The sequence below is a fragment of the Pyrus communis genome, chromosome 1 (genome assembly GCF_963583255.1).
Source record: "Pyrus communis chromosome 1, drPyrComm1.1, whole genome shotgun sequence".
NCBI lineage: Eukaryota > Viridiplantae > Streptophyta > Magnoliopsida > Rosales > Rosaceae > Pyrus > Pyrus communis.
This window is the reverse complement of record NC_084803.1, coordinates 24,890,507-24,962,595: the sequence shown is the minus strand read 5'-3', so window position 1 is coordinate 24,962,595 and position 72,089 is coordinate 24,890,507. Positions and strand designations below refer to the sequence as shown.

The 72,089-nt window shown below is 37.6% G+C and overlaps 2 protein-coding genes across 2 annotated transcripts; one reads left to right on the top strand and one right to left on the bottom strand.

The window, feature by feature from the left end:
• Positions 1-7,240: 7,240 nt before the first annotated feature.
• On the bottom strand, positions 7,241-10,364 carry LOC137720132 (inactive TPR repeat-containing thioredoxin TTL3-like). The gene is made up of 5 exons (XM_068459145.1): positions 9,018-10,364; positions 8,717-8,912; positions 8,310-8,482; positions 7,784-8,117; positions 7,241-7,658 (listed from the first exon to the last, which is right to left on the bottom strand). Exons 1-5 carry the CDS (start codon positions 10,007-10,009, stop codon positions 7,536-7,538), a joined length of 1,818 nt encoding a protein of 605 aa, XP_068315246.1. The 5' UTR covers positions 10,010-10,364; the 3' UTR covers positions 7,241-7,535.
• A 57,781-nt stretch (positions 10,365-68,145) lies between these two features.
• Positions 68,146-70,507, top strand: LOC137743355 (uncharacterized). The gene has a single exon (XM_068483239.1). The coding sequence runs from the start codon at positions 68,878-68,880 to the stop codon at positions 70,240-70,242; it is 1,365 nt and encodes a 454-aa protein (XP_068339340.1). The 5' UTR covers positions 68,146-68,877; the 3' UTR covers positions 70,243-70,507.
• The last annotated feature ends 1,582 nt before the right edge of the window (positions 70,508-72,089 follow it).

Genomic DNA, 72,089 nt, shown 5'->3' with positions numbered 1-72,089 from the left:
TGTATTTTAACTCACTCCAAAAGTCATAGTCTTTGGATAACTATCCATCCTCAAGGGGAACAAGTTCTTTTCAAATACATAGTTAGCGGCAATTGTAGGATCATGATTTTCCAGCGTCAGAGTAAGACAGATCGGAGTACAAGTATCTTAGAAGTCTGGTCATGGATTTAACAACTTCAAATTCGAGCAGAGATGGATTAATGAAGTAGTGATGCCACCATTATCCTATTCCGAAGCGATGGTGAAGCGTAAACGACTTTGCCGAGATTGACCATACTTATTCCATAAGATACCGGAATAGATCCAACACGGAATTAGCCAAGTTTCTTACATTCTTGGAGTTCCTACAATTAATACAGCATTATATCATAAAAAGGTCTCTCTCTCGACTAGTATAAATAAATCTTTCTAGGGTTCATCTCTGGTAACGCAATTGTCGCACTCTAAACTCTCTTGCCCATTGCTTAAGTCTTATTATTTCTTATTAACTTGATTGTTGGAGAATCTTGGAATGGTACCCCCTCAGCCTGATCATGGACTAAACAACTCCGAGCGGATATGGATTAATGGAGCAATGGCGTCACCATTATCCTGTTCCGGAACGATGGTGAAGTCCGAACGACTTTGCTGAGATTGACCATACTTATTCCGCAAGATATGAGAACAAATCTAACACGGATTAGCCAGGTTTCTTACATTCTTGAAGTTCCTACAATTAATACAAGATTTTGTCCTAAAAATGTCTCTCTCTCCCAACTGGTATAAATAAACTCTTTTAGGGTTCATCTCTGATAACGCAATTGTCGCACTCTAAACTTTCTTGCCTATTGCTTGAGTCTTATTATTGCTTACTAACTTGACTATCGGAGGATCTTGGAATGGTACACCCCCTCCTCTTCGGGTCTTTGGCTTGCTCACTATTGTTTACTCTTTTGCAAGTTACTTGAATTTGTGCCCATTGATGAGCCGATATTATACTATATATTTTACCCTAATCTTAGTATTAATTTATTAGTTATTTTGGTAGAATTTGATATTTTAAATTATATTTCCAATGTAGGACATTCAATTTTCTCTTGAGTAAAAAGTGATCAAACGGATGAATTTTGGAGTGATTCCAATTTGAGGATGTTTATGAGTCTTTCAAGAGATTGTATCTAAGTTTTAGATTTTTCTATTAAGTTGTTTGACCGTGGCGATGAAATAAAAGCCCAGCATGCAACTTTCCTGAATTGACGTTTCTAGATGTTTTGGGTATTTTGGAGTTCAAGATGGCATATTTTGAGGAAAATTCCTTCTAAGGATTTTTTAGGGACGTCTTAAGCTTTTAAAAAAGACATTTTGAGACCAAATTGGAGTTGATTTGGTTGGTCAAAAGTCTAATTTTCTGAGAAGTCAGAATTTCAGTTCAAATAGAAAACCTTTTATTTCTTTGTTGTCTTATTCTATTATGTTTCCTAGTTTTTAGAAGACCTTTTCGAGGTAGGATTTTATTTTGTAGTAGTATAAATGAGGATATTTAGTCATTAGAGGAGAAGACGCATTATTTTGGAGAACTACAGACTTTTTACGTACAAGTTGTTTTCAATCCTTGTCCTAGTTCTTTTGCTAGGGCGATGCCACGAGCTTTAGCATGAATATGTGATTTTATTAATTTGCTTATGAATGGATGCATGCTTACTTTGACATATTAATCACTGCGATTAAACTATCTAATTGTCATAGTGATTCATGACCATTAGGGTTTTTAGGCAAGTAAATTGATGCAATTTCCATTGGAACATCATCTTGAGGATGGCTTCTTGTGATTAGTAATTGTAAGTTCACTTTAGGCGAAGATCACGCTTTTAAGGGTTGCATGGTTTTTCAAAGGGTTTTCAAAAAACTTAATGAGTCTTGCATGTTTATATTTGATCAGAATATCACAGACGGATTGCATGTTAGATATATGTTTTCGCTTGAACATCACAAGGAAATTATGTACTAGAAAAGCCTAACCTTCGAAGCATGCATGTAGAAATTCATAAGTAATTGGTAAAATTGCATAGGAATGTTAATTGTGACAGCATAACCCTAGTGTTTAAATTGTTTTCCAAAACCTTTGTCTTTTGCTTTCTTTACTTTGTCAATTATTTAATTATTTTTATTTAAATTCGATCTTATTATTTTAAATTCTAAAATCAACCCTTTCGAAACTTTGTTCTAAATAATTAGCTAAGGATTAATTTAAATACAAATTATTCATTTAATCCTTATGAAAAATGACCTTGCTTGAGCTGTTATACTACGATAACCTTGTACTCTTACAAGTATTTTTAAATATTTTTATTTCTATTTTTGCAGATGGTAAAAATCTTATCACCCATCTACACCAACATCATATCCTTAGTCCTTAGCTTTCGCGACTTCCCATGTTGGTGACCCGCGGGTTGACTTGAAATTTTCTCATCATGCTAATGGCAGGGCAAATTTGGGGCTGAGTTTCTTTGAATTGTTGTGGAATCCGGATTTGAGCATCCTTCTGACGGAAAAATCTTTTGACGAAGGAAAAAAAAACTTGAAATATGAGTGTGTGAGCGAGAGATGAGACAAAAAGAAACGTAAGGCATAGATAGAATGTGAGAGAGGTTGGGTTGCTATATGAGGCACGCGGGGTTCGCTAGGTAAGGGATTTGAGTTTTTTTTTTCTTTTTACTCCCACAATTTCAGTTTTGAAGTTTTTTTGAAGGGTTTCAAGGTGTTTACACTACTTGTGTAATGAGCTATGATCCATTGACACATTTAATTTGGATAAGGGTGAGTAGATGCCTACACCTTCTCAAAATTTGATGATTTCTTGCACGATTCGTTAGGTTTTGGGTCAACTTGCTAATGAGTCAGGTTGTTATTAGGTTTTTCGTTAAAATCCTGCTAACAAGTTGAGTCGCTATCGGTTTATCCGTTTAGAACCTGATACGATATCTTTTTTCAGATTTAGACATTAGGCATGATAATTTCTTGCATAACCCTTTAACTTGATATGAAATGGGCCGAACCGTTAATGAATTGGATCATTATTGAGCCACTTCTTAAGAACCCGTTAAGATAACAAGTTTGACATAAAACAATCCGTTAAGATAACAGTTATGACACGAAAAGAAGTAGAATATCGTTGACTTTTCAAAATTCTTAGACGACAATTGGATGGTGAAATTGCAAGAATGTTTTATACGGGCGGGCTACCATTTCATTACGTGCCCTTAGTCTTTCTTGTACTAAAACCGTTCTGGGTTATGTTCCTCCCAGCTACAACTTGTTGAGGACCACACTCCTCCAAAAACAAAAAAAACCAAAAAAACAACATTGATCAATTGTTGGAACCGATTAAAAAGTCATAGCAAGTTAAAGGAGCAAGCGTTTGCGGTGATGGGCGGTCAGATGCACAAAGAAGCTCCAGTTAGTATCATGCTAGCTTGTGAAAGTAGGCCAATGTTCTTCAGGGTGGTAAATTGTGAAGGTTAGTACAAGGAAAAATTCTTCATTGCCCACTTGCTTATTGAGTGAATTCGGTGTTGGAAAATATTAGTATTTTAGTTTATTTCAATGTTTAATTTTCTGGACTTAGCTCGTTAGCATTAGAGTTTTGATTTCTTACCTTTTAGGATTATGATTAGTTTATTATAAATAGCATGTTTGTAATTCAGTCAAGAATAAGTTAGTCACGATATAACCTCTTAGGATTTTGCAGTCGTTCCAGCATTCTCGTTTGTTTAATAATATTCTTATTATTTTGTAGTATTGTTTGTTTCGCTCAACTTGGTACTAAAGCAGGTTTGATCATTCGGGATTTCACGTGCTTCTGTTCAGTATCAGTTTGTCTTGTCGCTGTTAGTTTGGAAAAAAAAAAAAAAAACCTAGTCAACTCGCACGCCATCTCTGCAATTTTCGTCGAAACCCTCACGTCGTACCTGACCCGACATCATCGCACCCAATCACCATCCACCCATGTTGCCGCTGCAATCAGGAACCCAGAACCTAACCCACTGATCCGTCTTCATACCATCACCCAGATCCGACTGACCCAGGATTGCATGCCCACTGCTCATCACATCCTTGCTGCACTGCTGCACAGACGACCACCGCACAGCCGCTGTACCACGGACGTTACTGCAGGCACGGTCAGATGGTCGCCTGATCAGAACCTCCTCCGCACCCGACCCGCTTGTCGCCTGCATCCACTGCCCCTCACCACTGTTGCTGCTCGACCCGAGAAAACCAAACTCGGATCGAGTTCGTCCTCGCCTTGTACTCTGCCGCAGACGGTCATCGCCAAAAGAAAAAAAAAAATTGGTTGAGAGTTTGGCCCACACACGGGAAAAGATAAAAAAAAAAAAAAAAAAAAAAGCAAAGGAAAAAAAAAAAAAAAAAAAAAAAAAAAAAAAAAAAAAAGAAGGAAAAGAAATATTAGGCTGTTTGTTTTGGCCCACACGGGCAAACTGAAAAAATGGTTAAGCTTGTTTTTAGGTCCGCGCGATTGGTGGCTTGTTTAAGATTATTTTGTGACCGTCACTCGAGTGCTTGGAATTGTGATCATTTAAGTGATAGTGTTTGTCTTTGTTCGTTCGTTACTACAACTAAGATATGGAAATCTCATCCATTTAGTGACGGTTTCTTTCCATACTTTCAACACTAGCCAGTTTGAATCAGAATTAGTTTGTCAGCCAGAATCAACTTGCCAGCAAGAATCAGTTTGCCAATCCAGTCAAGTCCAGTTCGCTAGTCAAATCAAGTTCGCCAATCAAGTTTGCATGATTGTCTATCCGCATTACGGAGCCTGTCTGTCTGTCCGCGTTGCGGAGCCTGCCTGTCTGTCTGTCCGTGTTGCAAAGTCTGCCTGTCTGTCTGACTAACAAAACCTGCATCCACATCTGCTTGTTTGCAAACCCATGTCATATACCGCCATGAGTTTGACAGGGGGTGTTGGAAAATATTAGTATTTTAGTTGATTTGAATGTTTGGTTTTCTGGGCTTAGCCCATTAACATTAAGGTTTTGATTTCTTACCTATTAGGATTATGGTTAGTTTATTATAAATAGCATACTTGTTATTCAGTCGAGAATAAGTTAGTCACGATGTAGCCTCTTAGGGTTTTGTAGCCATTCCGACATTCTCGTTTGTTTAATAATATTCTTATTATTTTGTAGTCTTGTTTGTTCCACTTTGATATTCAACTTTTGGGAAATTGATCCTCAAAATATGATCAAAGTAGTCACCGACAATGCTCCGGTTTGCAAGGTGGCGGGATGTCTTGTTGAGGCAATACTTATTGTCTATACCCTCAACCATTCTTTGAAGAACCTATGTGTACTTATTTCATCTGCAAGAAATTAAGAAGATTATGAGCAATGTAGCTGGATTACAACAACAACTAATGATGTTTGGTTCATAAAGAATTTTATCATGATCCATAATCACTGTTTTAAAAATCCCCGCCTAGGAGCTCAGTGGCTGGCCACCGCCCTGATTAATGCCTAGGCATTTGAAAATTAAGAAGGGGTGCCTAGACCAGCTGAGGCGGCCACCTAGACCACCTAGGCACCCCACCTAGCTTGCCCAGACCCGTCTAGGCACCTGCCTAGGTTGCGACTCAGTTAGACAGAAAATAGATAACTTTCAATTTGCATCTAATTTTTTTTCAATAAATTGTAAGAGACTTGTTGAATACTTAAATGAGCACACACTATACGCTTGTTCCCCATGTTTTCATTATGTTCCAATACTTCATAATACATATGTCATTCTATTTTGTAGTTTATGATGAAATTATATATATTTTAAGTATAAACATACACTTATTTACATGACATATAGTGGATTTACTTAAATCCGCCTAGGCGTCTGCCTAGACCCCGCCTAGGCCCTAGGCCGCAGCCCATTGCCTGACTAGCGCTTAGTGTCTTTTAGAACCTTGTCAATAACATGAGGTTGTCCATGGATAATGACCATTGTAAGGTGAAGTTGCTCTCTAGACGCACTTTACTTTCATAATTGAGATGCTTAAAAGATTTAAACAAGTAAAGTAAGGGTAAGAGCACATGGTGATGAATGCAGAATAAGATATGTATAAAGAAGATGATGTGGAAAAAGATAAAAGAAAAAAGGGAACTTTAATGAAAAGTTCCAGTTATTGTTCACTTTAACAAAAAAATCATATTTTTACACTAAAAAGTCAATCCTGATACTATTCACTTTACCCTTTATTTTGTCCTTATTGTTAAAACTTAAAATTTTCAAGCATTTTTCATTAGTTTTCCTAAGAAAAAAGTGTTGGATGAACACCTTTGGGCCGAAGTTGATTACAACTGAGCTTCACTTCTCCAATATGTGATATGCTTGACATGGATAAGCCTTGTCTTCACTTAATTTATGAGTTATAGATGCTATGATAGAGAAAGTGAAGGTGAATATCGAAAAGAGCGCAAGCAACAATATCAAGTGTCAAAGTTCCTTGATGCTGTGCATACAATTTTGATTAAGCAAGGGACCAAGAGTAGCACGCCACTCCATTTTTTGGCACACTCTAAATCTATGTAAGTTCTCTAAACTCTAAATTCTGTACATTTTACATCGTAAATTTAAGTTTGATTGCATCATTATAAGTTTATATTTTTTTTTTTCTCATTCACTGTTAGGTATTTATTGCACAAGTTGGCTTGAAGAGGCTCCTAATTGTAGTGGGTTGTTCAAGGAAGCTTCCACACGAAACAAGCCATAGCTTTGAAACTTATAGGTTATCCTTCATCCTCCTCATGTTGTGAAAGAAATTGAAGCACATATAAATACACTCTTCGAGGAGGGGCAAAACCACACTACAAAGAGTGGAAATTTAATATATGCACACCAACCTTCGTAAACCATCAAGGAGAGAGCCATGAATATGGATTAAGATTGCAAATCTCACTCTTGATGAACTGGACTTCGAGGCCGTATTATTTACTTCTGAAGATTACTATGATAGTGATCTTGAAGTAAGTTAGAAATGAATATTTCACTCTTTTGGGATTTAATTTATTTTTGAAATATGAGTCTATGAAATATATTTTTGAATATATATATTATTTTAATTGCCGTATCGTTGTTTACAAAAGATTTATCATATTACCGTGATGAATTGTACCGGATACCCCCATTTGTATCAATGCAACATAAGTAATGGAAAAATGTGGGCTTGCAGAAAAAAAAAATTCAAGATTTCTTCCAGGTATATTTTGACAATTTTTATAAGCAGTATCCAATTCATTTTCGAAAGAATTGCACGGATACAGCAATATATAGAAGAAAATTGGGTCACGTATTTGTTTTACATTGTATGAATTGCCACTTTCACTCCCCTCTTTGAAAAATCATCCATTTTTATCCCACCACTCAAGTTTTGTCTTTCTCTTCTTGAGCTCCAAGAGCCATCCAATTTAAAAAGGACAACTTTCTTTCCTGGCTATTGGCTCCTAAGTTAGTTGCATTGGCTTGTTTCCATTGTCCACGTCTAGGCTCTCTTGCTAGCCTCGCTGTTTTCTGAGCTGCGCCCGCGCTTCAGACAAAGCACGGGTTACCTCCTCATCCTCTGGTGTTTCCTTTATCAAAATCTCATAGTCTTCTATTGAAGCTTCCCATTTTTCCAACTGCATGATACATATCATATAAACATTATAACTCAGAAATAACATAATGAAAGAGCAACAACATGAACAACTTGAAAATTAATTGATCGGAACAAAGTGAATATATTATTGGGTACTATGTTCACCTTGGCATTGCAATCTGCTCTTCTTAATCTAGCCTTGCTGTAAGATGGGCGCACATTAAGCGCAGCTGTACAGTCCTCGATTGCTTTATCTAATTGGCTAAGTTTTGAACGACAAGCAGCACGGTTGCATAATAACACCGAGTTATAAGGATCGTGCTCAAGTCCCTCCCCGTATGCAACACATGCCTCGGAGAACCTTGCTGTCTTGAAAAGCTCGTTGCCTTTTGATCGAGCTACTGCAACAACTCGAGCCTTCCTCATAATCATGTTTGCTTCCCTGTTGTTTGAGTCAAGCCGTGATGCTTGTTGAGCTGCCTCTAATGCATCATCCAATCTGCCAAACCATTGCAAAACAAATAAAACAACTATTTGACCAAATTAAGAAAAAGGTCTAATGCATGTGTTTGAAATATCATTTCCGTTTTCTTAATTTATTTTTTATGAACATTATTCCATCCGAGACTGCATAAGGATTAGCATAATCGTGACTGAAATAGCTACTATATAAAGTTATATAACACACTACCTGCCAGCAACCATGTCCACCTGAGCTCTTGTTGCTAACAAATTCGCGTTACCAATAGGACCTAAGAATTTAGTGCAGGCATCAACCTCAAAATTTGGACCGCTGGATAATGCTTCATCTGCTTCCTTGTGCCTATTGAGCTTCAACAAGGCCTCCGCTTGCAAAGCATATATCTTTGTAGAGTTAAAAAAAAGGGATTCATCATTAGCTAATACACAAAACAGACCAAAAAAAAAAAAAAAAAAAAAAAAAAAATCTACTTTCGATAAAAACTTTTGAGAATCTCATTTTCAGGTAAAACTGAGAAACAAATTCTTATAGACTTATTCATAGGACATCTACTGGAGAATAAGAGAGAGGCAATTATGATAACAATGAGACTTGAATTCGATAATTTAATGGCTGACCTGTGGCGCTGAATCTGCACCCGCTAATATAACGCTTTGAGATTCCTTTATGAGGGTGTTCCAATCTCTTAATCTACGAGCCTCAGTGCACTTGTTAAGACGAGCCTGAATAGATTTTACTTTAGCAATGTCCTCTTGGTCAGCCTCTGGTCCAGCATGCTTGTAGTGATACAAAGCTTTTTCTGCTTCCCCTAATCTATATGCACATAACAAATTAATTTTAAGAACTAGGTGTAACAGAATTTTAAAGACGAAGTTGCAACTACGAACGGAAATTAACATGTGGAACTTTATGTTGTACCTAAGATATAATGTTGCCAGACGATGATGAGCCCTATGATAGTGGGGTTCAATCCGAATGGCTTCTCTGCACTCAAAAACTGCGTCAAGAATTCTACCTAGAGCGGTTAAAGCAGCACTTTTGTTGCTCCTATAAGAAGCCTTATTGGGGTCAATAGAAATTGCAGCATCATACAAAGCCAATGCTTCTGCAAATCTACCATTCTTGTAATCTTCATTTCCCATGATCTTCAATGTTTCAGGGTCCATTCTAGTCGACAATGCTCGACATAAGGAAGCAGGTGGTTCCGGCTCACTCTGTCTTTTCTCATCCTTAACAGTATTAGTCTTCCCCACTTTTACCTGACTAGGCATTGGGACTTCCTCTCTAGCAGTTTTTGGAAGATAATCAAGAATATTATACGGGTTTGCATTTCCTCCGCCGCCTCCACCACCGCCGGCCCCAGGTTGTCTCAAGTTACCCAAATTTCCAAAAAGCATAACATTGCTGGATGAAGCCCTTACAAGGGAACTGCTCCCTTTCGATTTTTGATGATCAGCAATCATGCTATCAAGCTCACCGGATATGCCAAGTGCCTCCTTTGGAACCCTTTTGCCTTGGTTCACATAACCTTGGCTTGGCACCATTTTCTGTTGATATTGCTGCCGCTGTTGTTGTTGTTGTTGTTGTTGTTGTTGCTGCTGCTTCTGCTGCTGCTGCTGCTGTTGTTGTTGTTGTATAGGGGGTGCCCTATTACTATATTGGGAAGGCTTCGTGACCGGTTTGGATGAATCTGATGATACGTTGGATGAATCAAGGAAGGCAGCCTCATCGGAGCCACCGCGACGCCGTTTGGAATTAGGAGTGCTTGGTGTTTTCACTAACGTGGCACTGTTGCTATTGGCTACAGGAAGAGAACCCGTAGAAGTTGTTCTTCTCGGCCAGATACTATTCCGCCCGAAAACTGCACTCAGTATGCCGCAGCCTGATTTCTTCTCCGGCGACTCCCCCATTTTTTATTAATTGATCTCTCTCTCCCTGATCAAATTTTGTGCATCGTGTGAGGTAACAAAACAAAGGAAAAGCATCAAGTGCATAAAAAATAATTCTTTTCGGGTTCAAGAAGTTGTAACATACAAAATCACATATTTGGAGGAAAGAAAAATTAAAAAAGAAAGTAAAAATTAGGGAGGACCCAGGAGATTATGTGCATGGCTTCCTGGAGCTGCCCATGGATTTAGAAACAATGCCTCCTTGATTTCTTTCTGCTTTGTGCAAGAGAGATGAAATTGGATTGCATCATTAATTAATTAAAAATGAGAATAAATGGCCGGAAAAGAGAATAGCAGTTTACGGGCTTATTGTTTTATATAATAAAAATTGAGAAATTTAAAAAAAAAAAAAAAAAAAAAAAAAAAAAAACTGTTATAGCTGGGGTTGAATCTTTTTCTGGTTTTAATTCGTTTTGAGTTTCTGATTCTGGATTTTGTTATTTTTCTTTTTCTTCACATTTTCTTTGTTTTTTGTTTTCTGGTGTGGGTGTGGTGCAGAGGTGGAAGCAGAAGACCCGGTCTTGCGTTAAACGACCATCTCTAGATTTTTAGAAATGAAAGCAACTCAGGTTGACTCACCCCAACCCAATGTCAACCTGTTATTCCCTTTCTTTTCTTTGAGTTTGAGGACGGCACGTCTTTGTTGGTTTTCAACATCCCACGTATATGAGGTCAGTTCGTTACACCCACCTAAACATAAATGTGCGTGTATATGATGAAGTGCGCATATTTTTTTTGCACTCAAATTCAAAATTTTTTTTTTCCATAAATGGGAGCATTTCCAAACATTACTAAAAAAAAAGATTAAAATTGTATAAATACTTGTTTGCAGGAAAACAACAAGAAACATAGATGATATGAAATTATGACTAAACTGCCGTGGAAATGAACTTATGGGCTCACAAAACAAACAAAACAATAATAACAACAAAGCCTTTTCCCACTAAGTGGGGTCGACTATATGAATCCTAGAACGCCATTGTGCTCGATTCTGTGTTATGTTTTCCATTAGATCCAAGTACTTTAAGTCTTTTCTTAGAGTCTCTTACAAAGTCTTCATAGGTCTTCCTCTACCCCTTCAGTCCTTGACCTTTGTCTCGTAGTCGCATCTTCTAACCGGAACGTCAGTAGGCCTTCGTTGCACATGTCCAAACCACCATAATCGATTTTCTCTCATCTTTCCTTCAATTTTGCCTACTCCTACTTTACCTTGGATATCCTTATTCCTAATCTTATCATTTCTCGTGTGCCCACACATCCAATGAAGCATCCTCATCTTTGCTACACCCATTTTATGTACGTGTTGATGCTTCACCACCCAGCATTCCGTTCTATACAGCATTGCCAGCTTTATTGCCGTCCTATAAAATTTTCCCTTAAACTTCAGTGGTAGACGACGGTCACACAACACGCCGGATGCACTATTACTCTTCATCCATTCAACTTGTATTCTATGGTTGAGGTCTCCATCTAATTCTCCGTTCTTTTGCAAGATTGATCCTAGGTAGCAAAAGCGGTCGCTTTTTGGTACTTCTTGGTCTCCGATCTTCACCTCTAACTCATTTGGGCCTCCATTTGCACTAAACTTGCCCTCCATATATTTTGTCTTTGACCGACTTAGGCGTAGACCTTTAGATTCCAACACTTCTCTCCAAAGGTTAAGCTTCACATTTACCCCTTCCTGAGTTTCATCTATCAACACTATATCGTCTGCGAAAGGTATACACCAAGGAATATCATCTTGAATATGTCCTGTTAACTCATCCATTACTAATGCAAAAAGGTAAGGACTTAAAGATAAGCATTGATGTAACCCTACAGTTATGGGCAAGCTTTCGGTTTGTCCTTCATGAGTTCTTACAACGGTCTTTGCTCCATCATACATATCCTTTATAGCTTGGATATATGCTACTCGTACTCATTTCTTCTCTAAAATCCTCCAAAAAAAAGTCTCTTGGGACCCTATCATACGCTTTTTCCAAATCTGTAAAGACCATGTGTAAATCCTTTTTCATATCTCTATATTTTTCCATCAATCTTCGTAAGAGATAGATTACCTCCATGGTTGAGCACCCTGGCATGAACCCGAATTGGTTGTCCGAGACTCATGTCTCTTACCTCAGTCTATTCTCAATGACTCTTTCCCAAAGCTTCATTGTACGACTCATTAGCTTAATACCCTTATAATTCATGCAATTTTGTACGTTGCCCTTATTCTTGTAGATAGGCACCAAAGTGCTCTTTCACCACTCATTTGGCATCTTCTTCGTTTTCAAAATCCTATTGAAAAGGTTTGTGAGTCATGCTATACCCCTCTCTCTCAAGACTTTCCACACTTCGATCGGTATATCATCTGGGCCCACTGGTTTTCTATGCTTCATCTTTTTCAAAGCTACAAGCATTTCTTCCTTCCTAATTCGGCGGTAAAAGGAGTAGCTTCTACATTCTTCTGAGTTACTCAATTCACCCAAAGAAGTACTCATTTCATGTCCTTCATTCAAAAGATTATAAAAATAACCTCTCCATTTGTTTTTGATCGCGTTCTCTGTAGCAAGAACCTTTCCATTCTCATCCTTGATGCACCTCACTTGGTTTAGGTCCCTTGTCTTTTTTTTCCTTGCTCTAGCTAGTTTATAGATATCCAACTCTCCTTCTTTGGTATATAGTCGCTTATACATATCGTCAAAAGCTGCTAGCTTAGCTTCTCTCACAGTTTTCTTCGCTTCCTGCTTCGCTATTCTATACCTTTCACCGTTTTCATCGATCCCATCCTTGTATAAGGCTTTACAACATTCCTTCTTAGCCTTAACCTTTGTTTGTACCTCCTCATTCCACCACCAAGATTCCTTTTGGTGTAGAGCAAAGCCCTTGGACTCTCCTAATACCCCTTTTGCTACTTTTCGGATACAACTAGCCATGGAATCCCACATTTGGCTAGCTTCCCCCTCTCTATCCCACACGCATTGGGTGATTACTTCCTCTTTGAAAATGACTTGTTTTTCTCCTTTTAGATTCCACCATCTAGTCCTTGGGCACTTCAAGGACTAGATTGTGGAACCAAAAAAAACTTTTTTTGGTTTAGGAGGATTAAAGAAGATCAAGCAAACCTAGTTAAAAATGGTGCTACATTTCAAATTGAAATAAGGCATGTGGTGTTGTGATCCAAGAATTATTCTTCAACTCAATCTAAATTTACAGGTAAAGGATCCCAAGTTTGAGTGAATATTGATAAGGTCACGTTTGGTTGGCAAGATAAGATTTGCATTTTTAATAGGCTAGGCTAGTGGGGGTATTATCTAGTGTTTAACAAATATTGAATTTTCAGGATTCAAAAAGTTTATAGAAAACTTCATTTTAATCCTTAAAAAATGAGTTTTAGACTATAACCTTGTGTAAGATTATTTAATTTTAGTCCCTGATACATTTAATCATCTCATTTACTAATAATTTTTTATGTTTTATTCCTTCCCTTTTTCCTATTTTTGACGTATCTGGTTTCGTTCATATCAATTTCTTTGTTTATGTTTTCATAGTGCACATCATCTGTTTGTGTTATGTTCTAGTTGAAGAATGTTTGTTATTTTTCTATGAGATTGAAGGCCGATAGCCATTGTTAGGAGATTGAAAGATCGATAGCCATTATTTGAGCACATAAGAGGCCAATAGCCATTGTTGGTTCAAGATTTGTTGATATTCATTAAGCTGTTTCATTGAAAAATGCTAATAGTCATAAGGGTAGTATCTGTGATAGTGTGTTGGGGTTTAAGAACAAGTCTTCTTTGTCTACAATATAAATTTTTGGGTTAAAATTCTCTATAATCTGGATCAAAGGGCATAATCAACTGTTAAAATTGAAGGGTTACTTGGTATGCTTACAGTGAAGCTTCAAAATGATAATTTTGTAAAATGAAGTTTTCAGTTTCAATCTGTTCTTATAAGGTATGATCTTTTCAATCATTTCACAGGCAAAGATCCATGTCCACCAATATTTGTTATTAATACAGAGACAGAAGTCACAAAAGAAGTTACTGTGGCCTACAAAGATTGGGTGAAGAAAGATCTAGCATATCTTAGTCTTCTCATTGCTACTTTGTCTGATGATGTTATAGATCATATTCTTGGTTGCAAGACTTCATGTAAGGCCTGGACATGTTTGCAAGAAAGATTTGAATCTGTCTCTATGGTTCGAATCAATCAACTGAAGAGTGAATTTCATACTATTCAAAAAGGTGGTGAATCAGTAAATCAAATTCTTTTATGAATTAAGGCTATTAAGGATCAACTTGTGTCTGCTGGAGAAAGGATCACAGATAATGACTTTCTTATAGCTGTGTTGCTTGGATTACCATTAGAATTTGAAATGATAAAGACTGTGATATTGGCTCAGGACTTTCCTATATCGTATAAAGATATGAAGGCTCAACTACTTGGTGCAGAAGCAAGTATTAAGTCAAGAGTGAAATCATTGACTACATCCATCGCAACAATGTATGTTCAAGGACAAAGAGATGGTTCTAATGGGTTCTCTGGTGCATATAATGGTTTTAAGGTTGGTGAAAGTTCAAGCTCTCAAAGGTATCAAGAAAGATATGAAGGAGAACAGTCTACTAATGCTCAATTTGGTTTTCATGGAGGATCTCGATTTATGGGGAATGGTAGCAAATCTATTTAGAAGAGCAGTTTCTCTGGGGGCAATAAAAAATATAATGGCAGTTCAAGAAATTATTCTGGTAATGGAAATCAGTTTGGTAACAAGAGTGGTAATGGGAGTTCTAATGGTAGTTTTTCTGGGAATGGTAAAAGCTTTCAGTCATAGAATGGAAATAGTTTCTCTGGAAGTGGTGGTCAAAAGAATAATACCTGGAATGGCAACACAAACTACAAATCTGGTATCTCACCTGGGTACCAAATATGTTCTAGGAGGGGACACACTGCAACTAATTGTTATCATAGGCTGACACTGGTAATCCAGGTTTCATAATCTGCCAGATTTGTGGAAAAAGAGGACACGTTGCACTGGAGTGTTAATCATCGAAATAATTTTGCTTATCAAGGTAATCCACCACCGTCTTCTTTAACTATAATGACTGCACAAACAAACATTGAACAGAATGCATGACAGAACAATGGCCATGGGTTTTCAAATAGAGAGACATGGATTGTAGACATTGGTGCTACACATCATATGACAGCCAATGTCAATACTCTATATCAAGTCAATCCATACACTGGAGATGAGAAAATTACAATTGGCATTGGTGAAGGTTTGGCAATCAAGAATATTGGTTCTTCAACAATTATTACTACTGATAATGCTTTAATTTTGCATAATGTTCTGCATGTGCCTCAAATACCTGCCAATCTTCTTTTTGTCAAGAAATTATGTAAAGATAATGGATGTTGGTTTATTTGTGATGATGTGGATTTCTTTACACAGGACAAGGCCATAAGGGTGATTTTGTACCAAGGGATGAGTGATTATGGGGAACTATTCAAGATTCCAGTTACTATGTTTGATAATTCCTTTGCTGCAAAATTGAGTAGATGTGCTGTATTCTTAGATGAGCAGCTTGTGGTTACAGTTTTCACACATTCTTTCATGTCATCAACTTCCACCCTTCATTATTGTTGGCATATGAGTTGTGGTGGCATACTCTCTTCGGGGTGTTTGCTTCTCTTGCACGAATCATTTCACAACACACCTTAGATGAAGTGGCAGAGGCTTGATAGGTGATGCATAGAAGGGTACGGGATTAAAGGACCCAAACACAATGATTATTGTGTTTACTGGTGTCGTTTCCTCCAAGTCTAGCTCAATTTTTCCTTCCTGGGCGAGCTTCATGATTAACTCTTTGAGGAAAAAGAACTTGCCCACTGGATGACTAACGATGTAACGATACTTGCAGTACTTCAGATTGTTCACTCGATTCATTTCTTCTAGTCGTTTACACTTAGGTAACTTGATTACTTTCTTGTTGAGTAGGTCTTTTAACATGGCAGCCATATCACCCTAAACTGAAGTCCTATTTTATGCGAAAATTCTTAGGCGTTTTGAAATTTGAGGCCAAGGAACGGGTAAGTCTTCTCTTCTAGCTTTTTTAAGTTGTGCTTATTCCTCTCCTGGCCACAAAAAAGGTCGTTCCACTTAACCTTTTTCTTCTTGTCTTTCGAGGAGATTTTAACAGAAGCGGTGTCTCATGCAGAGATTTTGGCAGGAGTAATGTTGAATTTCATTGTCTCTTTGGTAGGCTTATTCACAGTCTTCTCTACCTTTAGCCCGAAGACTTTGTCCTTCTTGTAGTTAGCGATTGGCTCTCTTTTCCCATTGATTGGCAATGCTCAACTCCATGCCATAACGCGGGTAGCAAACTCTTCAAGGTCCGTGGCTTAATGCTTTGGAGGATGTAGTGTAGTCTCTAGTGCATGCCTTGTACGCACATTTCTATTGCAAAGGTTTCTAAAAGCTTGTCTTTGCAGTCAAGACTCAGTGAGCGCCATCGATTGATGTACTCGACAACCAGCTCGTCATTTCACTGCTTCGAACTTATGAGCTCCATCATGTTGACGGTGCAACGAGTAATGTTGAAATGGTTTAAGAATTCCCATTCCATCTAATCCTAGTTGTTGATGGACTCGGGCTCTAGGTTCGTGTACCAGTCAAATGCTTCCCTTTCAAGGATAGACAAATTGCTTCATAAGGTGGTCTCCCTCCATTCTGGCATTGTTGCAAGTCTTAACAAAATGGGCGATGTGTTGCTTTGGGTTTCCATTTCTATCAAACTGCATGAACTTAGGTGGTTGGTACCCTATCTGCATCTGCAAGCCATTAATCATCCTGGTGTATAGCTTTGAATACAGCATAGTGTCCTGTGAAGTACCTCTGTACTGTGCCCTGATAGTATTAGCAATCATGTCCTGGAGCTGATAGATGGAAGGAGAGCCCATCGAAGTAACTTCAGACTCTTGCTTCTAGTTTTCTCTTACTTTCTTTACCTGATGCTTATCTCTCTCGCCAGACTCCTCATCCTGCTGATTCTTCTTTGGGTAGGGGTCAGCTTTTGCTTTATGTTGCATCTCCAACCTATTCATGAAAGTGGCGATCTACATATCTTTTTCTTCAACAGTCTTTGTCAGCTTTACAAACGCCTCATTCATTTAAGCTAGTTGCTCCTTAATGGACGTGGCGCCAGTAGTCATCACTTGCATGATCATAGGATAAGAGTCCGCTGCAGACATCAAAGGTGTCACCGAAGTTCCCTTGTGGAGATTGTCGGTTGGAGATCTATGGTAAGAACCAGTGCTTGAGTCTGCATTTGGGGCTAGCAACAATAAGCGCTCCTTTGAACTCTTTGATGCAAGAACCATGTTCGTCACTCTGGGTTGTCTTCTCTCGTGCAGCGACTTGCTTTGATGCCCTAGTAAGGCTAAGCTAATGACAAGCTCACGCTTCTGACGCTCCTCTTGTTCCTTTAGTGGCACCAACTTTGAGGTGGCATGTTGAAAGGTGACCGTCCTCACCTTGCTTTAGGTCATGACTCCAATAGACTCTCCATTTGCGGCCGAGATGTTCACGCTATTCGCCTTAATTGTAGGAACAACTTGACCCTTCTTTGATGCCATTGATTTTGTGGGTGTTTGTTCGTCGAATAGAGAAAGAGATGAGAGGTAGAGATGGTCCTACTGGGCGTGCCAAATTTGTAAACATGAATTTTATGTGACAAATTACAAGAGAACATGTGTACAAAGTAAATTGGTATTGTATTAATGAATTTGTAGGGTTACAATCTCTGTTTACAAGTTTCCTCTTATTCGATTGGCAAAAGATCTATAGATATATAGGTTGTTAATCCAAGGGTCACGGTGACTTGATCTCGGATGAACGGTTGCTGCGAGCTTTTTGGCTCTTGGCGATTTGAAGGATTGGCATGGGTAGTAGTGGTTGATGATTCTTCGAAGGTTTGGTGAAGAAAGCAGAGAACTTTCTAAATTCTTCTGAGTATTTTAGGGCTTTGGGTGCTTGAACTTTGGTAAGATCTGGGTGCTTGAATTATTTCTCGATTTTCCTTTGCCTTGGGGCCTTGTATTTATAGACTTTCCAACCCTTGCCTATGGATGAATTTGGACTTGATTTTTGACTTGGTTCGTGATTTATTTCCATCAATCAATCAATAAATCAATTATTTAAAATAACATAAATCTTTCCCAATTAGGCATTTCTATTTGCTTTAATTTAAATTAATTAATCTATATTAAAATCAAATATTAATTTCTGGTCTTGATGAGTCATATACTACGTAAGCCCCTTGCATGCCATGTAAGCTCTCGCATGCCAAAATTTAATGTGTTTGGTGATCATTTATTTTCACCAAAATTTGCATGTCTACACTTACAACCAGCCACCCTCCAACCACAACTCAAACTTAAATGACCCTGTAAGCACGAAAATTCTGTAACGAATGAAACAAGAACACGTGTACAAAATAGATTTGTATTAATGAATTTGCAGGGTTACAATCTCTATTTACAATTTTCCTCTGATTGAGTCTTCAAATTCATGTAGATGCGTAGGTTGTTGATCCAAGGGTCACAATGACTTGATCTCGGACGGACGATTGAACGATTGCTTTAAGTTTTGAGCTTGAAACAATGTGTGGATGGTCTTCACCTCAGGTTTAGGGCTGCGGTAAAGGGAGTGTTGATGTAGAATTTCGTTGATTCAAGGGTCTTAGCGACTTGATCTTGAAACAAACGTCGTTACAAGTTTTGAACTTGCAACAAAGTCTTGAAGGAATCGGCACAAGTGCTTGTTGATTCTTAAAGGGAATGCTTTGGCTTTGCTTGTGCATTATTCGAAGAGAGCTTTGGCAGTGTATTAGTCTTCAAAGGTTTGGCAGAGGTTCTTTTGAATGCCAAATTTTTTGACCCTATGCTTATGGGAGGAACTTGTATTTATAGGCTTCTCAAGGCTTGCCCTTGGGTGGATTTGGCTTTGATTTGTGTCTTGATTCGTCCATGGGAGAATTTAGGGATGTTTTGCGTCTTAATTTCAGCCATCTTTACTCCCTTGGCATAATTATAGGGTCTTTGTTGCCTATTTTGTGAACAATCTTCAATTCTTGCTTGTTTTATGAAGATGCCTTAACTTTCTTTCCAGTTTGGAGAACACTTTGAACCCTTGCCCTTTTTTTAAGAGAGGTTTTCTCTCTTTGGCCGAATTCTAGGAAGTTTTAAGCTTCCTTTGTTTGATTTGTGCCACATTTCATTGATGACTTGTTCATTTGTGATGAGTCATATGCCATGTGGAGTTTTGCTATGCATCATTTGTATGCAATGAAATTTACATGTCTACAGACCCACCACCCACAACCTCGACCCAATACACCACCCGCCACCCCAACCTAGACCCGATATGCTGCCCGCTAGCCACAATCCTAAACAGCATCGACCAGAGCAATTCAAGGCTCTAAAAAAGTCAGGCACCAGCTCCGTGCTCCTTTCCGATCTCTCCACCGCGCCACACATAACCTGAATGATCCGCTTCATGTCCTCTGAGTTGCCAACAAAGTCTCTTTATAAAAATTGCCTTAAAAAGCAAGTAAGACGAACTGCAGTAAGAACATTTTTGCAGAGAATGATTGTGATCGACCAAGAAACTTGGATCACGTTAACCTTCAACTGACCTTGGAAAGTACGTTGGAGAAGTCACTTGTACGGGTTAGTAAGCAGTTAGTGATAAAGCCCTTGGATCAGGAATTGGGTATTGGACATACTGTACATTGACAGACGAAGCTTATTTACACGCCTTTAGCAAATAAAAATCATTTCGCCCTTTGGCATGCCTGGTTTTTATTTATGATCCAAACCATTTTTCCAAGGTTTCATAAGAATTTACCAAAGTTAATTTGTTCATATTTAAGAGTAATTATGTGCGCAATAAAATTTTCTCCAGATGATTTGGAGCTGGCTGTCAAATCTTTGAGATGATGTAGGACGTTTATTTTTCAAGTGACTTGTTTGGGATTCAGCTGCCATTTGAATCAAAACAGAAAATGAAATGGCGTGCAGTGTGCTCGCGGCCTCTTTGCATCCAAGTCCGGAACCCTTTAGAATATGTTTGTGTTTGTGTGTCTTGTCCCAAAAAAAGTTTACTACACAGTCCTCTAATTGTGGTTATTTTATTTTACACATGTAGTTGTCTTTCAGTTATAGAGAGATGCGTTACTAGACTTGCTTACATCTCTATATTCTATGGGAGCCCCATGCATACATGTTTAGAAGCTCTCAACCAACTGGTCTGGCTGAGACAACATATCCTTGATCCTCAACCATTTCGACTGGCTGAGACAAACAAGTGCTTATTCTTCATTTTGTTGATGGCATCAGCTGGATTGAGGCTTTTCGGGCAAGTAGCTGTGCAATTCTTTATTGTCCTGCATCTATATAGCCTTGTGCGGTCTTCTGTCAAAGCCTGCAATCGTGGCTCAGTAAACTCGTCTCGACTGCCAAACAAACACGAATCCATCACACAGATATATAAACAAACATGGTCATACTACTCAAATCGCCAAAACTGTTTCCATGGTACTTGTACGAAAAAATCAGATTCATCGCAAGCTTAAAAATGTACAAATGAAATACTGCCAGCTAATTTACGGTGACTCAAAATAACAAATTTTTAGTACTACTTAAACTTATGGCAGCTAGATTTGGTCATCACTAACTATTTGGTTAAAATACTACCTATCAACGATCCATCGATAGGCATGGAGCAATGCAGCTGGTCCAAGAAACTCCTTTGGTTTCCACCAGTAAGATGGGCGTGAGGTAGTACAACAAGCACAAAGTATGCACTCGTAAAGCCCGTCGAGCTTTTTTCTGTCAGCAGGAGATTGCCTGTACTCTCGACCATCCATCCTTTGGCGGCTTTGTTGTCTTCAGCCACGGCTCAATCAACCTAGCAATGATAATATACATATCAAGCCTAATTAACAAACTTCTAAATGTTAAACCTACGCCCGTTTGGCCTTTCATGCCCAAATTTCTTCCAAAATACACAATTAAGCACAATTGACCCTAACCTATTTGTTGGCTTCGCTTAGAATGGACCAATTCAATTAAACGAATATGCTAGCCGTTGTTTGGAGAACTCATAAATGTCGAGACTAGACTTATTAAATGGAAAGTAATTTCCACACTCTCTTCTGACATTCTACAATCTTGTGCTTAATTATTCAATCCAATGGCTATTAAAAAGTTGCAAGAAGTGTAAAGAGTGCATAAAATTATGTTCGATATGTGAGAAAGAAGCCTTGTATATTTCTTTCTTAATGTGTAAGGAATTACAACTTAGTATATATACACTTCATAAATGAGGCTTAGTAACTAATTGTGCTTAATTAACTCACTAAGGCTAAATTTAGTTACAAAATAGCAATATCAAAAAATACAATTGTACAAGCTAAGTAATAAGCCTAAGTATGAGTTGTCCCTTTACACCCCTTCAAGCTGAACGGAGGGGAACCTGAAGATAGCTTGGATTGAAGAAACTTGAACTGTGCCTTTGATAATGACTTCGTATGAATGTCTATAAGTTGAAACTGAGTATTCACATACATGACTTTAACCAAATTTGCAAGAACAAGCTCCTTATATAGTGATAGTCGATTTCAACATACCTAGTACGAGCATAGAAAACAGGATTAGATGCCAATGATATCACAAAAATATTATCACACCAAATCTTTGGAACTAGAGAAAGAGGAAATGAAATGTCCCTGAAATTTTTGCAAATCCAATCTAATTCAGCAGCAATGTGGGCAATAAACCAATACTCAGCCTCTGTGGAAGATCTAGCAACATTGTGTTGCTTTTTGGCAATCCAATTGATAAGGTTGCTGCCTAAATATACATTGTCACCACTAGTAGATCGTCAACCAACTAATCTGCATCAGAGAAGGCTGTGCGAAGAAGTGCACCCCTTGTAAACCATAAACCTTGATCAACAGAACCTTTGAGAAATCTTAATATATGTTTGACTGCTTGGAAATGTGTATCTCTGGGACAATGAAGGGATTGACAAACTTGATTTACTAAAAATGAGAGGTCTGGTCTTGTCCAGGTAAAATATTGTAAGCCTCCTAGTATGGATCTATATTTCTTGGGATCAGATAACAATTCACCAATATGATCCAATTTTGTAGTGCCAAGAGGAGTTGCACAAGGTTTACTTCCTTTGATATGAGTTTTGACAAGAAGAATACCTTTATTGGATCTCTGAACTTCTAAGCCAAGAAAATAGTGGAGGGAACCTAAGTCCTTTACAGGAAACAGAAAGCTTGATAATGAACAACATTAGGTCCAATGACTAGTATATCATCCACATATACCAATACAATCACAACAGGAGGTTAAGTTTGCACAAATAGAGAACAATCAGACTGAGAGTTTTTAAAACCAAGAGAGAGCAAGGTATTGAAGAGTTTGCAAACAAAGGATGGATTGGATGAATCAATGAATCCAGGAGGTTATTGCATAAACACCTCTTTTTTCAAATTGCCATGAAGAAATGCATTTCTAATATCCAACTGATTAAGGAATCAATCATATTGAACATCAAGAGTTAATAGGATTCTGATAGTAACTGGCTTTGCAACTGGACTAAAAGTCCCTTGAAAATCAATTCCTTCCTGCTGATGAAACCCTTTGGCCACAAGACGAGCCTTATATCGGTCAATTGTACCATCGAGCTTCCTTTTTTATTCGAAATACCCATTTACATCCTACTAAATTTTGACTTGGAGAGGAAGGTACTGGAGGCTTGTAGATAAGTAGTAAGCATAAAATTGACAAGATTAAGAGGATGTTTTGTTGCAAAAAAAAGGCTTGAAAATGTCAGCCTTGGACCTTGTTACCACAGGATGAGAGTTGATAAGATTAAGTCTCTAAACATATGATTGCTGAGATGATGGCAAACTGGATTGTTGAGATAGTTAAGCATTTGTAGGCTAAGAAGTATCTTGAGACTGAGAGACATTAAGTGATGGAGAAACACTTAATTGCTGAGAGGCATGAGAATTCTGAGATGCACTTGATTGTTAAGAAGCACTTGATTGTGGTGATGCACTTGATAGCTGAGAGACACTTATTAAGTTTGGAGATGCACCAGAAGTTTGAGAAGTAGGGAACTGTATAGGAAATAGAAGAGTGAATAATGAAGACATGTCTGAAGTACTTGATTGCTGAGAGGCATGCAATCTAGTAAGCAGCTAAGCTTCATGGAAAATGACATGTCTTAAAATGTATAGACTTTTAGATTGAAGGTCTAAGAATTTATAGCCTTTGTGTTGAAGGTTGTAGCCAAGAAACACAATGTGTACTCTTTCCTTCCAACTTTAAAGAAACATATGGCTTCAGCTAGGGATAGCAACTGCAGCCAAACACTTTCAACTTGTAGTAATCTGGAGGTGTTTTGAATAGAAGTTCCCATGGAGACTTGTCTAACTGAGAGAAGGCAATCAATTTATAAGATACAGTGCTGTGGAAAATGCTTCAACCAAGAGTTTGTGAGAAACCAAAGATGACACCAACATAGTTCTTACTATTTCTATAAGATGCCTATGTTTCCTCTCAACACAACCATTTTGCTCTAGTGTGTGAAGGCAACTATATTGATGAGATATTCCTTGACTTAGAAGAAATGAATGAAAAGGAAAAACTGGTGAATTAACCCCCTAAATCAAATCGCAAGATTTTGATTTTATAACCAATCATATTTTCAACATAAGATTTGAAGTTTACAAAGATAGGAAAAACTTCAGACTTCACTTTTAGAGGAAACAACCAAGAGTGACTGGAGCTAGCCCCTAAACTCATCAAAAAACAACACATAATATTTGTATCCACTAATAGAAGTGATTGGAGCTGGCCCCCAAACAACACAATGGATCAAATCTAGACTAGCAGAAACATGACTAGTACTAGAAGAAAACGACTGCTTGTGATTTTTAATATAGCGCAATTTTTACATGAGAAATTAACAATCTTGTCACCACTGTGAGCAAGTTTAGTCCTATGTGAAATCTTTCAAAATATAGTAGTAGAAGGGTGGCCAAGCCTCTTGTGCCAAAGCTGCAACGAAGCTTTAGTACTTAGAAGAGCAGAATGTGAGAAAGATGCTGAAGGATCTGTAAATAGGATAGAAACCATCTTTAACTGGCCCTCGAGAAAGCTTCCTCCCCAAAATACAATCCTTGATAGATGAACCATCAAAATCAAGGGTCAAAGCACAAATTGGTAGGCAGAATCGTAGAGATATGATTTGTAATATGAGAGGTAGCTCCAAAATCTAGCAACCAAGTGGAAGTAGAAGGCTTGGAAGTATTGTGAGCACACATAGCAGCCAATTTTACAAGAGGGATTTCACCGTCAAAAGCATAATCCATGCATTCATACAAATCAGTTCTTTATGCTTAAAAGAATTGCAAATTCTTCCACCAAAATTATTACAATTAAAGCCACTAGAGTTATGAAATGAGTTACCAAAACCATGGCCAGAATTATTTCTAAAGTTACCACCATTTCCACCAGAATTATGAAAATTTCCTCGAGAATTATTGAAATTCTTATGAAAGTTACTACAATTATTTCTCTGAAATGAGCCTTTGCCACAATTTTTGTTGTTGTAGTAGTACTTTGGAGGAGCATTGGAATTGAATTGCTAAGCAATATAGGCCTGTGGAAAAGGATAGAACGGTGGTGTAGGAAGTAGAGGAGCCTGAGTTTGAGCAGCATAAACTTGAAATGGTTATGAAGCGGAAGAGGCCAGCCTTTTTTTCTTGCGATTCATAAAGACTTCTTTGTTCAGTAGGAGACCATGAAGTTCATCTAGCATGGTAGAAGAAATGTGAAGCATAATAGGTCAATAAAAGACTCGTATTCACCAGGAAGTCCATTTAGTGTGACAACGATAAGATCATGATCGGAGACAGGAGTTCGAGCAACCATAAAAGTGTCAGAAATGCCTTTGATTCTTTGTAAATACTCAGAAATAGCCAGATCGCATTTGCTAACAGAATGAAGGCGAGATCGAAGTTGAAAAATGTGTGCTGCAGAGACACTGCCAAAACGTTGCTCGAGATTCATCCAGAGGTCACGGGAAAATGTGACATCGACAGTGATCATTCGAAGAGTGTAGAATTTAGCCAAAGTAGGATATTTTGATCCTTTTCGTATCACATTTCAAAATCTGGATTAGGAATTCCAGTACAGTGACCAAATTGATCAAGAACATAAAACGGTGAATAGACCTCAGATCCATCAATGATACAGTTAGTTTGTATCGCTGGAAAATTAGAGCAAACAGAGCTTTCCAAGTGAGATAATTGTCACGCTTTAGCTTTGTCGGTACCAAACAACTGATATTCTGAATAGTTATGGAATGGGGGTTCTTTGCTGTGAAATTGGGAATTTCAGGCGTTGAATTATAGGAGCAACAACTTCAGGATATAAAAGAGAAAAGCTTGTCGACACCATGAATTGAAGAAAAGAATCGAAGAAGAAGATAAAAAATGACGATCACCGATCAAATTGGACATAAAAAGGGGGATCAGAAAGGCAGTTGATACCAGGTGAGAAATAAGCCTTGTATATTTATTTCTTAATGTGTAAGGAATTACAACTCAGTATATATACACTTCACAAATGAGGCTTAGAAACTAATTGTGCTTAATTAACTCACGAAGACTAAGATTAGTTACACAACATCTATAACCAAAAATACAGTTGTATAAGCTAAGTAATAAGCCTAAGTGTGAGTTGTCCATTTAGGACACAAATCCAATATATTGTGAGAAATTATGTCTTACACGACCCCTCTGAAGGGATGAAAATCTATCAGACCAGATCAGGGACTGTTTCAATCATGTAAACAAAAAATCTAAGCTATGTAATTCCAACACGCCATATTAAGACCAGATACTGTTTTATAGCGTAAATTACACAAAACTACCTTAACTATGGGTCTTATAACAAACTCATACCTCATCTTTTAAACATTGCAATGTCATATATTAACTTCAAATTTCGTTGCAATGTCAGGTCTCCGTTAACTTTTCTGTCAATTTTTTTTGTTCAATGATGACATGGCAATTGTAGGCCCATATTTTTGCTGATGTGGATATCAAGTTAGTGCCAAGTAGACAAGAAACTAATAAAAAATTGTTCTTATTTAATAATATTTGAAAACTAATAAAAAAAATTATATAAAAAAAAAAAAAAAAAAAAAAAAAAAAAAATCAATTCAGGCTTTACATTCCCTAGCTTCATCTCCACTTCCACCTCCCGCACGCCTTCTTCTTTCTCTCCAACTCCTCTTTCACTGAAAAACCCACACGCCATCACCTCAGCTCTATAATGGCCACTGGAAATGGCTTCTTCTCCTTCTTCAGATAGTGTTTCAGAAAGTTGGAGTTCTAGTGATGGAAGGAATAGGTAAAGGAAACAGGGAATGTGGGATGTGAGCTGATTTTATTTTTTATTTTTTTATTTTTTTTTTGGAATTATTTGGTTTGAACTTCAAAATAGATTTAGGGTTTGGAAATACATTTTCTGGATTTGGCTTAGGATAGCATGACTTTCTAGGTTTGAGAGTAATTGAAAAGGAGGCCTAAGATTTGAGAATAATTGAAAAGGAATTGAAAACATCAACGTATTTGAGGTTAGGGAGGGTATCAGGCAGGGGGTGTGGAGGTTCTCGGCAAGGAGAATGAAGATGAGGTTAGGGAGGGTATTTGGAAACTATTAAATTAAAAATTAAAAATTAAGTAATTTTATTCAATTTAATTTTAATTATTAAATAAAAATTAATAACATATCATTAATTAACTAATTTTTTATTTCAGTTGGCAAAAGAGTGGGCCCTGCTCTTGCCACGTAATTATTTAACAATCAAATTGACAGAAAATTTAACGGAGGTATGGCATTGCAACGAATTCATAAGTTGAGGTATGACATTGCAACGTTTAAAACATAAGGTTTGAAATGGTGGTTCGACCCATACTTGAGGTTATTTTGTGTAATTTACCCTATTTTATACGATCCCAAAAAAAAAAAACATATGTCAAACAAAAAATGTTGTTAGACAAGTAGAAACTTACTTGAAGTCTATATATGTTTGTAATCTTAGTTGTAACTGTATTCCTAACTTGTAGGGATAATTCCTTGCTGACCAGGTTATGTAATTGTATATATTCGTGTTTCATGTATCAATGAAATATACTTCAAGCCCATATATCTTTTTCTACATGGTATACAACGCAGGTGTCAAAACCCTAGCTTTTCTTTTAAAAAAAATTTCGGCAGCTTTCTTCTGCCATTCCTGTTCTTCCATCATGGGAGACAATGATCACAGTAACCTTTTTTTCCTTCACCATTATTATCAGCCTAACCTTATTCTTGTCTCCAAAAAATTAAATGGAGATAATTATACCACCTGGGTGGAATGCACATTTCTTTAAGCGCCAAGAACAAACTTGGCTTTATTAATGGCGACATTGAGGAGCTATCTTCCTCCGAGGATCCTGATACACACGCGGCTTGGCGCCACTACAACGATATGATTCTTTCTTGGCTTCTTCACTCTTTAGAGCCTGAGCTTGCGGAGTCCGTTCTCTTCTCCACCACTGCCAAAGCCATCTGGGATGGCCTTCGCGAACGGTTCTTTCAAAGCAATGTCCCCCCACATATTCCAACTCAACTGTGAACTCGTCACCATCTCCCAAGGTACTTCATCTGTCTTCGTTTATTTCACTCGTCTCAAAGGTGTTTGGGACAAACTTGCCTCATATAACAAACATTGCACCTGTTCTTGTGGCACCAAGAATGATCGGCAGCAGCTTATGCAATTCTTCATGGGGCTCAATGAGTCATTGTTTGCTGTTCGGGATCAAATCTTTTTGATGAACCCTCTGCGCACTGTTCGCCAAGCTTGTTCCTTGATCTCTCAGGCAGAAAAGCAACGCTCGTTGGGCTCTATCCGCTCTGCAGACCAACCTGTAGCCATGGTGGTCCGTGGCTCTTCCTCCCATGCATCCTCCGACCATCCTCCTCTCCACTGCACCTATTGCAACTTTGCAACTATGACTTTCACACCCAAGAAATTTGTCACAAACTCCATGGCTACCCTGTTGGTCATCCCCTCCACGGGCAACTGTGGAGGCCACCCTGTCGCTCTTTCACATCCATTGCGACAACTGGTTCTTCACACAGCAATGATGATGTCCCTCATACACGCAACATCAACAATAATAGCACTCAGCCCACCAACAGCCTCCAGGCCCATAATGCCACAATACCTCCCTCATCCCATAAAGTGCACGGATCACCTACTTTGAAGGATGTCCAAGTTGCAATGTCGCACCTCTCTAGGGAACAACACTCTCGTATCTTTGTTGCTTACACTGATGTTGTAGACCCTCATTCATCTCCTCAGGCACATGCCATTTTTAGTGATGATTTTTCCAAAGGTTTGTTACCCATAGCTTCTCGTCATGGTTAATAGATCCTTGAAAGCGGAGCTACTGATCATATTACTTCTTTCGCTTCATGTTTGGTTAATACTTCTGCTTTGCATTTGCCACTTGTTTTTTTACCTAGTGGTCCTTGCCTCCTATATCCCCACCGGTCACCCTCTCTGCAACACCATGAATATCTCATCCTCCCTATGGCATAGGCGCCTTAGTCACCCTTCATCTACTCGTTTGCAAGTTTTAGTTTCTAGTTTTCTTAATTGTTCTTTTGATTCTAGTCATGTTTGTGATGTTTGTCCTTTGGTGAAACAAACTCATCAACCTTTTGGTTTAAGTTCAATTTCAATGACTTTTCCTTTTGCTTTAATTCATTGTGATATTTGGAGCCTGAATCGTAAATCTTCCCTTTCTGAAGCTTATTATTTTTTAACCATTGTGGATGATTTTTCTCGCTTTATGTAGGTCTTTCTCATGAAACATAAATCCGATACGCAACAACTCATCAAGGATTTTTTTTTTTCTTATGTCAATACCCAATTCCATACTAAAATCCAATGCATTCGTACTGACAACGGCGATGAATTTTTTTTTCCCTTCGTAATTTTTTCTCTGACAGTGGGGTCCTTTTTCAAACTTCTTGTGTTTATACCCCTTAACAAAATGGCGTCGTTGAATGTAAACATAGACACCTCCTAGAAACCGCTCACACCCTTCACTTTCAATCACATATTCCTCTAAAATTTTGGGGTGAATGTGTTCTTACCGCTGCTTATCTAATCAATCGTACCCCTACCCGTTTTCTCCATAATAAATCTCCCTTTAAGGTTCTTCATAACAAACCCTCCACCTATGACCACTTTCGCGTCTTTGGTTGTCTCACCTATGCCACCTCTATCATTTCCCTAACTAAATTTTCCCCTCGGGCCCATCATTGCATTTTCCTTGGTTACCCTATTGGACAGAAAGCCTACAAACTATATGACCACGACACTCGCCACACTTTGACCAGTAGGGATGTAATCTTTCATGTAGATTGCTTCCCTTATGCTGTTAACCACACTCTTCCCCATCCCCCACGCTTACATTGCCCCTCCCTTTTCCTCTAAACCTTTCATATCCATCACTTCCTGACACCATCCCATCTTTACATACTACCACCTCATATGTTCACCATCACACCCCTACCCTCTCGGCCCTACCTGCTCCCTCACCCACCTCCACTTCCACACCTTCTTCCTATGTTGTTACCTTACATATCCACCCTCCCACTACTACCATCTCGACCCTACTTGCTCCCTTCACCAACACCACCCCAGATTCCCACCCACTACTCATGGACTCCCCCCATTTCCCAGCCCACGTACCCTCCTAACATTCCCCAAACCCAATGCACTTCTTCCTGTACCCATAAACTCTCATCCTATTTAAAAGAATATGTTTGCTCGCAGGTGATTCTGCCACCACACCAATCCTCAACTTTCTGCAAAAGGTACGCGATATCCACTTTGTAATTTTCTTTCTTACCACTATTACTCTCCCAAACATATTTCATATATTAACTCTATCAGTCGGAATGTGTAGCCATCATCCTACGTCGAGCCTGCCAGTAACCCCAATTGGCATCGTGCCATGACTAAGGAGCTTTAAGCTTTACATGACAATGGTACTTGGACTTTGACTACCTTACCCCCTGACAAAATTCCCATTGATTGTAAATGGGTGTACAAGCTCAAGTACAATTCTGATGGTTCCATTGAGCATTATAAAGCTCGTTTGGTTGTTAAAGGTTACACACAGGCCGAAGGTATTGATTATCATGACACTTTTTCTCCTACTCCTAAGATGATTACAGTGCATTGTCTTCTCGTTCTTGCTACTAGTCAGTCTTGGTCACTTCACCAGCTCGATGTTAATAATGTTTTTCTGTATGGTGACTTGCATAAGGAAATTTTTATGTCTATTCCTCCTAGTCTTCAGTGACTGGGGGAGAATCTTGTGTGTCGCCTTCACAAGTCTCTTTATGGTCTCAAGTAGGCTTCTTGCCAATGGTTTGCCAAATTCACTACTGCCATTCTTTCTGCTGGCTTTCAACAATCCAAAGCTGACTATTCATTGTTCACCAGAAAGTCTGGCACTTCTTTCATGGCCTTTCTCATTTATGTGGATGATATTGTTATTACATGCAATGATGTCAGTGCCATTGATTCTCTGAAGACTTTCCTCCATGACCATTTTCAGATAAAAGACCTTGGTGATTTAAAATATTTTTTTGGTATTGAGGTTTCTCGATCTCGATGTGGGATTTATATTTCACAGCGTAAGTATGCATTAAAGATTCTCAAGGATTATGGTTTTCTGGGAGCACGGCCCGTTGCTTTTCCAATGGATGATACAAAATTATCTTATAAAGGAGAACTTCTCAAAGATCCTAAAAAGTATCGGCAGTTAATAGGACGATTAATTTACCTCACCATAACTTGGCCGGATATCACCTATTTTGTGCATGTTTTGAGTTGGTTTATGCACGAGCCACGTGTACCTCATATGGATGATGCGCTTCATGTTGTTAGTTATTTGAAGTCTACTCCAGGTCAAGGCTTATTATTTCGTTATGACAATCAGACTAAGTTAGCTGCATTTTGTGACTCTGATTGGGCTGGTTATCCTATCACTCGCCGTTCAACTGCTAGGTATTATGTATTGTTAGGAAATTCTTTAATTTCATGGTGGACGAAGTGACAGAAAATTGTTTCACTCTCTTCAGCTGAGGCAGAAAATAAGGCTATGGCAGGTGCTTGTTGTGAGTTAATTTGGCTTTCGTTTTTATTGAATGATTTGAACATTCCTTTCGATGGTCCTTCCGTTTTATTTTGTGATGATCAAGCAGCGTTACGTATAGCTGCTAATCCTGTTTTTCATTAGCGGACTCAACACATTGAGATGGATTATCACTTTATATGAGATAAGATTGCATATGGCACTATAGAAACCAAGTATGTTGGTAGGCACACCAGTTAGAAGATTTGTTCACCAAGCCTCTTAAGAAAGACAAGCTTTCAACAATGTTACGCAAGTTGGGACTTCTTGACATCTACTCTCCAACTTGAGGGGGAGTGTTAGACAAGTAGAAACTTAGTTGAAGTCTACATATGTTTGTAATCCTAGTTGTAATTGTATTCTTAACTTGCAGGGATAATTCCTTGCTGACCAAGTTATGTAATTGTATATATTCGGATTTCACATATCAACGAAATATACTTCAAGCCTATATAGCTTTTTCTACAAATCTAAGGTATTTATCTGCAGCCCTTAAATTGTCTGTCAAGAAAAAATAAGTAGGTGTTGTTGAAGTGTTCTTTCCCGGCCTTTAGAGTCAGCTACCAAAGGTGATCTCTAAGGTAAGGCTCAATGTATTATTGTAAATCAATTTTCCCTTAAATTAAGGGAGGTGACTAATTGGTGTAAAGTCTTTGTGTAACGTTTCTATTAGGTAGGCAACATGCCTTATTCTTTCTTGTCTGCTGCTTGTAGCAGCCATCCCTCATATCTCTCATTCCTTTTTCTTCTCATATATAGTTTGTCTTGTACATTGAACATATTATGAAATATAAACTTTAAACCAGAAAATTTACATGGTATCAGAATAGGTTTTGTAACCTGCCTCTAGCCATTTTTTCCACTGCATCTTTCCTTCAACTATAAGCCATAGCTGAAGAAGATTTAGTAAACATTGAGGATGACATCTCACATACCTCCCTTTCAAATTTCTCAGACGTCGAGGTTAACACCAATCAACGCTTGTATTCAGCTCACTTGAACAAGTTTAATTATCTCCCTTGGTCTTGAGCTGGGTCACTAGCTCTCAGAGGCAAAGGGAAATTAGGGTTTGTAAATGGAAGTGTGGAAGCTCCAGACATCTCCTCCTCTACATACGGTGCATAGCTTTGCAAGGATCAACTTGTCATGTCTTTGCTGCTCAACATGATTGAGAAACATGTTGCTGAGATTTTTACCTACTACAATTCTTCATGTGAGCTTTGGAAAGCCTTGCATGATATGTATGGAAATCAAAACAACTATGCACGTGTCTTTCAACTTAAGAAGAACATTGCCAGTGCCCAACAAGAAGGGAAAGCATTAAACTACAAGACCTTAGAGGCTAAAGATTACAAGGGTAGGAATACACACCTGAAATGCAAATATTGCATTGGCGTTGGCCATGTCGAAGACAAGTGTTGGGAACTTCATCCTTAACTCAAGCCTAAGTTCAGCAAAGATGGAGAAATGATACCAACGTCCTCACCGCAATTTCAACCTCATTACAAGGCTCAACTTGCCCATGCTCATCCCTCTACTATCTCACAAGGATCCAAGAAGTTCACTGCCAACCCATTGCCACTTATCAATGAGTTTGCAGCTTACCTTCAAACTAAGGGACACGAAGGAGGTTCACAAGCTTAAGGAAATGAAGATAGCAGTCATACAGCCAAGTTGGGACAATTTGCTAGCTTTCTTGCTAGAAATGAGAAAGTCCCAAGGGATGAAGCACCAGGTATACTCAAAGCTTTCATTACTGCCCTATTAACTAGTACTGAAAATGATTGTTGGATAATTGATTCAGTATCCACATATCATATGACAAACAAAATCACAAATTTAAATCATTTTAAATGTTTTTCAAGTCCCTCACATGTGTATGTTGCAAATGGAAAAAAAAAATGTCTTAGTTTTGGGAAAAGGAGAAATAAAATTACTCTCACAAAAAACACCTTCCACTACATTATATGTACCAACCTTTCCTTTCCAACTTTTGTCAATTGGAAAGATCACAAACACCTTAAATTGCCGTGCAATTTTCTCTGCAGATAATGTGATGTTTCAGGATGTTCCCACCATGAAGATGATTGGTGAAGGGGTTTTCATAAATGAACTTTACTACCTGTGCAAGAATGCCTGTTTTACTCAGGCCCTTCCGAAGTCCATTGATGAAAACCAACTTTGCATAAGAGATTAGCTCACCCCTCCGAAGTTATCTTGTCTAAACTGTTTCCAAATTTTTGTAAATCTCATGTTACTTGTGATACTTGTCAACTTTCTAAGTTTACTAGACTACCTTTTGGTAATTCAATGTCTATGACAAGTAAACTTTTTGAAATGGTGCACACCAATGTATGAGGACCAACAATTGAATCAATAGAAAGATTTAAGTACTTTGTCTTCTTTGTTGATGACTTCTCTATAATGAGTTTTGTGTACCTTATGAAATCAAAGAGTGAAGTCCAAACTATTTTCAAAGATTTTCATATGCATGCTAAAACACAATTTCAATCAGACATTAAGGTGTTAAGATCTGATAATGGTACTGAATTTCTATCCAACAAGATGTTTCAATACATAAGTTCTCATGGCATAATACACCAAACCAGCTGTGTAGGGACTCCCTAACAAAATGGAGTAGCTGAGAGAAAAAATTAGAGATCTTTTGGAGAAGAATTATGCCCTCATGCTTCACATGCATGTTCCAAAGAAATTTTGGTCATTTGCTATCCTCACTGCCACTTATCTCATTAACCGACTCCCAAGTCGTGTGCTAGGGTTTAAATCTCCCTATAAAGTTCTCAAGGGTAGAAAAATTGATTTGACACACTTCAAGGTATTTGGATGTGTTCGCTTTGTTCACATTCAAGCCTTGAACCATGGCAACTTAGATACCAGGGCAACCAAGTGTGTGTTTGTGAGGTATTCTTCCACCCAAAAGGGATACAAGTGTTACCATTTAGCCACAAAGAAGTTCATTGTGTCAAAGGATATGAAGTTTGAAGAAGATTGCCCTTATTTTACTCACAAGGGGAATATTACAAGTCAAGGGGAGGAACTGTTTGAAATGTTTCCACTCCCTCAGAGTATTAATAATCCAATGTTGGAAGAAAACTCAGTTACTATGATACCAGATATTGAAGAAGTACAAATTGACTCAATCACTACTAACCCTATTCCTGCAAATGAGAGAAACGAGGAGTCTCATTCTGATCATTCACAATCCCCTACAGAGTCTTTAGTGATTAGAAGAAATCCTTCTCGAAGCAGAAAACCTCCAACTAGGTTGCAGGACTATGTTACTTATGCGTCACAGTATCTTATCACTGAATGTATCAGCCTTGGTGAGTTCTCAATATCTCATGCTGCATTTCTCTGTGAAATTGATAAACATAGGGAACCTAGAAGCTTTCAAGAGGCATCACTTCTCCCAAAATGGAATCAAGCCATGGCAGATGAGCTTCGTGCTCTAGAAGAAAATAAAACTTGGAGCTTGGTCCAACTACCACCAGGAAAAAAGGTTGTTGGAAGTCGTTGGATTTACAAGATTAAATTCAAGGCTGATGGTTCTATTGAGAAACACAAGGCCATGCTTGTTGCTCGAGGTTTCACCCACACCTTTGGGGTATATTATAAGGAAACATTTGCACTTGTGGCCAATATTCAATAAGGCTTCTACTATCAGTTGCAGTCAATTATGGGTGGACTCTTTATCAAATGGATGTGAAGAATGCTTTCCTTCAAGGAGAGCTACAAGAAGAAGTGTAATGCAGCCTCCTCCAGGTTATAATGGTATTAAAGGCAACGTGGTTTGTAAGTTGCATAAGGCAATCTATGGATTGAAACAATCCCCAAGAGCTTGGTATGCCAAGCTCAGTTCAGCTTTAGAGAAGGTTGGATTCTTAAGAAGTAATGTTGATTCCTCATTGTTTGTAAGAACTAGTACCAATGGGAAGTTGGTGGTACTTATCTATGTGGACGATCTCATCATCATAGGAGATAGTGATACTGAAATTGAGGCAATAAAGCTCTCACTACATCACACATTTGTTATCAAAGATCTCGGGAGGCTAAAGTATTTTTCGGGCATCGAAATGGCAACTCTTCAAAAGGGCTGTTTCTACATCAATGAAAATATGTATTGGACTTTCTTCAAGAAGCAAAAATGCTTGATTGCAAACCTGTCGTCACTCCTGTGGATTGTAAACTAAGGCTCAACACAGATGGAGAAGCCATGCATGATGTGAGTTACTATCAACGATTGGTGGGCAAGCTTATATATCTCACCATCACACGTCCAAATATCACATATGCAGTGAGGTTGGCAAGTCAATTTATGCATTCTCCCACTATTGATCATCTTAACATGGTTAAGAGAGTTCTACGTTATCTCAAGGGTTCGATAGGGCAAGGAATCATCATGCTTAACAATAAGTCCACTACCATCAGTGGCTACACAAATGCAGAATGCTCTTTATAAGAAATCTACCACAGGCTATTGCACTTTTTTTGGTAGAAATCTTGTCACTTGGAAGAGAAAAAAGCAACATGTAATTGCTCACTCCAGCGCAAAGGCTAAGTATCGAGCCATGGCAGTCATTGCATGTGAACTTTTTTGGCTTAAAGGGCTCATTTCAAACTTAGGGCTTCCTATTACTACTCTTATGTCTCTTATCTGTGAAAATCAGCATCCATGCACATCGTTGCTAATCCTTCGTTCCATGAAAGAACGAAACATATTGAAGTGGACTGTCATTTCGTTAGAGCTCAAGTGCAAACTCAAGTCATTAGGACCATCTTCACGCGAAGCCATGATCAACTGGCAGATCTTTTTACCAAGGCCCTAGCATCCACTCCATTTCATCATTTTTTGGGCAAGCTTGGCTCAAGTAATCCACTCCAATCTACTTTAATTAAACCTGTCAAAAGTAGATTGGAGTTGTTTTAGCAGATAATATGAAGGGAAAGAGTTGTGTCAAAGATGAAATGTTCATACTACCTTTTAATTTAACATCTATTTAACAAAATAGACGAAATAGACGAAAATAGAATAAACTAAGACTACATGAATTAATAAGCCTTTTTTCTTTTTTACTATTTGCTACTATTTTGATGATGACCGTGTCTTGTTCTCAAGAATATAAGTCAAAATCATGGATTTAAAAGGAGTTTTAATTCATTTTAAAAGGAGTTTTAAATCAAGGATTTAAAATGAGTTTTAATAATCGTCGCTTAGTAGTACGATCTAGTGGTATTCCTTTTCATTTGTAAGTGAGAGATCTTAGGTTCGATTCTCGCTAAAGGCGAGTTTGAACCACATTATTACTAGCTCATTGTGAGGCTAAGTTCATACTCTCCCCCTTAATATAGATAGTATCGTTTGTTAAAAAATAAAATAAAATAAAATAAAAATTGGGTTCTAATAATCAAGTTTTTCATTCATGGATCACATGTAACAAACCGTTAGAGTTTCAGCTATTCACTACTCATTAACTTTACTATTATTATTGTGTGACCCGTTTAAAATGAAGCTTATGAAGTGTCCTCTAAAATAATTGTGTACCCTAGTTGCTGTTATTTGTTAGTGTTATAGAACAATCTTGTTAGGTATGATAAAAAAGATAGTCCATCAACGAAATAAACCACATTTCAATTGGACTTGTCAGCTCCTTCTAGATTGCAAATATGTAGCTTCTGTGGGTGTGACGTGTAGAGTGTGTTAATTCTTTGGTGGATGGTCGTCAGAGGCTCGCGTCGTGGGAAGAAGATCCTGAGGACAAGTCAAACGTCGAATTCTCCCCACTAGTTTAATCAAATGAATATGACCCACTAACTTCTTTCTTCTGCAACCATTCGGTTCCACAGGGCAACGTTGTGGAATTTTATATGGGCTTTGACCCAAACATTTTGATTAAGCGTCCCAATGTGATATGATCAGGTGCATGAGATCAAGGAACAATTTGTTGAGCATGAATCATGGGAAACATGTTTCCATAGGGGTTTAAACCCTTGTTATGCATAATTACGCATGTGCTATTACAGTTTGGTCGCATTGTGGGTTACAATTATACATCAAAGGATCATTAATCTCTTTTCCTTGTTATGTAGAATTGTTTGGGCTGAAATCTTGGTTTTGGGTCAAGTTGGTTGGCAGCCCATAAAAGGAGAGGTTACGAGTCTCAACCCAATAATGTATTGCTGGTGGCATGGGCGAGTCTTAAACGAAGTAGGACTCTTGAAGGATCACGATTGGTTTTTGATATGATCGAATCCTAGAAGCACTAAGATTGTTTGATGATCAAGATAACTTTCTGGATAAATTATGAATTGATGACATAATAAGACTAGGTTTAGAATCCAAGTTCGAGTCGAAAAAGGTGAGACTTGGTGATGGAGTTTCGTTGGGAGAACGATTTGAAGATAATCCAAGTGTATCAAGATAATATTCTAAGAAGTTACAATACTATCACTCTCCAACTTGAGCATCACGAAGATTATTCCTATAAATACAAGAGAATGTGTAAAGAAAAAAAGGACCTTCAACTTAACGCACAAATCAACGCTCTATGCCAAACCTTTTCACACCCTCTTGTAAAAATTAACTAATTCACCAACCATCAATACAAATTTTGACTAGATAGACAAGTTCGGGTTGGCAGCAGACAAACGACGACCGATTGGATAAATGAGGTCGGAATTGTAAAGTCAGTTTGCCTTAAGAGTCTCGACCGATTGGATAGATGGAGATTCTCTCAAGTCTGCAGCTAACTATTTATCCTACGTCTCTGCCGGCAAGGAGTCTTTTATTCTTTCGCCGAAATAGGTCACTTCATTAGTCTTCATGGTGAAATAAGGTGTTTTATGATTGATTACTCACATGTCATATCCAGAGTTCGGCAGAACTTTTTTCACAGTTAAAACACTAATTTCCTTTTAATTATCTTTACTCATATAGTTTGATATCAATTTGGCGAATCTATATTCTTACTAATATAGTTGAGACTGTCGAACCTGGTGCATAAGATCCAGAACTTTGCAATGATTTGCATAACCTTGTCTTCAGGTTTTAGAACTCAAGGTCGAGAGTGTTCTTTCCTCAGTCGAAGTTACTCGACTAAGAACTTAGTAGCGCATTCCATCACATCACTCGCCGAGCTCGGTGGCCAGTAAGCCCTCGACATTAGCATTTAAACCATGAAGAACGTAATTAGGTCCCAATTACTCAGCTTACGCGCCACCTAGGTCTTGAAATTTTTAGGGTCCACATTTTGGCACACTCGGTGGGACACTTTATGCAAATCTTTGAAGCCCATATGATATTTTCATATTCGAATCCATCTCAAAATAGCTGATTGGATAAGATCAAGCTTAACTAGAGAAACTCATTCAAAAGAGAAAGGATAAAAGGGCATGGGAGGTGACGAAGATTCTTGATGCACATGAAGAGATGAGAAAATCCCTCTCCTAATTGTAAAATGTCAAAGCTCATAATACTGTATAAGAATATTGGGTAAAAGAAGACATGGCCCGATTTAACGTGTGGCCATATGCGAAATTTTTTCTTTTCATTCTTGGATAAAAGTCAATTCCATTTAAAGTAAGGTCAGATTACAAGATCGGGGGGCTTTTTCCACTCACTCCAGAATCAAGCCTTTGATTGAGAAGATTGTTAATTTGGCTCAAGAAGAAGCTAGGTCACTTATTCTTTTGTCTGAGATAAAAAATTTGGTTAACCTAGAAGAAAACGTTCAATGGACAGAGTAAGAAGGATCAAATTACGTGTACCTCAAAAGTTTGATTATTCCATTAGCTCCAATCAAATTGAGTTGATCAAATGAACAAGATATGTCACCACATTTTGCTGTACTCCAGAAAGGTAGGCGAAATCTATAGATTTCGTTGAGATAGACCATTTTTGTTCCACAACACAAAAACCTAATCCGACTGGGGATCATATAGGTTTATTATATTATTGGAGATTCCTAAAATCTAAGGATTGGTGTTTGTCGCAAGTAATCACACTCCTAAGAGGGCACAATATTTAACCCTAGGTATTCTCTTAGATTCTCCTAGTTTAATATGTATTATATATCCTAAAAGATCTCTTTCCCAACTAGTATGAGAGCTAGTTTGGGATTGCAGTGCTTTAAAAAAAAAAAAAAAAAAAACTGTTGTTGATGCGAACTAATTAAGCACACAAATTAAAACCCTCTTGTGACAATTGTAGTAAAGATGCAAGTAGGGATCGTTCTAGACCGGGGATTAGGAGGGATTACTAAATCACTTGGAAACTGACTCAAAAATGTAAAACAAACGTTAAAAACACTAAACTAGACTCAAAGAATGCAAAACTAAACAATAAAACACTAAAACAAATCAAAAGACTCAAGAATTACAAAACACTTGTAAACACAAACTAAGACACTTTCTAACTATATTGGACACTAAAGTAAAGGGGGATTGAGGTTTTGACGAAATTAAACTAAATGCAACGATTGTAATTTAAAGGCAGAATGTAAATATGAATGTGATAAAAATATGGATGAATGCTAGCTAGAAGGTTCTTCTCCACACATGTTACACTTGCATACAATTTGATTTTCAGTTGGTCTTTCGATGAATTATAAATACTCAACGCCCCAGATTAACCGTGAATTGCACTAATTAACCCTCAGTTTTTCCACAAGTTATTAAGTTGGATGATTGCATACGACAACTCAAAACATTCCCTACAAGTTCCCTACATGAATTGCATAATAGAGATACAAGCAAGAATCATTAAGTTCTATGAAAAACATAAGCATTGACGAAGCATTCATTACTATGAATTGCATGAAACTTATGCTAAGAATTCATTCAACGCGATCGTTTTCAAGTGACCTTCACTACTTGTGATTATAAGATTGTAACTATTAGGTGAAACTCCCTCATAATCTAGCATCATATTCATGCATGAAAACTAAGCGTGCACTCTCAATCAACATACACAAATAAGTTATCAATCAAATAGATGAACGAATTGAATTCACCATTCATGAAATTCCAACCAAATGTAATCAAATCATATTGCAAGCATAAACATGGTTTCGAATCACCCCCTAGCTAAATAGGGGTTTAGCCTCTCATGTTCACAAAAAGAGAAATACAATTGAATTTAAACATAAAGCACAAAGGATTGATTACACCTAGAACGCCCAACGAATCCACTTGAATTGGTGCGCGTCGAAGCTCCTCTTCCCTCTTCTCCTTGCTGCGGCAGAGATGGTTATTGGTGTTTTTGGATGGTTTTCTGGGTTAGGGATGGCTTTAGGGTGGTTGGGTGGTGCGGCAAGGTTGGTGAATGGTGTAGGAAGGTTGGTATGGTGGCTGGGAAGGTGGAGGAAGGTGCGGCTGTTCAGAAAAATGGGATATAGTGCTGCGGCTGTTTTTCTTTTTGGTTTATTAGGGTCCATTATTAATGGGAGGCCACGGCTAGAAAGGCAAAATAGGTTTTGTGGCTGCTAGGTTTAATGTCTCAAGGCCGAATAGAATGAATCGGAAAATATAGAATAATGTGCGGCTAGGTTGTAAAAATGTGTAGGGTTTTAGAAAATAAACCCTAGCTTATTAAAATTAAATTAAAGTTAATTCAAAGGCTGCTAAAATTAGGGAATTAAATCAGAAATTAAAGGGGATTGCTTAATAGGTTCGGCTAGGGTTTAGGGTTAGGGCTTTTGTGCATAAAATTGGACCAAAGTGCCCCCCCTTGCACGGCAAAGGAAGGGAATTAGGGTTAAGGCACGGCAAGGTTGTGTAATTGGGCTAGGGCCTTGGTTTTGTGTCCTAAAATGCATACAAGGCCGTCAAAGTGGCTAGAAAATACGGACGTTTAAATTTAGGAAAGGTTACCAAAACGGGAAACTTAGGGTTAACTTTCCTACTTCAAGTAGGAAACCTTGTTTGAGTAGGATTCCTCGTTTTGGTAAGAATTCATCGTTGGAGTAGGAATTCGTCGTTTCTTCAAGTCTTCAACTCATTCATTCCTCTTTCGCTCCAAAATACTCCAATTTGCATCTTCTTGCACACTTTGGCCTTATAATCTGAAAATACACAAAAGTAGCCTTAAACACTAAAATAGCTAAATAAACACAACATAAATGCACGAGAACAAGCTAATTAAGTCGCATGAATATGCTCCTATCAGCTGTCAATGACAATAGAAAAGCATAGAAAAGTAGAAACAGGGTCTACCATGCTTCTAAGTGTTTTTTTTTTTTTTTTTCAAAGTATAGTAATCAGTGCCCATTTAATAAAATTTTCAAATGGCAAGTATACACCTATATTATTCTGTTTTACAAGTATTATATCACATTAAACACCATATCTTTTTTAGTCATTTAACATATTCACAACAATTATATAAAATTTCACCAAGTACTTAGACATTATTCCTTTAGTTAAAAGCACATGTACAAAAAAAAAAAGGTTTACCAAACAATCAACAACTTTATTTTACAGCGTATATTATTCTGTTTTACAAGTATTATATCACATTAAACACCATATCTTTTTTAGTCATTTAACATATTCACAACAATTTATATAAAATTTCACCAAGTACTTAGACATTATTCCTTTTGTTAAAAGCACATGTACAAAAAAAAAAAGGTTTACCAAACAATCAACAACTTTATTTTACAGCACAACAAAAGCAGTTTTTTTTTCCTTAAACACAGCAAAACGAAGCTAGCCCTAAATACCCTCATCTAAGGCATAACTCTAGTAACGCAATTCACTAGTGCATACTTTTTGCTTATTCTTTTGCCCATTGCTTGAGTCTCAATATTATTTACTAACTTGACCGTCATAAAGCCTCTGGCCAATACCCAACTAGTACCTTAGGTTAATCATGGTTATTTGATTTCTTACACAGGTCTAGATTTGCATAGCTCTTCTGTCCTTAGCGGTATGAGAATTTGGTTCCAACAATTGTTGCTTTCATTGAGTGTGAACCCAAATTTCCCTAACTAAATCACATAATGTATGCAGAAGATAGCTCTATAAATACTAATTTTACCATTCAGGGTGGAAGTATCTATCCCATAATATCTCAGTCATTCCTGTGATTAACCAGCCCTGGTTGGCGGGGATTCTCCAATTATGGACTAGATCTGGGAGACATGATGAAGATAAATGCTTCTATTGGTGATCTTTAAAAGACTGCGGAAGCTAAGAATCACTTGAACTTCGTAGATTTTGAAATGTGCATGAAAGCCTTGGAGAATGCTGCAGAGCTACTCTGCAAACCTAAGTCCCTATTATTGAATTTTGGAAGCTTGAACACCATCACTCTAGATGGTCAACCGACCGTGACGATGCCCTTTCCGATCCCAACAAATATGTTAATCTGAACGCAAGTGTGAAACTACATGATGGCCAGATTTTCAATCATACCGCTGCAGGCAAGATTTGATTGTAGCACAACTTTGATCCCTTAGACACTACAAAGGTTTCACGCATGGAGCGTACATATCTTGACTGTGATGATCCAAAGCTAACCGAAAACCAAGAGTGGCATCAACCGCTGAACCGAACGACACTAGGGATACTCCAAGAGACGCTCAGAATCAACTCCCTAGCAAGATTGTCACAAAGGTTGGAGGCCCTCTTTCTTTAACCATTGAGTCTACGCCTCATCCAGAGAAGTCCTCTTAGCCCAGATTTAAATACTTTCGTGGGGACTCCGATCTAGACTACTTCATCATGCACTACCGCAACATTATGGCCCTAGATACCAACAATGATGCATAGATGTGCAAGATGTTTCCATCCATCACCTTGAAGAGGTCGGCTACAAGGTGGTTTCTAGAGTTGCTATCCCACTCTATCGACAACTTCAAAACCCTGGTTGACATATACCCAAATACGTTCTCTATATACTGTGATGCCCATAAATGCCAAGCAGTTGTATTTAGCATAATGCCTTAGTATAAGAACGACAGCTTAAGGAACTAACTGAAACGATTACACGCGGGGATGGATGAGGTCAAGAAGTCGGACGACATGCTCGCCACAATGTCTTTTAAGTAGGCCTCTACATTCATTCCCATTTGTCCCAAAAGTTGACCAAAAAGAAGTATGATGATGCTACTCTAACATAATGCTTTAACATAGCTAATAATATCACTGGCTTAGACGATAGGGCTCAAAAGAGGAATTTCATTTTGGATCACGACAGAAAGTCCAAGCGGAAAAGTGAAGAATGTGACACTCTACCTCTTTCTCCCCGTTGGAAAGACATGAGAGGACGCAAGGACAAGCCATCTCGTCCAAACCAAAGTAGTACACCGCTTTGAGTATTGCAATCAACAACGTTCTTCAAAGCATTAAGGACAAGCCTTTTCTTAAAAGGCCTAGACCTCTTCCTGGTCATCTAGCTAAGAAGAAGCCCAATGAATACTAATCATTCCACCAGTACACCAGCCACACCATTTAGACTTACAGCACACTCTGAGATCATATTGAAAATATGTTTGACCAAGGACATTGCTGGGAGTTTATGGGAGACAAAACCCGAAACAAACACAAATTGTATCATTTTTCTTAGAACTACACTCGGGATTTGATTCTCCAAGTTCGAAGATATTTAGGTCGTCCAATATGGATTCAATCTCACCCCTCCACCAAACCCTATTATTTACATAATAAAAATTTAGTATGATTATCACATGACTTTTTTTTTTGTTCATTTCTTTCTTTTTTGCGATATAGAGAAAATCTCCATATATCCCAAATTTCACATAGCTTTGAAAACTCTGAAAAAATGCTAGTCTAAAATTCCAAGTAATAGTGATAGAGGGTTTCTTATGATAAAGCATATTTCGTGGTGTTTTGGTTAGCAGTTTGGGAGACTTGAGCCGTATTAAACATGGTTACGATAGGCGGACTACAAACATTAGAACATGGCCCTATTGTCTAGAAGCTTCCAATGCATTAGAAGTTTCCAAGAGTTACGAGTTACACACTCAAACATGGGCTCTAATCATTCGAGGGAATAATAAAAAAGGGTGAACCAAAAATCAGCAAAGTGGTGGCCTTAAACTCCAACCCTAAAATACAATTCCTTCTATCCTAAACTAGCATATTATGTCAAGTACGTTCTATGGCGATCTCATGCCTTAAACGGGTCCAAATGAGCCATCCACACATGGAAATCCTCAAGGAGGCATCCATTCAAGAAGGTATCTACGGAGATCTTGTGCCTTAAACAAGTCTAAATGAGGCATCCACACATGGAAATTTTATTCTAACGGAGCTTTAATTCGTGGAAGTAACTTCATAAAGTTAGTTAAGTGTAATCTGATAAAGTTAGCTTTAGGTGATAAAAGCATATTTAGGTGATTTAGTTAGCTTGTTTTCTTACATTTATGTTGTTAGTTCTTAGTTTTAGTATTTTAAGCTACTGTTAGTTCTTAGTTATTTTAGTATTTTAAGCTACTTTCATGTGTTTGTAGGTCCAATTGACTAAAGTGGCAAGAAAGTGCATTTCGGAGCAGTTTTGGGCATTAAATGGATTGCATATGCTTGGAGCAAGATGGATGGACGAAATTGAAGTCCAAAGGAGGCTAGGAATCTGCTAAGAAGATGGAAGAAATTAATTCAAGACTTGGAAGAAAAGTAATCAATCACAAAGAAGGAAACATGAGTCAAACTTCCTTGTTTTGACTTAGTCAATCCTAATCTTTTCCTACTTAATTCCCAGCTGCAAGGAGGTTTCCTAATTGATTTGGGACACTTAAGTATAAGTTTTACAAGCATTAATCCCAGCAAAGAAGGTTGCCACACTTCCCTTTCCTCTTTCCCTTCCTTGCCGTGCAAGGAATCACAATTCTCTTTCCTATTTCCTATTTTCTGTCCATGCCGCAGGTTTCTTTCCTTTTCTCTCTTAGGATTCTGATTTGTTACCCTTTTCTTGGAGGATTTGGAGTCTTAAAACCTTCCCAAATTAATTACTTATTGCCTTGCCCTTTCTTTTATTATATTATATACTTTGCCGCACACATATAAAAAGGGATTTATCCTTCAGCCATCATCCTTCCCTTCTACAATCCTAAGGCCGCACCACTCATTCTCCCCATTCATTCAGCCATCATCCACCCCCTACCACCATCCAACCTATCCATCCATCACCATAATTCATACCTAAACACCCTTGTGCCGCAGCAAAGAAGGAGAAAGAAGAGAAGAGAAGCCTTGGACGTTTTGGCCATTCAAGCTTGGATTGTTGGAGCGTTTCTAGGTGTAATCTATCTTAGTTTTAATGTTTAATTTATATTCTCTTTGTTTTGCTGTAAACATGAGGAGCTAAACTTGTTTTAGCTAGGGGAGGCTTTGAAACGATGATTATATTTGTGATATGAATTGATTAAATCCAGTTGTGATGTCATAAATTGTGAATGCTATTTACTTAACCATTTGATTGAGAACTTATTCTTGTTTGTTGATTAAGGGTGCACACTTAATTTGCATGCTTGAATTTGGTGCTAGAATATAAGGGAGTTTCACATAATCATTACAAACTTATATTCACAAGTAGTTAAGGTTGTTTTCACAATCATGTTAAGTAAATTCCTAGCATGAGTATCATGATGTCATAGTTACGAATGCTTTGTCAATACCTATGATTTTCATAGAACATAATGATCTTTGATTGTATCTCTATTATGATGTCATGTAGGGAACTTTTGAAGAATGCTTTGGGTTGTCGAATGATATCATCCAATCCAATAACTAAAGGAGAATCTGAGGGTTAATTAGTGATGTCACGGTTAATCTGGGGTGTTGAGGTTCATGGTTTATTGAAAAAACAACTGGAAATCAATTTGTGTTCAAATGTATCATGTGTGGAAAAGAATCCTCTAGCTAGCTAATCATCCATAGTTTTTCCCAAATTCGTCCAAACTTCATTTAAGTCTTTTAGTTACTTGTTTTTATCTTAAATTCATCAAAAACCCAATTCCCTTTACTTAGTTGTTTCAAATATGTCCTATTGAGTGTTTTTAAGTGTTTTGAGTCAAAACCAATTCTATTTTCGTCCAAATTTAGTCCTAGAGTCTAGTTTGAGTCTTTTTTTTATTGTTTTGTGTTGTTTTGAGTCTTTTGAGTTTGTTTTGAGTCATATAAGTTTAGTTAAGAGTCTTTGAGTTTGTTTAAGTGTTTTTAAGCATATTTTTGTATATTTGAGTCAGTTTTCATTAGATTAGCAATCCTTCCTAATCCCCGGCCTAGAATGATCCCTACTTACATCTTTACTACAATTGTCAATAAGAGGGTTTGATTTGAGTGCTATTATTTATCACATCATTAGGTCCCACGCATATAGGGTCTGCCAAAAAGATTCCAATGGTGTTTTCTGATCCCCACGTGCAAGCGATCAAGTCCCTCATGAACTTTTTGTTTAAGGTTCACTAGGTATGAACATGCAATTCAGATTAGCAAGGAAGCCGTCTCGGTTACACCTTGCGATTGTTAAAATCCTCAAACCCAGAATAGGGTAACGTGAATGAATGAACAAATCAATTCAAGGTCATGCTTAAAATTTTCATACAACACTTAGAATGATCTTTTGCAAATGTTAAACAATCATTATTACTCAGCTAACATAGCTATTGAAACATCCCGAACTAACATTAAGATCTAGATGTCATTCCGAACAAAACCTATCATTTTTCATCTTTAATCCGATCAATATTTTGAAGTAAGCTTCAGAATAAGAATTTTTCATGGGTCTTAGACCTGGTGTCGGAGTAGCATGGTACTTCGATTATCGCAGTGGAAATTTTTATAAACATTGAGTTTAGGGGATAACATTTCTTCTGCGATGTTATCGAGGGGGTCTAAAGGTCACCGAAGCCTACAAACTTATTCGTGTTTGACTCCGGTACCTATTAACTTTAGAAAGATTATTGGTTTAAACTATATTTTGTGAAAATGAAGCAAATGACAAAAAGTTCAAAGTGTTTTACTCTAATAGAATTAATGACTTGAATGGAATAACTTAGCAAAAATATGTAAACTTAGAAATAAGTTGCCTAAAAAGTGAATAGCCAAACTCCCGTGACTTAGAAAAATTAAGTGATTAAATTATGGAAGGGACATGCCCTCATTCCTAGAAAAAACCTTCAAATGCTTAAAAAGAAAAATAATTCTGCTCACCAGAATCACTCATAACAACATATTGCTTACCCATCTCAACAACAAATGGAGGCCTAGCAACAACATCGAAATTGGCAGGCCGAGTAGCTTTAGATTCCTCATCAAGATTGAAGCTGATGCTTATAAACTCTGATCCCTTAAACTTTGCGACCTCATCTTCCAGGGAGCCAGGAATCGGAGGTTTGCCTTCTTCAATTCCTTCATCTTCCCATAGGCAATTCAGTTATCACGATGCTCGCGATTAGCGAACCAGGTAATGTAACTATGATCATAGCCCTTAGAGTACTTCAACTTTGATGCTTCTTTGCAGGCTATGCGAAGTTCGGTCAAGTTTGTCTCTCTTTCATATCTCACTTGCCGAAGGGTCACAATATTCACCTCTTCTCACAAATCCGCCTTATAAAGAAACCCATCCACACTTGGCTGAAGGTAGACCTGGCATTTATGTCGTGTTTCAAGTGTTCGTGTCATTTTTGTGCCATACCTGATATCTTAACGGGACGTGTAGTGTAACACTCGTTAAATATTAACAGGTAAATGACCCGACCTAAACACAACTCATTAACATTAACGATTAATATGACCTGACCCATTACCCGTTAAAGAAAATATATTTTAAACCAATAAATAATCAAATGAAAAATATAATACTAAATTAGTGTGTGTATATACACACACACACACCACATTATAACATAAATATTACTTCAAAACATAAAACACACTTGTCTTTCAATTATGACATAAATATTAATTAATGTAGAAATGTGAAATAATATATATATATATATATATATATATATATATATATATATATATATATATATATAAACGCTTGTGAAGGACTCGACTTCGAAATTCGCCATTATAATATTCAAATCTCACTTTTATGAGGATAAAGTATTTATGAGTATGTCTTTATGAGAAAGAGTAAAAAAGTTTGTTAGGTCGTTGACTCTAAAATTGAAAGTCAATATTTTTGTCTATACTGATACTATCCTAGTTGATTAAATTTTGGGCAACAAGTTCAGTAAAATTGATCCCAAAAATGATAATAAGAGACTCTCATAATAAAAATAAATAAATAAATAAAACTTAAATTTTTTTTAACTTATATAGAATAATAATACAATAATACATATTTAATATATAATATACACTATTGTATTTTATAGTAAGTTTTTTAGTTGTTTAACTTTAAAATCATCAAAATATTTTTTACTTAACGGGCCGAAACGGGTTACCTGCTAGGGCCGGATTCGGTTTATTTTGCGGTTTGGTTTTGATTTCGGTTCAAGTTTTTTAATAAAATATGAAATTGGTTTTTCAAAACAATAAAAAAAATAAAAAACCATAGCAAGACTCCAATAATAACTTGAATTTGCTACTTTCCAGTTTCCACACTAAAAAGCCAATACATCACAATATATTCATTAAGACAATTCATGTTACTTTAAATTACGACAAAGATTCAGCACCCATTTTCCATTGGTGACTTCAATGAAATTCAAAATTACTAAATAGGATTAGCAAACATCCTAGTTTCAAACAATTGTGCCAATAGAACTCGAACCTAGAAACCAGAGCATTATTTAAAAAGAAACAGCAAAAGGGTCGTCAAAGATGCCTCATTTGTAGCCAACAACATTAAAAAAATGCAAATTTAAAAGCCCCATTATAATGAGAGAACCACCTCAGCGCAAGATCGTATAGAGAGAATCTATTGACAACACTATCCATCCTAAATAAACAAAAAATATTAATTAATATTATATTCGGTTGGATTTCTAGATCTCTGAAACTGAAACCGAACCAATAACTTTCAATTTGGTTCGTTTCTTCAAGTTTGGTTTTGTTTTCTTTCGGTTCGGTTATTTTCAAATTTTGTTCAATGAATGGTTTGGTTTTCAGTTTTTCAAGCCCATCCCATTTACCCGCATGTATACTTAACGGGTGATCTGATAATGACCCAATTAGTTATCGTGTTGACTTGAAACTCGTTATTTTCGTGTCTTGTTTACAAGTCGTGTAAGAAATTATCAGGTCTAACTGAAGGATGGCCCAATCCGCATCCCAATTACTTCACTCTACTGCTAACATTTGTTCCACTTTGGTCTTGTCCTTCAACACCAACTCTAAGTCTGTCTTGACCTTGTCCAGTTTTTCCCGAAAGTTTTAGCCTTGATCTCCTCGCACTGGTCAATCAAGTCGTTTCACTTCAATTCATGAGCGTTCTCCACCACTCGTTTATCCATAAACGCTTTATCCAGCTCTGCAGAATTCTCCTTCAACTTGCTACATTTACTTCCAAAGTTCATTCTTAAAGACCACCTCCAGTTTACAAATTTTGTCGACTTGACCCAATGAGAATAACTTTAATCCACACATGGGCCTATCTATCATGTAATGAGTGTCCATTTAAGAACATAAATAAATTATGAAGAATCTGATTAAGGATGAGAAAAGACTTGTTGCATATCTCGGCTGATGTGAAAATTAACTTGACACACAAATTAAACCCTATTTGTGATAATTGTAGTAGATATGTAAGTAGGGATCGTTCTAGACCGGGAATTAACTAGGGATGCTAATCAATACAAATAAGACTCAAAAACACTAAACTAGACTTTATAGACTCAAAACTAACTTTAAACACTTAAAACAGCAACCAACAATCAAAAATGCTCAATTTTAGACTCAACAAGTGTTCTGGACGAAAATAGGACTTGACTTGACTCAAAAGACTCAAGGAAAATAGGTTTTGACTCAAATATGAAGACTAAATGAAAGGGGGATTGTTTTTGACGAATTTTAAACTTAAAACAAAAACTTTATAGAAAACACTTTGGAAAAACGAATATAAGTGAAATAAATGGGTGAAAAGCTAGTTAGAGGGTCCTTCTCCACACATGATATAAGCATATGAACCAATTTCCAGTTATTATTCCTTTAGACTCTGAATGACAACGCCCCAAATTAGTTGCATCGCACAACTAACCCTCAGGTTTTCCTTATTTCATTGAATTGAATGAAAACGCATTACAACCAAATTATATTTTTCAAGTTCTTTTTATGAAACGCATAACAAAGATACAAATCAAAAGTCATTAAATTTTGTGAAAACCATAAGCATTGACAAGGCATTCATCAGTATGAAACGCATGAGACTCATACCAAAGATTTACTTAACGCGATTGTGACTAGCAACCTCCACTACTCATGAATATAAGTGAACAACTATTACGTGAAACCCCCTTATATTCTAGCATCAAATTTATGCATGCAAATTAAGTGTCAACCCCAACCCACATACATAAACCAGTTTTAATAACTTCGATAAGCAAATCACATTCATGCCTTAAGAAACAATAACTAGACGTAATCAATTCATATAAAACATATAATCATCGCTTCGAATTCACCTCCAACTAAAAAGAAATTAGTTCCTCATGTTCATCGTAATTAAAAACCAAATTAACATAAACATTAAACTAAGACTAAGGATAGAAATAACCAAGAAACGCTCCACACTCCAATGGCATGCACGGCACTCCCTTGGATGGCAGATTGCACAAGTCCTCATGTCCTTCCTTCCTTGTTTGCGGCACTAGGGTGTATAGGGTGAATTGTGGTGTTTTATGGCTGAAAGTATGAATGAATGAATGAGTGAGTGGATGATTTGAATGGTGCGGCATAGGGATATATTTATAAGCTAATTATGCACAATTAGTGAAGGAAAAGGATTGCCCAATCCCATAGAAAAAGGGTTAAGTCTAGGCAGAAACCAAAGGGGAATGGGATAGGTAATGCAAGGCATGGATTTAGGGCCTTCTAGAAGGATAGGTGCGGCACACATGTAGGGAGAAGATAAGGTGTTCTAGAAAGAATGTTTAGGGCAGATTCCTAAACCTAAAAGGACAAGGACATATGATATAGGTGTAGAGGAAGGATTGCAACTCCTAAACCTACAAGGAATGGTCCACATGCGGCAAACAAATGGATAAAGCTTCTAGAAACTGAAATAGGTGTTTAAATGTGTAATTAATCCCCTCTAATTAGCTAGATTTAAGTCCTAACTTGATTTGGATAGGATAGGATAGGATAATGTTAGAGTTAGGAAAGGATAAGGTTGGTTAGGACAAGATAAGATAAGGTTGGATAAGGTTCCTTATTTCTTGCCACTTCCTTATCTTCTTTGCATTAGGACTTCATCCACCAGATGTGTAGCTTTTCCTAGCCCTTCTTGACTTCAATTTCGTCCATCCTCTTTGCTCCATGGTTAAGCTATCCAATCCATGCCCAAAACTGCTCCATTTAGCTTCAAAATGCCCTTTCTTGCTCTTTTTTCCATTAGGACCTAAAAACATACGAAAATAGCTTAAAAGACTAAAATAAATAGTAATTAACTCACTAAATGCAAGGAAACAACACAACTAAGTACCATAAATATGCTCCTATCAAATTCCCCCACACTTAGCCTTTGCTAGTCCTCGAGCAAAATGAAATAAACAAAACAAACAAAACACAATCTAGACCTTCCAACATGTACCTCAGGGATTTCCAATGAACATGACACATTTAAAGAACACCACATACATAGATTTTAGTTATCCCTACCCTCAAGCATATACTTAACCATAGTTATCACACACTAGCTCCCATTTAATCAATAAAAACATGATTTTGAATGTAGTAACATGCCTTAGAGAATCCCCCAATTCCTCACTGGATACACTCTATTTTCACACTGATTTTCTGACTACACTCCCTACACTAGGTATATGTGAGAAGATTGATGTAAACATATAGACTAGCACCCACATATGTATAATCAAATAAGGCAATTTCCGGAATTATTAACATGTATATGATCTCATGAATGGAATGCCACTACTTAGACGCGAGAACTAAAGATACCATATGCTCAAATCAATTTTAAACTCCACTTATTGAAACACATAACACTCAAGATTGAAGTCAAAGGGATTGTAACGGGGCTAAGGTATTGGCTAACAAAGAAAGGGAAGATAAACAAAAGTTCTTAAAGCAATAGTAAGCAAAGTAATGAAATAAACACTTAGAATTCACTTTTGAATGCAAAAATCAACTTTGAACGCAAAAATCAACTTTGAACACCAAGGGAAGGTTCACACAAAACTTAGGGCCATATTCAAACTTTTTGGACCCTTTCTTCAACATCCAATACTTGTGAGTTCATTCTCACTTATTTTCAATCCTTTTCCTTCTTTTATTTATTTATTTATTTATTTAAAAAAAAAATTCCCGTGCCCTACTCTTCTTTTGGCACATAACCCATCCCTCCCCCTAAACTCCCATGAAAAATCCTTCCCCCACACTTGTTTTTCTGCAATTTTTAGATCAAATTCCCTCTAAGTCATGCTTTACTATACTTTAAGACAAGGGTATGGATAGTCCTAATCTAGGCTTAGGTAAGGATTATGTGGTTTAACAAAGAAAATAGGCTAAATAAGGCTCACAGGGGTTAAACATACAATACATATGCACAAGGGTAAGGCTTTTTGGCTCTGGTTTAACTAAACAACTTCATCTTATTATTTGTTATGCTAATCAATTTTATGCTTTGAATGAAATGGGCATGAGTTCTAGTATTTGGAACTATAGTGATGAAATGCATTCTAAGTAGTAACCAAGCAAAGAATGATGAGATCATGCAACGACTTTAGAAAACAAAAACATCAAGATTAATAACTCTCCAAATAAAGTTTAGGCTCAAGTCTCTCAGGGTTGTAGCGTTAGTTTGAGTTTCTTCCTTCAAGCATGTTACAAAAACTGATTTTTTTCCTTTGAGATTACATGTGAATTTGTAAATGTCAACTATAACCAAGCATAAACCAAAGAGCATATCAAACTTTCATCCATGTTTGTAACTTTCTTTAATAGTCATGCAATTAAAAACCAAATCCTCTTCATTGTGTTGGAAGGTACCCTAAGACACAAACAAACACAAAAAAAAACAAAAATGAGCTCTTTTTTATTATTATTTTTTTTTTCAAATTTTCGGATTTTCTGTTTAAGACACATAAAAACACTTAAAAACACACTAAAAACACTTAAAAACAGTGAAAAACAACTTTAGAAATGATAGGTGATAGAATCCCACGAATTTTCATGAAAAACACTTTGTTTACCCCCCCCCCCCCCCCCAACACTTAAACCAAACATTGTCCTCAATATTTTAAGCATAGACTCACAAACAAACAACCAAATAACACAACTAACAAACACGACAAACATGGCAAAGTAAAAGCAATAAAGAGTAGGGTTTAGGAACGCAAATCTGGTTGTGGAGTGTTGGAGCTTCCTAGTTCTTCTTTATTTGCATGGGGCCCACGGCATGGAAGCTTGCACCATCTACGACATGCTCTTCAAAGTTCTCATAGTATGGCTTCAACCGATGTCTGTTCACTTTGAACTCATGCCCGGTCTTTAAGCTTTGAATTTGGACTGCACCATAAGGAAATACATTAATAACAACAAACGGGCCAATCCATTTAGAACGTAATTTACCTGCAAATAAGCGAAGGCGGGAATTGAAGAGTAGCACTTTCTACCCTAGAACAAATGTCTTACTACGAATCATCTTGTCATGGAATGCCTTTGACTTCTCCTTGTAAATCAAAGCGTTCTCGTATGCTTCATGCCTTATCTCCTCAAGCTCGTTCAATTGAAGCTTCATATGGATTCCAGCGGCATCAATGTCCATGTTGAACATTTTGACGGCCCAATGTGCTTTGTGCTCCAATTCAACGGGAAGATGACATGGTTTCCCATAGATGAGCCAAAATGGGAACATTCCCATTGGTGTTTTGCAGGCCGTACGATATGCCCACAATGTATCATTCAAATGCAAGCTCCAATCCTTCCGGTTTAGCCCAACAATCTTCTCTAAAATTTGCTTGATTTCCCGATTAGAAACCTCGGCTTGCCTACTTGTTTGAGGATGATAAGGTGTTGCCAGTTTATGTGTGATGTTATATCTTTTGAGCAAAGCTTCAATGGTTCGATTGCAAAAATGGGACCCTCCATCACTTTGGCATTCCAAATCTAGCAAATATGTTAGTTTTGACAAAATCTACAACCACTTTTGAATCATTAGTACGGGTGGCTTTTGCTTCCACCCATTTTGATACATAATCAACCGCAAGTAAAATATAAAGGAAACAATGAGATGAAGGAAAAGGACCCATAAAATCAATACCCCAAACATCAAAGATTTCAACACCATAGATGGGTGTTTGCGGCATTTGGTCTTTTGGACCTATATTTCCGGTTCTTTGGCAACGATCACATGTTATGCAAAAAGTTCTAGCATCCTTAAATATAGTAGGCCAATAAAAACCACATTCAAGTACTTTACGTGCCGTCCTTTGAGTGCCAAAGTGACCTTCACATGCATAAGTGTGACAAAACGTTAAAATTGAATTAAACTCCGATTCATGCACACACCTACGAATGATTTGATCCGCGCAATATTTCCATAAATAAGGATCATCCCACACATAAAACCGAGCCTCCCTTTTAAGTTTATCACGTTGGTGTTTATTTAGGTTGCTTGGAATTTGTTTAGACACCAAATTGGCATACCATGGCTCACTTACCTCAATGGACATCAATTGCTCATCTGGGAATGTCTATGGGATATGTATAGCTTCTTCTTCATGTACCATGCGTGGTTAGCCACCACGTTTTCACTTCCTTTCTTGTCCCGGATTTCGATATCGAACTCTTGAAGTAGAAGCATCCAACGAATAAGCCTTGGTTTAACCTCCTTTTTGGTGAGTAACTACTTCAACACTGCATGATCAGTGTAAATTATAACTTTAGTACCAAGTAAATAAGAACGAAATTTATCTAAAGCGAAAACAACAGCAAGAAGTTCTTTTTCCGTTGTGGAATAGTTCAATTGGGCATCATTCAAGGTTCGGGATGCATAATAGATGACATGTGGCTGCTTGTTCTTCCTTTGGCCTAAAACAGCTCCTAATGCATAATCTGAGGCATCTCACATAAGCTCAAAAGGAAGGCTCCAATCTGGTGAAACAATGATGGGGGTCGAAGTGAGCATCTCCTTGAGGTGTTTGAAAGCTTTCTCACACTCATCATCAAACTTGAATGGCACATCCTTTTGGAGAAGTCAGCAAAGGGGGTTGGAAATTTTTGAAAAGTCCTTGATGAATCACCTATAGAATCCTGCATGTCCCAGAAAAGAACGAACCTCTCTAACCGAAGTAGGAGAGGGTAAGTAGCGTACAAGATCTATTTTTGATTTATCAACCTCAATCCTTTGGCCGAAATTATATGCCCTAAAACTATGCCTTGTTTTACCATGAAATGACATTTTTCCCAATTTAAAACAAGGTTAGTTTCAATGCATCGTTCTAAGATTAAAGTGAGATTATGTAAACAATCGTCAAACGAATCACCAAATACACTAAAATCATCCATGAAAACTTCAATTATTTTCTCCACAAAATCTGAAAATATACTTACCATGCATCTTTGAAAGGTGGCCGGTGCATTACATAAACCGAATGGCATGCGACGATAAGCAAAAGTACCAAAGGGACACATGAAAGTGGTCTTTTCTTGGTCATCCGGAGCTATGACAATTTGATTATGTGCCGAATAACCATCAAGAAAACAATAAAAAGAATGACCGGCTAACCTTTCAAGCATTTGATCAATGAACGGCAAAGGGAAGTGGTTCTTCCTTGTGGTGGCATTGAGCTTCCTATAATCAATGCAAACTCTCCAACCTGTTTGGATACGTGTTGGCATAAGCTCATTCTAGGCATTCTTCACCACCATCACTCCGGATTTCTTTGGCACAACTTGAACTGGTGAAACCCAACGACTATCTGAAATAGGATAAATCACTCCACAATCAAGTAATTTGATAACCTCTTTTTTCACAACTTCCATCATTGGAGGGTTGAGTCGACGTTGAGCCTCTCGAGTTGGTTTAGCCCCCTCCTCTAGAAGTATGCGATGCATGCATGTTGTAGGGCTAATTCCCTTAATGTCGGCCAAGGTCCATCCTATGGCTGTTTTGTGCTCTTTCAACACTCAAACCAATTTCTCATCCTCCATTGCTATGAGTGATGAAGAGACAATGACGGGCAACATTTCTTTGTCTCCCAAATAGACATACTTCAAGTGACTTGGCAATGGTTTAAGTTCAAGAACGGGTGCCAGAATCACTGAAGGCAACAACTTGTTAGTAGAAACGGGAATTGAAATTGGGTTTGGAGGCTTACTTTGATATGTGTCAATGATTCAAGTGCGGCCACCATCTCGCCTACTTCATCATCATGCACGGCCAGATTGGGTTCTACACCTATTCCATCGGCAATTGTGGTTTCAAGTGGGTCTTTGTCCAACGAATCAAGAAAATCTTGTGCCAAAGACTCAAGTATATCAATAGAGAAACAAGAATGATCATCCTTAGGATATTTAATAGTTTTAGAAAGATTGAAATCAATAACTTCCCCATCAAATTCCATCGTTAAAGTTCCTTTGAACACATCGATCTAGGTGCGGGCTGTTTTCATGAAAGGTTTCCCAAGTAGGATCGGCAATGGTGTAGAATGGGTTGAGTCCTCCATGTCAAGCATGTAAAAGTCCTCCGGAAAGATCAAATTGTTAACCTGCACCAACACGTCTTCCAAAACTCCTTTTAGATAAGCATTAGAACGATCGACCAATTGAATAATCACACCATCGTTTTTAAGTTCTCCCAAGTTCATAGATGCATAAATGGAGTAAGGCATGACATTAATTGAAGCTCCTAAATCTGGCACAATAACACAAGGAATTGTAAAACTACCCGGATCTTTGCATTTAGGTGGTAGTTTTCTTTGTAACACAGCCGAAATATTCTCACTTACTTGGACCACCTCTTTGTTCAAAATCCTCTTCCTTGTTGTACTAAGCTCTTTCAAAAATTTCGCATACTTAGAAACTTGCTTAATTGCATCAAGGAGCGGGATATTGACTTGAACTTTCCTAAAGGTTTCCAGAATGTCCTTCTCATTCTCTTCTATCTTTGATTACCTAAATCTACTAGGAAAAGGAACATTGGGTGGAATAGGGTTAGAATTAATCAAATTGAACCCAACTTACTTCTAGTGGCCGAATTCGATGAATTGGATGCATTAGGGTCCATAGGTGCTTGCGGTAAGGATGTTTCTACCCTTGTTGTGGCTTTGCTTGGTTCCTCCTCTTCCAATTACAGCTTCTCATCTTCATTTGGACTTGTTTTGGAAGGTTTTGGATTAGTGCCAACTTCTTTTCCACTTCTCAATGTGATTGCTTTGGCAGATTCAAAACCTCCATTTGGATCGACAATGGTTGAGCTAGGAAACTTGCCTTGGTCTCGGAATTGTCCTACAAACTCCGCAATCTGCCCAATTTGCTTCTCCAAGTGATCCACCCTTTTGTCTTGGTTTTGCATCGCTTTGTTTTGATTCTCTTACCCCTTAGAAAAATTGGTTAGTAATTGTTGTCCAAAGACGTACCTTGATTGTTTTGCGCATGTTGTGCTTGGTTTGGATTGGGGCCGTATGGCTTGGTGTAGAACCCCGGGGGATGTTGTCTAAATCCTCCTTGTTGTGGAGGTTGTTGAGGCTCCCTCCACTTGAAATTTGGGTGATCTCTCCAACCCGGATTGTATGTGTTGGAATATGGATCATTCCTTGGCTGATTTTGGCTTGGAAATCCAATGGCATTTGCACTCTCCCATCCCCCATTCTCAATCAATTGAGGGCACTTGTCCGAAGGATGTCCTTGGATAGAACATACGCACATACAATTGGTCCTTGTATCCTCATTCCTTCGGCCATCTGAGACACAATAGAAGTAAGAATAGCTAATTGAGATTGAATGTCGGATTAGGAACTTACCTCATGCACTTGCTGCCGTGGGGTGTCTCTTTGTCCAACACCTTCATATTGTTGTGCATTCAAGGCTCGATTTGCAATTAAAACCTTGGCAACCACGGGTGTTTTGTCAACCAAAGCACCTCCCACCGAGGCATCTAGCATTTGTCACTCAATTGGAAGGAGTCCTTCGTAGAAATATTGAATTAGAAGCTCTTCCTTCATTTGGTGTTGAGGGCATGATGCAACTAGAGTCTTAAAACGTTCATAATATGTTGGAAAAGACTCCCCTTGGTCTTGGTGAATGCCACTAATTTTCTTCCTCAAAAAATCACTCTCGAAGTTGCGAAGAATTTCTCTAAGAATGCCTGCTTCATGCTTTCCCACGAAGTGACGGTTCCAGGTGCCAATTCGTATAACCAATCTTTAGCCTTTTCTAGAAGAGAGAATGGAAAGGCCTTCATCTTCAAAATGTTCCCATCGACATTGATGGGTGTCATGCTTGAACATACCACTTCAAACTCCTTAAGATGCTTGTTTAGATATTTCATGGACAAACCATGGTATTTTGGAATGTGATGCAACAAGCTAGACTTCAACTCAAACTCATCGGTCTTGCCTTGGGCGGCCATAGGATATTGATGAACAAAGGCACGACATTGTCTAGTCTCGAGGCCAAAAGTTCTTTGATTGTTCGATTGTCCACCGCCATGCTTTCTTCTTCTTCAAATTCAGATTCGGAATCTGAACTTGAACTAGGTGGATTAGGCTCTGGTTGCTACCTCTTCCTTCTTAATGTTCGTTCAAAATCGTCGTCAAAATCTAATATGTTTACACGAATAGGTTGAGAACGACGAGTCATAAACCAGTAACTAAAATAAAGAACACAACAAATCAGCAACCAATCTAAAGGGTACGGCAAACTTAAAGAAAGACACAAAGGCACTAAAAAGACACTACACAAACAAAAGGGATTAGCAAGTTTGCTAATCCCCGGCAACGGCGCCAAAATTTGATGTGAAATTAACTTGACACACAAATTAAACCCTATTTGTGACAATTGTAGTAGATATGTAAGTAGGGATCGTTCTAGACCAGGGATTAACTAGGGATGCTAATCAATACAAATAAGACTCAAAAACACTAAACTAGACTTTATAGACTCAAAACTAACTTTAGACACTTAAAACAGCAACCAACAATAAAAAAAAGGCTCAATTTTAGACTCAACAAGTGTTTTGGACGAAAATAGGACTTGACTTGATCAAAAGACTCAAGGAAAATAGGTTTTGACTCAAAAATGAAGACTAAATGAAATGGGGATTATTTTTGACGAATTTTAAACTTAAAACAAAAACTTTATAGAAAACACTTTGGAAAAACGAATTTGAGTCAAATAAATGGGTGAAAGGCTAGTTAGAGGGTCCTTCTCCACATATGATATATGCATATGAACCAATTTCCAGTTATCCAGTTATTATTCCTTTAGACTCTAAATGACAACGCCCTAAATTAGTTGCATCACACAACTAACCCTCAGGTTTTCCTTATTTCATTGAATTGAATGAAAATGCATTACAACCAAATTATCTTTTTCAAGTTCTTTATATGAAACACATAACAAAGATACATATCAAAAGTCATTAAGTTTCGTGAAAACCATAAGCATTGACAAGGCATTCATCAGTATGAAACGCATGAGACTCATACCAAGGATTTACTTAACGCGATTGTGACTAGCAACCTCCACTACTCGTGAATATAAGTGAATAACTATTATGTGAAAACCCCTTATATTCTAGCATCAAATTTATGCATGCAAATTAAGTGTCAACCCCCAACCCACATACATAAACCAGTTTTAATAACTTAGAGAAGCAAATCACATTCATGCCTTCAGAAACAATAACCGGACGTAATCAATTCATATAAAACATATAATCATGGCTTCGAATTCACCTCCAACTAAAAAGAAATTAGTTCCTTATGTTCATCATAATTGAAAACCAAATTAACATAAACATTAAACTAAGACTAAGGACAGAAATAACCAAGAAACGCTCCACAGTCCAATGGCATGCACGACACTCCCTTGGATGGCAGATTGCACAAGTCCTCATGTCCTTCCTTCCTTGTTTGCGGCACTAGGGTGTATAGGGTGAATTGTGGTGTTTTATGGCTGAAAGTATGAATGAATGAATGAGTGAGTGGATGATTTGAATGGTGCGGCATAGGGCTGTATTTATAGGCTAATTATGCACAATCCCATAGAAAAAGGGTTAAGTCTAGGCAGAAACCAAAAGGGAATGGGATAGGTAATGCACGGCATGAATTTAGGGCCTTTTAGAAGGATAGGTGCGGCACACATGTAGGGAGAAGATAAGGTGTTCTAGAAATAATGTTTAGGGCAGATTCCTAAACCTAAAGGGACAAGGACATATGATATATGTGTAGAGGAAGGATTGCAACTCCTAAACCTACAAGGAATGGTCCACATGCGGCAAACAAATGGATAAAGCTTCTAGAAACTGAAATAGGTGTTTAAATGTGTAATTAATCCCCTCTAATTAGCTAGATTTAAGTCCTAACCTAATTTGGATAGGATAGGATAGGATAGGATAATGTTAGGGTTAGGAAAGGATAAGGTTGGTTAGGACAAGATAAGATAAGGTTGGATAAGGTTCCTTATTTCTTGCCACTTCCTTATCTTCTTTGCATTAGGACTTCATCCACCAGATGTGTAGCCTTTCCTAGCCCTTCTTGACTTCAATTTCGTCCATCCTCTTTGCTCCATGGTTAAGCTATCCAATCCATGCCCAAAACTGCTCCATTTAGCTTCAAAATGCCCTTTCTTGCTCTTTTTGCCATTAGGACCTAAAAACATACGAAAATAGCTTAAAAGACTAAAATAAATAGTAATTAACTCACTAAATGCAAGGAAACAACACAACTAAGTAGCATAAATATGCTCCTATCATCGGCTTGTAAAATTTCTTCTATCAAAATATGGTGCTGGCTTCTCTGAGTTATGTTCAGGCAATAGATGCACAGACCAGCACTTATGCGTACTCTACGTTATTAAGTTTCTTGTGTTGGATAGAAGTTCATGACGATTCCATATTATCTTTAGAAAGAGCGAAGGTTAGATCGACTACTTAACTATAGCTGTGATTGTGGAGGAGAAGCTTACGTCTTTGGCATGCATCGAGACTGGCCGAGGTTGGGTGGCTGCTAAAATACCAAATAGAATTGGAGTAGACTAAGGCTTGAGGATTATTATCTCAACGAGAGTTGGGTTTGGTTGTTATTTCTATTATGGTTGTTGTTGATGTTGTTGCCATTGTTGTTGTTGTTGTTGTTGTGGTTATTATTATTGTTCTTCCAGGATTTTGATGAATGCCTCGCCATCATTGGACGACTTCTCTCTCTTCCTCTTCTTTAACACCTTGAGTAATGGTTGTTGTTGTTTCACCTCCCATTTCTTGCCTCAAACTATGCAAAACCTCTAGCCTTGAAGGCTTATCGGTTCTTTAGCAAGAGACTTTCAAACCTCCATCTTCAGCTGACTTCCTTTTCCTAAGAAATCCTTTTCCAAACTTCTCCACATACGGCATTGATGGATTTCTTCTTCTTCCTCTAATCGAGTTTTGGCATATCCAAAGCTCTGATGGATTAGACTCCCTTTTTGATATCTTTGGCCTCGATCTAGAGTGGCTCCAAAATAAGAATCTCATAGTTGTTCTTGATGATGACACTCATGGACCTCATTCTTCTTTGGGGCAATGAGCCATCTCCAATTTCAATGCTCTATCGGGATAACTTGGAATGCCTTGTCAATCAGGTTTGGCTGAACAATTCGATATTCCTTACATCGTTGTCACACTTCAAATCCACGGAAGGAATAATCCAGATTTTGACTCCAAAGATGTCGCCCTCCCAATCTTTGACCACCACAAGAACATCCTTATACCAATCTTTGTCGTGTTTGGGCAGATCAGTGATGTACATATCCCAGAGAAGGCTTGGTCTTGATTGGAAGAAGTATTGGGTATTGAAGTTCTTCCTCATGGTGTACAACATACATAATTCCTGAAGTTCGAGCTTCACTCTATACCACTTACAAGCTATTCTTTGGTATTATGCCAGAGTAAAGTTATAGAGAAAAACGTTGTACTAAATCAAATTTCCCTTAAAAGATTGGAGAAGGGGAATTTCAAGCCCAAGTCTAGGTACCAGGGGTGAATCCTGGTACATGGTTGCTCTGCGTAGAAGGTTCCAGCAACGATGCAAGAATATATGTGGCTACTTCTTTCTTGCATCCGTTCAAAATATCTCAGCGTTGAAGGGTGAAGGCATAACAGTCTCTTGACTGTGCACTATGATCATGGAGGGGGGCTCAAAATGGGTATTGTAGTTGGTTGTCAGTGCCAGATGAGTGTTGGATGAGGCCATTTGTTTGAAGAAGATTGAAGGAAAAAGGTTTTAAAAAGTTTGAAGCTTGGAAATGAGGCTGAGTAAGCAAATTTGAAGTTTGGAAGGATTAGAAACCTTTGAGAGCATAAGAATGAAGAAGATCCAAAGATATTTATAGGGGATTGCACAAAATCATCTCACCATTGAATTCAAAACGTCTCACCTCGAGATATGTGCATTTGACGGTCAAAATCACTCGGTAATGCTGAAAGTAGTTGTAGACATGTAAATTTCATTGCATACAAATGATGCATTAAAAAGCTCCACGTGGCATATGACTCATCACAAATGTACAAGTTATCAATGACATGTGGTACAAATCAAGCAAAGGAATAATAAAACCTCCTTAAAATTCGGCAAAGGGGAAGAAGTCTCCTTAAAATCGGCAAGGGGCACAAATTGCCCCTAAAGCCGGGAAGAAAGCTAAATCATCTTCACAAAACAAGTAAGAATTGAAGATTGCTCACAAAATAGGCAAGAAAGCCCTATAGATTTTGGCCAAGCAAGGGAAAGTGGCTGAAATTAAGACACAAAACGTGCCTAAATTCTCCCATGGACGAATCAAGACACAAATCAAAGCCAAATCCATCCAAAGGCAAGCTTTGAGAAGTTTATATGTACAAGGTCCTCAAACATTCAAGGTGGACAATTTCTACATTGAAGGGCCGAAATTCTCACAATAGGATAACCTCTGCCAAATCTTTGAAGACTAATATGTTGCTAAAGCTCTCTTCGAAGAATGTACAACCAAAGCCGAAGCTTTCTTTCGACCAAAGGTGAAGCATTCCCTTGAAGAATCAACAAGCACTTGTCCCGATTCCTTCAAGACTTTGTTGCAAGCTTAAAACTTGTAACAACGTTCGATTCAAGATCAAGTCGCCAAGACCCTTGAATCAACAAAATCCCACATCAACATCATGTTTGCCGCAGGTCATACACAAACCTAAAGGTGAAGATTATCCATGCATTGTTTCAAGCTCAAAACTTGAAGCAATCGTTCAATCCTTCATCCGAGATCAAGTCCTCATGACCCTTTGATCAACAACCTACGCATCTACATCAAATTTGAAGATTGAATCAGAGGAAAATTGTAAACAGAGATTGTAACCCTACAAATTCATCAATACAAATCTACTTTGTACACGTGTTCTCATTTCATTCGTTACAGAATTTTCATGTTTACAGCAGTTCCTCATTTTTCGTGCACACGTGAGCTAATGTCTCTCATAAATCCTGTCTTTATAGCACAATTTTTTTTTTTGAGATAATACATTTGAATCCAGAGCGTCTCTACTACCTTGCAACGATAACGAGGCCGAATCACCATGTGTAAAAATAATACAAAGCGTTATGTACTCTGATTTACTATAAAAAGCATGGTTTTTGGTAATTATCCATGTTCAAGAAGAACGTCCATTCAAATTTATAGTTAGGGGCAATTTTGGGACCATATTTTTCAAGGCCATAGTTCGGAATACGCGTACCTTATAAGTCTGATCATGGACTCAACAGCTTCAATTTTGAGTTACTCAAACGGACCATCGATGCCACCACATCTTGCTGTACTCTGGAAAGGTAGGTGAAGTTTGCCAACTTCATTGAGATTGATCATTCTTGTAAAGCAAGACACGAAAACCTGATCCGACTGGGGATCAGATGAGTTTCCTATTTTTGGAGATTCCTACAATCTAGGAACTAGCATGCGCTGCAAGTAATCATACTTCTAAGAGGACACAATATCTAATCCTCGATACCCTCTTGGATTCTTCCGATTTAATATGGATTCTATATCATGAAAGTTCTATCTCCCGATGTGTATAAATACCCTCATCTAGGGCATAACTCTAGTAACGCAATTCACTCATGCAACCCTCATCTAGGGCATAACTCTAGTAATGCAACTCACTTGTGCATACTCTTTGCTTATTCTCTTACCCACTACTTAAGTCTCAATATTGCTTACTAACTTGGCCGCCGAAGTACTTTTGGCTAGTGTCCCACCGGTACCCTAGGTTAATCATGGTTATTTGTTCTATTACAGGTATCTAGATTTGCATAGCTCCTCCATCCATGTCGGTGCACGAGTTTGGTTTTAACAAAGATTATTTGCCAAAGAAATGTTCCAAGACAAATAAGGCCGAAACATGTCCTCAAGCGAAGACACCATGTTAATTGTTATGGTTATCAAAGATACCGCTGATATGGAACAATCCCATTCAACTCAATAGGTCAAGTTAAAAGTTGAAATTGGCAAAGTGATTGTCTCAGGAGCAAAATAACTTGGACTACTTTTCAGTTGAAAAATAAGAATATTTGAAGATATCATTTATTATTTTACGTCAATGTCTAAAACAAAATCATATTGAAGACAGTGAAATGAAGAGATCTCGGCTCGGGATAAAGTATTATTGGCCCCCTCCATCATAGTTAGCCACTTTTATTCTTGCTTGTAAGACATTTATTTTCATAGTTAGCCACTTTTATTCTTGCTTGTAAGACATTTATTTTCTTAACCATTCAGCTATTTAGGCCGATGCTTAAGAAAATAAGGGGGCAACAATCAGCTGTTTGCATAAAAAAAATTTAAAAAAAAAAAACCAAGAACCAATACAATTTTAATGGGTGTTGTTTAGAACGAAGTTGAAAAGAGTTTACAAAAATTCGACATGTGGCAGGGGTGACATTTTGGCGTGTCAGGACATAATGGTGGCTTGCAGCGCTTGGTTTGAGGTCATAAATGAAATTTTGTGATGGAGGTTGATTGGTGACGACATTTCAAAATCCTTTGGTCACTATTCGTGACTGAAGATTTCAAAAGCGAGGGGAGCAATGTTTGGGCCTAAAGTCCTGGGTTTGGGTTGAGTTGGTTGACAACCCATAAAGGAGGTTGTGAGTCTCAACCCAGTAATGTATTGTTGGTGGCGTGGTCAAGTCTTAGATGAAGTACGACTATTTAAGGATCATGCTTGGTTTCTAATATGGTCAAATCCTAAAAAAAGTAAGATTGTTTGAGGATCAAGATAGGTTTATGGGTAAATTATGAATTAATCGCATAATAAAATTAGATTTGGAATCCCAATTCAAATCGAAGAAGGTGAGATTCAGTGGTAATGAAGTTTTATTAGAAAATAATTTGAGGATAATTTCAAGTGCATCAAGAGAACAATCCAAAAATTTGCAATAGTACCAGACTCTCCAACCTGAACATCACCAATTTCATTGCATCCTTGTGTGAGGTATAGGTTCACTGAAAATGATGGAGGTCCCATCAACCCCAAAAATTTTGATCTTACTTAATCTTTCTAGTTGGCAGAGATGGCACCCACATACGGTTAAAAACAAAAGCAGTTTCACATGTTCAAGTAACTTAAATAAGACACAATTAGGTAATTGATTAGTGGGTAATAAAAGCCACGTGGATACACATAGCAAGCTGATAAAAACATATGCGACAACATGCAATTTTTCTTTTGAGTGATGTTGTCTATATATTATCTTTCACCTTTTATGCATTTTTAAAATTTTTTTATTATCAGATTGAATAAATTGAAAAAGATGGATGATTAGAAAATAATAACAAATGTGCGTGAGAGATAAAAATAAGTGTTTGAATAGCACTATCATTTTTTTATGATACGTATCACTAGGTAGTACGTAAATACGGTTATATCCTTAAATATAAAAGAGATACAACGAATCTTTAAAACAGCTAAATCTTAGATAAAACATGTACCACTTAGTTATATAACCAGAACGATAATTTTTGCAATTTATACATTTTGCAACTCAAAACTATATGATATGTAATAAGTACTTAGGTAGGACCGAAATGACACATTAGGGTTAAAACACATGCATCGACTATAAAAGAGGAGACGTGAAAATGCAGATTTTAGGCTTAGGGTTTTGTTTTGTAGGGGTAGACTAAATATTTATTCTGAAAACATACATATGCATAATACATGCATGTTGTTTTTTCTTTATCTGTATGTTTGGTAAGGCATATATATAAAATACATTACCGGGACAAAAATGAAAATTGCATAAAAAAAGTATAATAATATAACGAGAAGAACGATAATGACGTTTATATGTCTACAACATAAAGTTGTGTTATACTTAGTTATCATTATGTATGGTTATTTAGTGTGGAAAAGGTTATTTAAATAGGGGATTTAATATTTGTTGGTTCTTATTTTAGTTTTGATGGTTGCAGCAAACCTAAGATGTTGTTGAACTGATCCGTCCAAACAAGGATTTCGTTTGCTTTCTTCTTCTCCTTTCTTTCTTTCTTGCAAACAGTGTTTTGCACTGAAGAAAATAGAAAGTGGAAGAAAGATTTGCAAAAGAGTAATAAAGAGTGGTAATTAAAGTATGTAGAGGATAACAGCAGGTAGATTAGATAGCTACATCATGATTATTTCCATCTAAATTTTCTGCAGAGAGAGACTGAAAGATTCTCTGAGGTTCTTCAATAATAACCCCCGATTTTTATATATTTTTTTCTGGTATTTTATACCAAGTTGCTGACCTTGTCAAACATTGCTAGGGTAAAATATTTTCAAATATCATCATAGACTCATAGTTTAATTTTGGATAAAAAGCAAAGAAAGTGGGTAGTTAACCAACTTACCATGGCATAATTAAACCTAACCCTGGGATTAATTTTGTGAACAGAATTTAAAAAAGGTTTTGACATGTAGAACAATAATTAGCTCATATGCTTTGGTTTAGTTTATGGGTAGTGCTATCTATGCATTTTTTTTTTTTTTTTATTTTATATCTTTTTCAATTTTCAATCGTCAGATTGATTAAATTAAAAAAAATTAATGAAAAAAATTAATAAAGATGTATGAGAAACAAAAATAGATGTGTAAATAATATTGTCCTTATATGTTTTGCTTGGTTTTTTGTTTTTATTTTTTAGTATTTTCAAATGTTTTTTAAAAGTGACGGTGGTGATGGTTCTCTTACCTTTATAGTACCATTCAACAACCATCATCCCTGATTTGGTTGCTTGCCCACCTCACAATATTCCAATAAACATATATATATATATATATATATATATATATATATATATATCTCATTCACTGAATTAATTTAATTTTAACTTGATTAAATATATCTCCTTTTCCTCCTTTCACACTGTGAACCAAGGCCACAACTCTCCTCTCATTTGACTAGTTGCTCTCTCTCTCTCTCTCTCTCTCTCTCTCTCAGAAACACCTACGTCTACCCCACGCTGATCTTTTGAGTGGAACCTTGAACACAGAAGCAGCTTCTCTTTTAGAGAAGAGAAAAGGCTTAAAGAACAACCCCTTTTACTCTCTCTCTCTCTCTCTCTCTCTCTCTCTCTCTTATCTTCTCTATATTGAAACCCTAATTGACCTTTAACCCAAAAATAGTAAAAGGAAGAGGAGCAATCTCTGATCGATAATACTAATAGCTTTCATTTCTTTGTGTAACAGTCTCTTTCTGCAACCATCAATTTTCATGATCCGTGTCTGCATCCGTGGCCGCTGTGTGGGTTGTTTATTATTCTCTTCCTCACTACGCTCGCATACGGCATACCCTTCTGCAGCTCCAGGACAAACAACCCACCAAGCTCTGTCCTCTCCCGGCCCTCCCTTTCAGATCTCACAGCTTTCGTTAATTCCAGCAGACATGCATACATATGGCTTCTTGTAGTGGTACTTTTCTCAACAGCTTAGCTCACACCTCTCTCTCTCTCTCTCTCTCTCTCTCTCTCCCCCTCTCTCTCTGTGCCTCTGTTTGTTTGGTAGCTTGCTCTTCTTAAATGAGTTTGTATTTTAAGTAACCAAATCTCTCTACTCCTTCATATCTTTGTCCCCTTTTACGTATTTCCATCTCTCTCTCTCTCTCTCTCTCTCTCTCTCTTATGGATTCTGGTAATAGTGGGAGTTTGCAATCCTCCAGCGGCGGCGATGACGAGTACGACTCGCGCGCCGAGTCAATCTCAGCCTTGCTCAGTAACCCACCGAGTCAACTCGGTCCCATGTCTAACCCACCACCACATCACCACCACCACATGGACCCTTTGTCAAACATGTTCGATCCGTTATCATCCAGGCTCACCAACCCAAACCCACTCCTCAATTTCGACATGATGTGGTCCAAAACCCTAAGATCCGACCCCAATCCCATCGATCTCGGCGGCCTCAGCCAACCCTTTTTGACCAATCCCAGTATCAACCAATTAGGACAAAACAGAGGCGGCGCCGCCGCCGGCGGAGGAGGAGGCGGGTCGTCTACATTTGCGGCGCTTCAGATCCCACATGATCATCAAAACATTTCGGCCTCTTCTTCGGCTCCCGACAACCAAACCCACAACAACAACATGAATAACAACAACGGCGTCGTTCGGAATCCGAAGAAGAGGTCGAGAGCGTCGAGGCGAGCACCGACGACGGTCCTGACAACAGACACCACAAATTTCAGAGCCATGGTTCAGGAATTTACAGGTATCCCTGCTCCTCCATTTTCTTCTTCCTCGCCTTTCCCGAGGAGCAGATTGGACCTTTTTGGCAGTGCTGCGGCTGCCTCTTCATTGATGAGATCAGCAGCAGGAGGAGGAGGAGGAGGAGGTGGTGGTTTGGGTTTGGACGCTTCTCCTTCATACCTTTTGAGGCCTTTTGCTCAAAAAGTGACACACCAACCGCCATCTTCATTGCTTGATCCCGTTAGTTCAACCTCCACAAATCACAATCTCCTCAATCTGCACAACCAAAACCCTTCATCATCGTCTTCTTCACAAGTTCTCAATTTCCAATCCCTTTTTCAATCCCAGCAACAAAATCCTAAATACCCATTAATTTCCATTAATTCACCACCTCATCATCATCAAGCAGGCTCTTTGGGGGGCCCTCATCATCAACATTTTGGCTTGACTCAACAGCAGCAGCAACAGCTTAATGTTAATGCGCTTTCCAACAACAATATCGTATCCTCCTCGGACGCCGCGCTTTCCAGGCACGACATTAGTAATGGTCCAAGTTGGGGTACTGGCGGAACTGGGTCCAACAAGAACATCGACAACAACAATGTGGTTGATCATCAAAGACTAATGAGTTCTATCAATGGAAATTACGGCAATGGGAAACTCAACTACTCGGCTACTGGTTCTTCGTCGAATATTGTGCTTCATGGCGGTAATGTGCCTCCAACAACAATTGCCGCTGCTACTACTACTACCGCCACTCGAAGCGAAGGTATGGTGGAATCATGGATTTGCTCCTCAGATTAGGCTTTTTCACCACCAAAATTATTACACTAAAATTCACCAAATCATGTTCTGTGGGTTATCCTCCCTCCGTTTTAACCATGACCACCACCAACAATTAAATTATGAGGACACTTTTTATTTCCCTTTACTCTTCTTTCTTGAATTATATGTAAATAATAGACTCCCTCTCGCTTTCTTTTTGTTCATACTTCATACACGAGCCATTTATATATTGTAACTCCAATACTAAAATGCTAGTTGTTGATAGAAATCATGTGTGTTCATATATGGCTCTGATCAAGTTTGACCACTGTTGTAAGGTTTAATCTGAATGCATGGTTCCTCCCCGCACATCATTTTTCATAAATGATCGTTTAGTTAAAATTTCAGCCATTCTTTATTGTTTTTTTATGCTTAGTAGAGCAAAGTTACAGATCTATGGAATATCATCAATCAGATAAATAGAATATATTTAATCAATAAAAAATAAATACCCCATGAACAGGTTTCAATTGCTTTCCTCGTACCTTCACTTATGCTAAATATGTTATTTGAATCTTATCTGAAACCAAGCGGCCGCAAAATATTTTAGTACAGCTACTACTGTACCGCACCAAATGGCCTGAGAAGTGAGCATTGTCTGCTTGCTTGCTGTAGGATTCCCCTACCCTTTAATTTCATATTAATCTTTCAAATTTCAGTTTTTATTTATAATTAATTTGTTGAATATTTTATGTCATGTCTTGGAGTGATTGGTGGCGGGATTTAGGGTATGGTTAGCCGCCGCAATCTCTTATCATACGAATCAAATATCTTTCATGTGCGTGTGTTTTCCAGTTCTTTCCTTCTTTTCCTTTTCTTTATTGTATTTCTTTTTTTTTATTTATATTAAAATTGAAAGATTGATACCCAGCAGTTTTTTTCATGAGGAATGAGGATCGTCCATGGCATACGTTGCACTCCATTAAATGCGCATATAACTTTAGCTCGGTTCACACTTAAATATCTCCATGCTTCTACTGAAGCAAAAGATAATAAATAAAAATACAACACTTAATGCCATGTACTTCCGGAACAAAGTCATATGAACTCTTTTTAGTTGTCTTTAAGCTACATCCACATAAATTTCGATTATTGTCTTTTTTTTACAACCACGGAAAATGAATTCTGAATTCCTTCCTTCCCTTCTTGTTTTAGGCTTAAATATCAAATATTCTCTGTGGTATACGATAAAACCTCTATTGATAAAAAATAATATTAGTCATAAAAAGAATTTTGGTTCAGCTTGGGCTGTGTATATATGAATAAACTTTACACCGTAATACGTTATAATTTGAGACAAGGTGTGTGTTTGTCTTTAATGTCTACATAACATTAAGGAGTAACCTCATAATAGTCACAAACTGGTTTGATCCCAACATTATTAGGAGGATGGTGCTTGTCGCTAAAACTGTCAATTTGTTTGACAGACATAGATAGCTAAATGATTTTTTTTCAAAACGATTTAAAATATTTTAAAATCCAACAAAATCAAACCTACCAAAAATAGGACTAACAACAGTATAAACATACCAATAAATAATGAGTACAAAATCAAACGTGCCAAAACTGAAAATAATGTACCAATATCAACATATATACCAAATCAAACGTACCAAAACATACCAATCAATATTTTTTACAAATTCAAACATACCCAACGATAATATACACATAATATGTTGTACCTGCTAATAGTTTGTCAACAACTATAAATAAATAAAAATGCGAAGAAAAATAGTCCGACAAAAAAAAAAATGAAAAAATTACTGTGGATCAACAACGATTTGGAAAAAAAAAAAATCCATAAAATCAAACCATTTGGAAAA

Bases quoted from the DNA above. Each gene is read 5' to 3' on its own strand.
- LOC137720132 (XM_068459145.1), bottom strand. From the start codon at position 10,009: ATGGGGGAGTCGCCGGAGAAGAAATCAGGCTGCGGCATACTGAGTGCA. The intron at 8,118-8,309 runs GTAGTGTGTTAT...ATGGTTTGGCAG, and splicing joins GTGGACATGGTTGCTGGCAG to ATTGGATGATGCATTAGAGG. The intron at 7,659-7,783 runs GTGAACATAGTA...TGTATCATGCAG, and splicing joins GAGCAGATTGCAATGCCAAG to TTGGAAAAATGGGAAGCTTC.
- LOC137743355 (XM_068483239.1), top strand. From the start codon at position 68,878: ATGGATTCTGGTAATAGTGGGAGTTTGCAATCCTCCAGCGGCGGCGAT.